Source organism: Pinus tabuliformis, chromosome X (genome assembly GCF_031772625.1).
Source record: "Pinus tabuliformis cultivar Carrire ecotype Pingquan chromosome X, CPIR1, whole genome shotgun sequence".
Taxonomy (NCBI): Eukaryota; Viridiplantae; Streptophyta; class Pinopsida; order Pinales; family Pinaceae; genus Pinus; species Pinus tabuliformis.
In genome coordinates, this window is record NC_142308.1 from 595,127,122 (window position 1) to 595,199,210 (window position 72,089).

The window sequence follows — 72,089 nt, forward strand, 5'->3', positions numbered from 1 at the left end:
CGGCCAATAAAAAAACCTTTGCAGCTGTGTAACTGTTTTACTTACCCCAAAGTGACCTGATATCAGAGAAGTGTGGGCTTCCCTAATTATCTTTATCCTCTCAATTTGTGGAATGCAGAGTTTCCCACAATGATATAAGAGTCGGTCCTTCACATGATAATCCAATTCTTCTACTCTTTTTCCTTGACTCAAAGTTGCATATACATCTTTAAAGTCCACATCCTGAGCATATTGTTCAATGTAGCTTTCATGTAGTACAGAATTATGCTTAAGTATGGTAGATGCATTTATAATGGGTCTAGATAACATGTCTGCAACTTTGTTATGTATGCCCTTTTTATATCTAATGACTAAATGAAACTGTTGTAGAACACCCATCCATCTGCAATGTCTTGATTGCTACAACTTAGTTTGGGAGTGTAGATATTGAAGTGGTTGATGATCAATATGTATTATTGTCTCTTTGCCCATTAAGTAATGTTTCCACTTTTTCACACTCTGAACTAATGCATACAATTCTTTATCATATGTAGGATAGTTTACTATTGCAGGATTAAAAGTCTCAGAATGATAACATATGGGTTTACCGTGCTATGTCAACACTGCTCCCATGGCATATTCACTGGCATCAGTTTGGATCTCAAATGGTCTTTGTAGATCTGGCAGTGCTAGTACAAGTGCTGTACTAATCTTTTCTTTCAAGGTGTCAAAGGCTTTCTGATGTTTGCCTCCCCACTGAAACACCTTATTCAATCTTGTTAAAGCATGTAAGGGAGCTGCAATCTAGGAGAAGTTAGAAATGAACTTCCTCCAATATTGCGTTGCTCCTAAGAAGCTTCTCACTTCTATAGCAGACTTGGGTTTAGGCCAGTTCACAATGACTGCCACCTTAGAGGGATCTATTTTCAATTCACCTCCCCCTACTATATGACCCAAGTAGTTTAGAGATGTTTTTCCAAATTCACATTTTGAGAGTTTAACAGAAAGTTTTTCTCTTTTCAAAACATCTAATTTCTACTTAACATGCTTTAAATGTTCTTCCCACGTTTTACTAAAAATCAGAATGTCATCCAGATACACAATAACAAAATCATCAAGAAAAGGTCTAAGTACATCATTCATTAATCTCATGAAAGTAACAGGATCATTGGTCAAGCCAAAAGGCATAACCAACCATTCATGTAATCCCTGCTTTGTTTTGAAAGCAGTCTTCCATGCATCTTTCTCTGCAACTCTGACCTGATGGTATCCACTGTGCAAATCTAGCTTGGTGAAATAAAGAACTTCTTTCAATTGATCTAAAAGATCATCTATGCAAGGAAGGGGATAACGATTTTTGATTGTTATCTTATTCAGTGCTCAATAGTCAATGCACATTCTCCACGAGCCATCTTTCTTTCTCACCAAAACGATTGGTGACCCACATGGTGATGTGCTAGGCCTGATGAACCCTTTCTCAAGCAACTCCTGCACCTGCTTCTTGATTTCAGCATTCTCTAAAGCAGACAACCTGTACATCCCAATGTTAGGCAAAGGAACATCTTGCTGCAAAATAATATCATGTACTATTCCATTTTTGGGTGGCAGACCTTTAGGTTCTTAAAATAAGATATCATACTCTAAAACAACCTTTTCTATATCAGCTTGCTGTTCAGCATTACAACCCTTAAATACATTGGTTTTATCAGGGTTCTTTTCCTTTACAACCATCAGTAAGAATTGTTTGCACGAATTTATCATTCTTCTCATCTACCCTGAGTCTATGAGAGTATAATTATTCTTGAGATTATGAGCTCTTAAAAAGTATTTGATTCCATCTTTAACAAGTAGATACTTCTTCTCAGCTCTATAGAAAATAGCCTTTCTATGATATAAGTAAGGACTTCCTAAAACAATTCCACATATATCCAAAGGAATTATGTCTAACTCAACCTCATCTACAAATGCTGACCCAAAAGAAAACTTGAGTTTACACAGTCTAGTCACTTGTAGTTGTGCTTTATCATTCAACCATCCCATTTTCTTTACAATTGCTTCACAAATTAGATTTACTTATGAGCCACTATCAAACAAAGTATCAATCTTTTGATTTTTGGAAATAACTCGAATATGGAAAATCTCATGTCTTTTTCTCTCATTTTCTTCATCAATAATAGATTGAGCAGAATTACTAGTAGATGCTTCAGAATTCTTACCTTTTATACCTGTGGCTGCAATAATTGTTTCATCTCCCGAGTTTGACCCCAAATCTTTCTGAATAGCTGCAACAGTCTTCTTCTTCTTACCCTCGGACTTCTTAGGTCTCAGCTCTGGATGCAGAATCCAACAATGCTCATCATCATGCCCATCCTTTTTACAGTGAGTGCATGAAGCTTTGCTTTTCTGTGCAATGTTAGCAGTCCTTACTTTCCACTTCTGCTTTCTTTTCTCCTTGCTGTTGCTTACAGTGGGTTGGAATTGTTAGTGTCAGTCTTTGCAGCCTTCCTCCAGTGATCAAACATGCTCTTACAAAGTGATTTTAAGGTTTCGAGGTCAAATTTTGTCATTTTAGTGAGTCTTCAAGCAAAATTTGGTTACTAGGTATTAGGTATAGGGTTTGCTTTTACTCCTGTCAAAGTTGTCCAAATGTCGGTCCATGTCACCATTTAGCTGAGCGTACCATCATTCAGCGGGTTTTCATCATCATGTCAGGTTCCAATGGATCATTTTACACCTTGTTCATGCTTCAATTGTGCCTAGGTAAGGTTCATTTTCCTCTCCTAGGGTTTTGAAGGCAATTTCTCTTGGATTTTCAAATCATCAGCAAAACTTGTATCCTGATGTTCATACACCTTCCTCTATCCTTAACATACCTTATTAAACACTTCCCATCACTGCATCCCTCAAATTCCTCATTTTCACAGAAACCCTAGTTTCTTGCTACAACTTTACAATTTTCTAGGCTAGGCCTGTGTTTTGCCCTTTTGGACCTCTTCCCCTCACTCAATATCTAAAATTCCACTTTCCCCTACTTCCTAACATCCCTCCCTACTTTCCAAAATTTTCTCAAGAATTTAGAAGCCCCTTATTCCCTTCATTTCGCTTCATTTCGACAAATCCCCTGTTCCACACATCGGGATAGGTTTTACTTCAATGATGTTTCTGAGCAAGAAAAGATGAATTTGGGAAAACTGAGAGAGTTTCTTGTTCACAATAGGCAAGGAAGAAAAACCTCCTTCACTTTTTACACAGGTGTCATGGTTTTAGAGAAATGTCAAAAATACAGTTGCCTCAGGAGAATTGATGCACCTCTGAAGTGACCTTGGGAAAATCAAGATTTCTTCTAGCTTGGTTGGCCAAATGACTTTCATGATTAATAAAATGATAACTAGACACAAATATCTTTCCAATGAGTTATCATGAGCTCAATGTTGAGTTGAGGAAGACCTTCAAAAGTTGACTGCAACAGCACTCTGCCTTTAGGCAACCTCATTTTGCACATTTTGACCAGTCTTGGGATATTTGAATTTTGATATCAAAAATGAACTCCAAATTGAAAAATTCTAGTTGGGTTGGAAAGTAGACTTAATAAGCTTTCCAACGAGCTATCCTGTGCCCAATTTGGACATCAGGAAGGCCTCAAAAAGTCTCCTGCAAAAAGTGTTATGCATTGGGTTTGGTGGCGCGACGCATTGGGTTGTGGCGCGGCGCATTGAGTTGTGGCACGGTGCATAGAGCTGTAAGCCCAATTTCACCCATAAACTCTCTCAAATTTCCAAATTCGCTCAATCCTATGGTGTGCAAGTAAGTCAAGCTTTCTTCCCTTGCTAGTGAATGAGTTTTTCTTAAAATTTATGGTGGTTTAGTGAGACAAAACTCAAACCCTACCTCCTTGCAATTTTTGCTCAAAAACAGGTGCTTAGGGTTTGTAGTTTGTGTTTTTGCTGCCAAATTCCATTCCCTCACTCCCACACTCTTTTTTTCCCACATTCATTTTCTAGTTTCATCCCCATATCCCTAATTCCCATATCCTTAAATTCACTAACCCCATATTCCTAACTCCCACTATCCGAAACCCTAGCTACACATTCCTAAACCCTAATTGTTATCCCAAAATCTAAAAATTGTCCCTAAAACCCTTCTATTCCCCAAATTCCAGTCAAAATTTTTTCTAAAACCTCTCTTACCCTCTCCCTCCACAGTCCCTCATACATTCTTACCCTTGGTGGCAGAAAATTAAAATCACCATAAATCTCTTCATACTCATCAAGAAAACTCACACATTAGCAAGCATCATGAGTCATGGCTTGAAAGAGCCAATATCCACTTAGAGAGGTTGTTGGAGAAGGCCAAAAAGGAGAATACATTGTTGAGACATATGGCATATCATTACATGGCGAGAAGAAAAGTCTGCAAGGCGAGAATCAGGAGCCTAAAGGCAAAATTGAAAAGGGCATCAAAGAGGCAAAAGGAGCATGATAGACTTTAGATATTGGTTGAGGCTTCCTTGGCCCAAAACAATGCTTGATGGAGAAGACTCAGCCCAAATTCCAAAAAAATTGGGGCATTTTTTGCATTTTTGGAATTTTTTTACTCAAAAAACAGGAATTTCTGCTCTATGCGCCCGCCCCCTGGTGCTCGCTTTTGATGGCAGCCTCCAAATGACAAAAACTCAGAATTTTTGGATTTGGCATGGAAAAATATGCTTGCCTACCAATGGCCAAGAAATTTGGACAGGTTTTGAGCCCTCAAAAAGGTCAAGAACACTAAAAAAATGACCTTACTGCCCCTATTTTGACACATAGGAAGCAGTGTTGGGAGCACTGAATTTTGGAGGGGCAAATGGAGGCCACATTGAAAAATTCCACTTGGGTTGGAAAGTAGACAGACAGAAATTTCCAACAAGAACACTTGGAGAAAATTTTGACACTAGGAAGACCTCCAAAAGTGGGTCCAAACAGGCACTACGCATAGAGAAATCAGGCGCGACGCATAGGGAAAATTTTGCCAGTTTGACCAAGTATATTGCTTTTTTCGCATAGCTTTGGCCAGTTTGACCTTTTCACTTTCTTAATGTCAAATTTGTGATGTAATTTAATGTACATTGATGGATCATGATGTAAATATGTCAAATTTTCACTCATGGAGGTAGATTCATCCATAAAAAGTTAGTTTGCAATTGAATGAATCAGTTCCCTAGTTTTTAGAGGCAAGCTGTTCCACTGCCTGATTTCTCGTTCTCAGTTTAGAATTAGTTGGAACAACTCCTAAACTTGTGAGCTCAACCCCTAGAGGCTAGGATGAGTTATGATTTGTCTATATCTTGTGATATTTCAGTCATTAGCATGGTTGGACTTTTGAGAAAGCTTTGAGCTTCATTGTACACTCATATCAGCATTTTGGCTAAGGAATTGAGACCAGGGTTTGCAGCACTCTTTGGGATCCATGTGGCAATTTTTCTTGGTACAGTGCTTTCCTTTGTAATTTTGCATTTATTTATGTGATTGTATGCCATTATCTCTCTTATTCCTTCTCAGCTAAATCAAACAAGAGTGTAAGTAGAATCCATTGAAATTGCAGTGCTCTATTTGAGGTTTGCTTTAGTTTTTGATGTTTTCAGCTGTTTGGAGAGGATCCATGAGTTTTCTTGCCCTATTCAACTCCTCACCTGTCTAATCCCTCCATCTCATTTGATTTGAAGTGCCAACAACATTTTCATACCTTGCCCCATTGAGATCTCTGCAAAACTGAGCCTCATTCCCCGCACCCAAAATCTGCTTTTCCATTTGAGACAACAAAAACATCTTTAAATTCAATCAAATTTTTTTTCACACATATACCTAGCCTAAGATTAGTATTCCTATCAGTCATCTCAAGCCCTCATCGATTATAATTTGTTGAGATTGACCCAGAGAGCCCTCTCCCGACCTGGTAGGGCTAGCTACCAGGTTAAGCGTGGTTTGATGTTGGCCCTAGATTCTACCTTCCTTAGCTTGAGGTAAATCTAGGCACTAACAGGGATGGTCCCCCAAATTCTGGATTGCCATTCTTTCCTCTAGCCTCTAGATGAGTAGCTTGAACAGATAACTCATCTATACTAGTGGGATTAAACATGAGGATGGTATGCCTCATGTAGCTGTGTAGACCACCAATGTACTTCAAAAGAGTCTCTGGTGAGTCTAATGAGATACCCAACATCAATTCTCTCTTTCTAAATTCTTGAGTATACCCTTGCACACTTTTCCCCTTCAACTGTCAAAGAGTTTGCCAACTCATCATGGCTTGTTGCATGTAGGCCAATGGATAGAACTACTTTTTGATTGCAGAAAAAAATTCACTCCAGACAGAGATGGTCTTACCATGTCTTTTCATATCAGCTTGGGTTCTGCCTTCCCACCAAACCAAGGCAGTGCCTCCTAGGCGTAGGCTTGCCAGCTCTTGTTTGAGTCTATGTTCTGTACCCTGCAATACACATCAATTTGTCTAATCCAATTGTCCAATTTTTTAGCATTTAGCTCTCCATCATATATAGACAAATCAAATTTAACATATAGGTTAATCAAAGATGTTTTATTATTATGCACAGGGCTATTAGGAGGTGTGAGGAAGCTTTCCTCTTTCCCCTTTCCTTTGGAGTGGTCATGGAAGTGAGACTCATCTTCTTCCTTATCTTGTTTAGAACCTGATGAATCTTCCACCTTATGCTTTCTAAAGTCCCTATACATTTCTTCTACCATAGACTTTATAGCTAGGAAACTTTCTATAAATTGAGGCTCTGGCCCCACAGAACCTTCCTCTGACATTGTCTTCCGAGGATAGACTCTCCCAATTTTAGGATTAGTTTCCACCAACTCTCCTTCTCCTAATTTGAGCTTTGATCTTGTGAGCATTCATAGCTAAACCAACACAAGCTTGTCTAACCTTATAACCTTTATGCTCTGATACCACTTGATATGATATTCACCCTATGAGTGACATCAGTTAAAGATTTAGTAAACTAAGGTATTACAGACTCATGTGCTGGTGTGTGTTCTGTGTTACAAGCAACGGATCAATTAGATTGCCAATACACATACATTTAAATGGAAAGACAACATAGAAATATAGTAAGCAGACACAAAACACAAGAAGTTAATAAGGAGTTCACCCTATCCTCCGGGGCTACATCTCCGGTCCAGTTCTTAGTGGTGGCCTTATTTTATTTGTGTCTTTAAGCAGAGAATTACAATGCAGGAGCTCAATATGAGTCGCTTGAAACAGATTTTGCTTGGCAGGGTGGTTCTTGGATTCGCCAAGCCACTGGAGTGCACAGACTCGTTTGCCTACCAGCTCTGTGACCTCTCTGGTCTGACAGATCCTCTCTGGGATGGCTTGAATCTCTCAAGCTCTCGGATGCTCGATGCTACCTTTGGTCAGCTCAGCCCTCTATCCTCTTTCTTCTTTTGCTTCACTGCCTTCTTTCTCTGTGTACCGTCCTCCTCTCGGGGTTCTCTCTGATTGACTTCGACTGTGTATTCTGTCTTGGTTCATGGTTTTGAAGCCATTCGTTCCCATGCCTGTTCGGTTCCTCTTCTGCCTCTGTCGATTCACCTTCTGTAGCTTCGATTGGAGTTCCCTGTTCAGCATCATCATCAGTGCTCAGGGAGGTGGCCACGTGTCTTCCTCTAAATGGCGCTAACCTGCTTTGTCGGTTCATTTCTTCAGTTACGTCGTGGATGAGTCTTTCCTCCACTTTGGTGATCAAACGGGTTCCAAATCCTTCTAAAACGCGGCGTATCCCTTCGTCGATTCTGCTTCCTCCATCGGGCACGATCTCAGCCATTTGATCTAGGGCATCTAGATCCGACACCATACGCACATTTCACGCGATTGACTTGCTCGACCGATAGCACGTGATCAATGGCGGTTTTCTCTCACCTCCGCTTGCCACGTGTTGATCAATGTATGGAATCACTTCGTTCTCTTCCAAAACCTCTTACCGTTTGAGGGTGCCCCGATCAATACCACCGGTTTTCCAGAGCATGGGTCCTGCCTTTGTACGTTTAGTGCTTTTCACTTTTTCTGCCCATGGTTCTTCGGCTCCCAACGCGACCAAGTGCTCTGGCTTCCTCCATTTTGGCCTGTTCGCCCAGCGATGCACAATTAGCACTAGGCGCTAATCGTGCATCAAAATTCACCTCTGTTTCCCGATTCGAGGCTCCCAGGGGCTACTTTTACCTCTCGCGCAGTCTCCATGGGCCTCGGTTAGTGCGCTTTGACTGAGGTCCTTGTTGTTCTATGCCGTCTGCCATTGCCACTGGTTCAAGGTGTTTTTGATCACTGTTTTGGATTCTTTAGAGATTTTTTCGACCTGATACAGTCATGGTTCTTTGACAATTCTTTATGGATCCAATTCGGATCAGATAAGTAAGTTACTTAGCCTAGATTAGGAAACATCACAGTTCGCAGCGTGAAAGCATCTCAGCCCCTGATTACGGCTGTGCGAAGGTCAATTGTAACAGATCACGAAGGTGCAGAATGTTAGAACAAGGCACGAAGCGACCTATGCGAAGGCAGGTCTAGTTGGAATAAACCGACATCACATCCATCTCAAGGGTGCAAAAAATTGGTTCCAACATCCCCCCATACTGCTTCGGGTGAGACTTCAGTCCGCGCTCCGCGGGCTGATACCGAAAGGGCCAGTAGTGTAGGGATTTGTTTGGCTAACTAACTCTGAAGCTGGGTCAGGCCCCCATAAGCCAACAAATAGTTCCGTTGCTAGGACCAAAATCTACATAGAGATGTGTGATGTCGTATCACTAGAATCCAACTAAGAAAGAAATTGAAGGCTGGTTGGACAGAATAATTCACGAGTTCACGGCGCAGGAGAACAAAAAACCGCAACTGTCAAAAGAAGAGTGGCTACACAATTACCTGTATACAAAGATCCATGAAATATTTTTCGCGTCCTTCCCTACTGAGCTATACGAGTGGATCACGAAGCTAGCAGATAGCCATGGAAGGTGGAAACTTGACAGTCCTATTTTGTGGACCCCAGAGCTAGTGCGAAGGTTGGAAGCATCGAATGATAAGATTGTGCGCGTTGTCAATCATTGGATCAATCGTATTATAGGAGGATTTGTTACTGAGTTCGCGGTTGACACCTCAGTCAGCTATAGTGAGGCAGAGCGACGCTTTCTCAAAGGACCACGAGGTAAGTATGTAAAGTCTTTGAATACTTGGATTAAAATGTTGTTGTGCAAAAAGCGGGTTATGTAGTTACCTTGATGTTTGGGGCTACGTGAAGCGGAAAGGTTTACAGGAATGAAGGAAATAAGGGTCTACAGAATAGCCTCTTGATTTCACCTCTGTGAAGGGACGAGGAAGAGCTCGCGAAGGTCTCTCCGTGAAGTGTTATCCACCTGATAAGACAAATAATTCTGCGAATACCACCTCCACCCACACCGCCATCGGCTTCACCACCATCACCTCCATCTTCACCCATACCAACTCCACCTCCACCGCGATTCAGTATGGCAAACATAGTAAAGTTGCTTGTGTTCAAAGGTTTGGGAAATGAGGATCCAGACCAATTCTGGTTCATTGTAAGAGCTGTATGGGAAGCGCAAGGTGTTACAGATGACCATATAAAGAAAGAAAAATTGTTTAGAGCCCTGTAGGATCGCGCGCTGACCTGGTATATTAAGTACTCCAATGATAACCCAAATGTGAGAGTTACATATAGCCAAATAGTGCTAAATAGATAATTTAGCAGGCCTAAATCTGAAGTGTAGTTGATCGTGGGATTTAAAGAGATCATGATGCTACCAGGCGAGACTCCTTGGGAACTAGATCAGAGGCTGAAATGTACAATTCACGAAGCCAATATGAATCTAACAGATGGAAAACATCGTGAGTGGTTTGTAGCTTTGTTACTACCACATTTAAGGAGTGTGCTATCATAGCAGAAGATAACAACTCAAGCAGAGGCCTTATAGATCGCTATGAGGCTAAATGAGACCCCGATGCAGGATCCTAACCTAGGAGTTTAGAAGATCCATGCGCAACTGAAGAATCTATGCCTTGAGATGCAGAGTTTGAAATAGGACAAGAAAATTTGACCAGAAGTACGTGAAGAAGTCTGGTGCATAAAATGCAAGAGTCAGGGTCATGACAAATACCACTTCCCGGTCTTCACAAATTACCTAGCATGGTGCCTGCTTTGTGGTGCACTATCTGTCAAATAGTAGGAAAACATGCCACGGATAATTGCCACTTGTTACAGAAGTATATGCAAACGTCACAACAATTATTCTGCAACTTTTGTAGGTCGCTGGGACGTGACGAGTGTACTTGTAGAAGCTATGAATTGATGATGGATGGAACTCCTGCCTATAGGGTTCAGGCCGAAACATGGCCCCTTGACCAGAATGCAGGAATGGCGCGGGCAGGATTTCAGGGGTGCGGAAGAGGCCGAGGCATAGGAGGACTGGTAGAGGTTGCAGACAGTTGATTTTCTACAATTGCGAAGGGCCAGGACACTATGACCATGATTGCACTAATCCAACGCGCTCGTCATGCAAGTATTGTACGCTATTTGATCATGATACAGAAGATTGTCCTACACTGATAGATAGGATCTATGACAAAGGAGTGCTACCCTCTCCCCCGACTCAGAACTTGTAGATGATGAGGTCTGAGCCGTGCGAGGAAGATCCGAATGTAAATATTGTGCTCCTAAGTGGAATCGCGATGGGAGATGACAAGGGGAAACAGCCAGAAGACAGTACCTAGGTTCATAAAGCCTCGACGAAAGAAGCTGATTTTTTTTTGGAGCGCGCTCAAGAAACCTTCATAGAAGCTAAGAAGAGCTTTGCTGAGGCCTCCAAGTCAGGGAGCAAAGATCAGCCTGAGTCAGAAATGGATCCCTCCATGCTCACAACTTTCTTAGAAACTTGTATGAAGCTATTGCGTGACAGTAAGGCTGTAAAGGGGTTACAGGAACTCATCAACAGATGCAATGGTACTGCGCCAGGTGAACCGCGCGTAGTCCACAAGATCGGAAAGCATAAGATAAGGACAGGGCATGAAATGAGACTAACCGCGCAGTTCAGAGAATACAAGATGGACCAAGTCATTTTGGATTTGGGATCAAACGTGAATGTTCTACCAAAACAAACATGGGAGTGAATGGGGAGACCCGCACTGCAATGGTCTCCAATTCAACTGAGAATGGTGAATCAGCAGAAAATAATACCCATGGGGCAATTGCAGGGAATAAATGTGGATATTGAGGGAGCAAGCGCACTGGCAGATTTTGAAGTAATATAGATTGTTGATGAAAACAATCCCTACCCCACGCTCCTGGGAATTGAATGGGCCACTGATATCAACGGGGTAATTAATATGAAGAAGTGAAAAATGATCTTTGAAAAGAAGTCACTGTGCGTAATTATACCCCTAGACCCTGCCGAAGGATCGCACTATACGGAGTCGGTCCGCGACTATGAGAGTGATGATGATATGGACTGTATCTATAAGATAACAGTGCGAGACAAAGACGGGGTAAATCCCATCACGGATGGACATATTACATGGCAGCGCGAGAGTTCTTGCACTTCAGATTCTGACGAAGAAGTAGAATGATGGCAGAATCGGTTACATGAAGTAACTACGTTGAATTGTAACATGATGACCTGGTCCCTGCGCTGCATGTCGAAAAAAGTTAGAGATCTACCTAGTTATGATGGTCTAAATGAGGTAGATACCTTCTTGGATGCATTCAAAAGGGAGGTGCCAGAAAAGAAACGCTTCTAGACCTTAGACTGGGTACTGCGCACTATGCCTGCAAGATGGTGGGGTATGCACAAAGGAAGCTTTGATGATTGGCACGAATGTAGGAGAATGATGCGAGTACGACTTGGGAAGCCTAAGGTGTGACTGATAGACAAGTATGATGGGCAGGATGATCCATGCACGCATTTGGCCAAGTGGAAGCGGACATATGGAGAAAAGCCCCAACCTGCGCATAGGCTCATGTACTCCGCACTAAAATACTTGGTCAATAAGCATGTGTTGGGGGGACGAACTTGCAGATGGCTCTTTATGTTGGGAAGACATTATGCAGGAAGAAAAACCGCACAGAAGATTCTATGTGTCGAGTTGTGGTGGCCGACCCTTCATCAGGATTCAAAAGCACATTGCAAGGCATGTGATGTATGTCAGCGGATAGGAAGGCCATCGCGGAGGGATGAAATGCCTTTGAATCCACAAATGACGTTGCAACCTTTTGAAAAATGGGCAATAGATTTTGTAGGACCTATTAAACCTTAAGGAAAGATAGGCGCGAGGTATATTATCATTGCGACAGAGTATCTGAGTCGTTGGCCAAAATCACAGCCGGTAAAGGATTGCATGGGTGTGACTGCTGCGAATTTTTTATTTGAACACGTACTTACGCGATTTGGATGTTCGAAGATCTTGATGAGTGATTGTGGTACACACTTCCTAAATGAGATGATCAATGCGCTAACGAAGGAATTTCAGGTGTATCACCAGAAGAGTACACCTTATCACCCACAGGCTATCGGGACAGTGGAGGCATTCAAAAAAGTGCTTGAAAATGCACTGACCAAGGTATGCAATGCGCAGCAAAGTGATTGGGACCTATGCATACCTGCAGTGTTATGGGCTTATCAGACGACATGCAAGAAACTAGCGGGACAGACACCTTTTAGGCTTGTTTATGGAGTGGAAGCCGTAATTCCTATGGAATATATCATGCCTAGTCTACACATAATAGCACTCACAGGTATAACGGATCACAGAGCCCTGGAGGAGAGGCTCGCGCAGTTGGAAGAGCTCGAAAAAGAACGATTTTTGGCTGGATTCTACCAGTAGGTCCAAAAGCAGTGCGAAAAGGCATGGCACAACTAACACATCAAGTTGCGCATATTCAAGGTAAACGATCTGGTTTTGTTGTATGATAGTAAGTTTGATAAATTCCCAGGGAAATTCAGAATTCATTGGTTAGGTCCGTATATTATTAAGGAGATTACAGATGGTGGCGCGGTACAGTTGGTAAAGTTGAATGGTGATCCCTTCCCAAGAAAACTGAATGATAGTCATTTGAAGCCATACACAGGTGGCCCGACCACTTAACTAGCCGACCGAAGCTCAGACTTAGTGCTCCAGTAAGCTGAAAGGAGGCGCGAGACTATAAACTACTCTGCCTAGGAACTATGCAATGTCAGGACTGCACGTAGTAGCTAAGTGTCATAGGGTCCGCGACAGTGCGAAGATAGTTGCACTGGCGCACAAGTCTGCTGGAAAGTGACCGTTACAGTCACTATTCACAATGTGATGCTTGGTTTGAGGCCAAATGGAGCGGGCGACAGGCATTTAAGGCGAAATTTATGGGCTAGATTCTTGAAAATCTACTGCCAATCTAGCATTAATGGACCGAATGTGGGGGGAACGGTCGAATTCAAATTCAGAAGGTGCTATAAATTACAAGTGGCTATCTAGCAATCAATTTGAGAATTGAGTTGTTGCGTGCTCAGGTATTCATGAACCGAGACTTATTTGATATTCTGAAAGCGAATTCGTTGTTTGAGCAATTACCAGAGACATTGAGAGAACTGTGGAATAGCACTATGTCACCACCTAAACAAGCCATGGACATAGGAGCAGTGACAGCCGAGGAAGCCACGCAGGGAATTGCAAAAGTAGAAGCCCCAGATAGCGCTAGAATAATCGCTGAGGTCCCTAAATCACTGCGCATGTCAAGACCTAAGAAGGATAAGCAGGCCATGATACCAGTGCATGTTTCACAGTGCGTAGAGGAAGTCCAGTAGGCAGCCACTCGATGTGCTGCTGAACTTGTAGCGATCCAATCAAAGTTGGGAGGTCTTCACGCTAAGATCTCCACACTTGTAAAGTGACTCGAGGGTGAGTCATGATGTTTGTGTTGGGGGCCTGTTGGGCATGAGATCCCCCAAGGGAAATTTTTGGGCTAAGATCCCAGATTTTGGTCCAAATTTGTAATTACAATGTAAAGACTCTTCATTTTGTGGGCGCGGAGCGCATAATTGTTAAAGAGTCATAGGGTTGTCCGCCCTTATTTTGATAATGTAATGTCGTATGTTGAAGATCTACCCATGGTTCGTGGACCATGGAATTGTATGAATAGAGCGAAGCTCTAAGTAGTCAAAGGAATCTAATCAAAGAGAAGATAATGTAGTTGTATGTGAGATAGTTTTTAAGTCTAAGTTTTGAGTCATAGCATAGGTAGAGGCTCTGCAGCTGAGTGCACAGAGGCCTAGTAGCCCGCAACTCAGTGCGCGGACCCCTACAGTTGAGTGCGCAGGGCGAGTCGAGTCTATAATCATCTGGAAGTATTACTAAAGAGAATTTTATATAATTTCTATGTCTTTATTTCCTGTTTATGCATCTGTTATATTGGGTATGAATTTCACTTCTAATGCTTATATGATGTGCGAATGTGTATTGGTTAAGTGGACGAAAGTAATAACATTTGTTTATGCAAAGATAATTAAGATCTATCCATAAGATAAGTAAGTCACTTAGCCTAGATTGGGAAACATCACAGTTCGCTGCCCTAGCAGTGCGAAAGCATCTCAACCCCTTATTAGGGCTGCACGAAGGTCAATTGTAACAGATCGCTAAGGTGTAGAAGGTTAGAACATAGCGCAAAGTGACTTGTGCGAAGGCAGGTCTAGTTGGAATAAACCGACATCACATCCATCTCAAGGGTGTGGAAACTTGGTTCCAGCATCCCCCCATACTGCTTCGGGTGAGACTTCAGTCCACGCTCCGTGAGTTGATGCCAAAAGGGCCAGTGGTGTAGGGATTTGTTTGGCTAACTAACTTTGAACTGGGTCAGGCCCCCATAAGCCAACAATTCAAATTTTGTGGAATATGTTGATATGTGATATAATCAAAATTTCTTTCCAATAATCAAACACGTAGATACATACACAAAATTTTTGGATTTATTACTGAGTAATGACTATTTAACTGTAGCACAACGAGTTGTGAATCTAACTTAACAATTAAATTTCTAATTCTAAGAGTAACTTCTTCTGATAATGGTTCAATACCTGCAATGTAATTGGAAATATTATTAGTTGTTCGTCCCAGACAAATACCTTGCAAATTGATCAACTTGCCATCAGGGGCAAAGAGTGCCCAAGCTACGGAGGATAAGTTCTATGTGCTATGACAAGCACCATCAACAAAACAAACATAATGGTTTGACGGCATCTGCAAATCGAGTGAAACAAAAGGTAAACAGAGGAAACATGTATGTAAAGAAAACAATCAAACCAAAAAATAAAAAATGCACACCAATGAATTCACACACTAATGCACAAAAGTAATTACATGGAACTCACACATAATACTTTTTGAGATAAAGCCCATTGCGGGGCTGTGATAACACATTAACTTCATAGTCAACTAACTCATAGGTGCCTTTTTGCAAGACATGTTTAATGATGTATGTCCCATGCCACATAGGTTCGAACTTCCCAACTCCCAACTTATTGTTGGCTTGGTCATACAACAAGACCAAGTCACCTTCAACAAAAACTCGTGGAGAAATAGTTTTACCATAATGAGCTCTAACTTGTTTTTTGGTGCTCGATCACCATCGCAACAATACGACGGGTCTCATCAAGCCTCTCGAGATAAAGTAACCACTCCTTTTCATGTGAGGTATCAGGGTGTATCTCGATAGATAGATTTAACGAAGGAATTTCACAATTGATCGAGAGTGTTGCCTCTAAGCCATATACCAACTGGAATGGAGTGAAACTAGTGGTTGTCTTAGCCAAAGTTCAGTAAGCCCAAATACCCAACAACGACATAAGATGCCAATCGTTTTTATGCTTCCCAATGGTACGTTGAAGTGTAGTAATTAAGACTTTATTAATCGCTTCAACTTGGCCATTGGCCTATGGGTAGTAAGGAGTTGAGCTATCTTGGCGAAGACCCAACTGTGCAGTAAGCTCTGCCATCATGTACTGACGAAAATGTGATCCATGATCAGTGACAATGGCTTGAGGGATGCCAAAATGGGCTATCACAGGTTAAAGAGGAACTGAGGAGTACTTGTTCCATCAGCATTATATGTGGGCATTGCCTCAAACCATTTAGTAAAATAGTCGATGACGATGATGATAAAGCCATGCCCCCCGGTTGAGTGAGGGTTACATGTCATGAAATCTATTCCACAATTAGCGAATGGGCCAATGGTAACAACTAGGTGTAAGGGTGCTAGCGGGGTGCACTATTTGTTGTTATAAATTTGACATTCATGGCACTTTTGAACTGCCAGAATACAATATTTGAAGATAGAAGGCGATAAATAACCGGCGTGAAGGATCTTTTGAGCAGTGGCATAACCTGACATGTGACCACCACATGCACCAGAGTGGTAGTCATTTAAGACTCGTTCAACCTCTTCAAGTGTTAGACATTTGTGAAGAACATAACCAACACCAACTCAATACAATGTATCACCAATAATCTGATAAGGTTGAGACTAATGCCAGATGCGGCATCAGTCAGATTGAAACAACTCGGATTAGAAATTTTGGGTCTCAAGATAAACATGATATCTCTGTACCACAGGTCGAGAGTGTTGATGAGAAACAAAATTTCATCAGGAATCTGCTTAATAAAATCAGAGGAGGTGTTTGTAGAAGGAAGGGCGTAGATCAATTCAACAAAAACGAGTGACTTCTTTGATTTGGCAGTAGTGAACTCCAAATCAAACTCTTGCAGGATAACAATCCATTTAGAGTATTTTCCCCCAAGCAAGTGATGAGTCAAAATATAAGTCATGGGGTTACAGTTAGAAATAACTGTGGCCTTCCGTAGAAGAATATAATGGTGAAATCGTTGAACAAAATGGACTACTATGAAAGCAAGTTTCTCGACATGAGCATATTAAGTTTTTATTTCAATAAGATTTTGACTCAAATAATAAACCACATGTTCATTTCCATCATCATCGTCCTGAACCAGTACCATATCAATGGTATTGTCAGTCGCGGCCAAGTTGAGAGTTTGCTTTATAGCATTGAAAGATTTATGGGAAATTTCATCCCAAATGAATGGGATCCCCTTCTTAAGCAAGCGAGTAAATCCCTTGGCAAGCTCAATGTAATTAGGGACAAAGCGACGAAGAAAATTGGCCTTTCCTTGCAAACTCTGAAATTAGTGCAGTGATGAAGGAGGGGGTAAATTTACAATAGCCTCAACTTTCAGAGGATCTATTTGGATGCCTTCTTTGAACATAGCAAAACCCAAGAGCCAACCAGATTCAACGGAGAAGACATATTTATGCGGATTGAGATGAATATTATAGTGTCGACAACGTAGAAAAATTTCTCGAAGGTGGTCCAGATGGTCATGATGCTTAGCAAAATGAGCTGGTAAGTCGTCTAGATAAGGTTGAACAATGTGTTTAATATCATGAAAGGCATATGACATTTCTCTTTGGAAGGTATCACCAGCATTTTTGAGACCGAAAGGGAGCTTATTATAAGAAAAAGTCCCCAATGGATAGATGAAAGTAGTCTTGTGTTGATCGAAGGGTAATATGTTAATCTGGTTATAACCAGAAAAACCATCCATAAAAGAAAATATCTCACTCCCAGCACACTCGTCAATGATATGACCAATCAAGGGAGTGGGATAATTATCTTTACCACACTCACGATTTATGTCGTGATAATCAACACAAACTCGGATCGTTCCCTTCTTTTTAGTAACATGTACAATATTAGAGACCCAATCTATCAATGGGATAGGGTAAATAAAACCAGCTTTTAGAAGTTTTTCAACTTCTCTTTAATAGTAGCGACCTTTCTGGGATGCATGGGGCAAAGCCGTTGATGAATGGGCTTCACATTAGGATACATCGGTATTTCGTGCACCATAATAGCTAGATCAATACTAGGCATTTCCTCATATGACCAAGTGAATACATCACGAGATTATTTAAAATGGTTAGTGTAAACCCTGATCTCATCAGGAGAACAGGAAACCCCGATGTGAATGTTCTCAACAATTCCAAGTTTAATGGAAATGTCAATCGGCATGGTTGCGGTAATATTTCCCATATTACCTTCGGACAAAACTTCGTGCAACAAAATAGGCATTTGAAGTGGATGCATCAGGTTATGAGAAACAAAATCTTCAAGACACGAAGGAATATCACTAAGACTTGGAAGAAATGAGGAACGATGATGGGTATCATTCCAAGTATTTTCGTCAAGAGACATAACCTCAACAATAATCTCGTCGGTGGGGAATATCTTGTTCAAGGGATCCGGAGAATCCCAAGAACCAAGCCAAGGAGATTGTGAATATGCATCCAAGTGCATACTGAGAATGGTATGACTTTCTAAAGTGGACGCTGAAGCCAAGAAAACTTCTTGATAGGCTTATTCGAAAGGACTTAGCAGCATAGCATCACGAAAAGAATCAACCTGATACAATGTAGGGATAATCCACGGACCATTGGAGATAGAGATCATGCTGATTGAGGTGAAATGCGAAGGTGGGAGAGAAAAAGTTCCCATTAAATCAGAATCTTTGAAAATACCTGCCCCCACACTCTCATATGGACTATCGGTATTTTCCACATATGGGATGTTGCCATTTGAAGCACTAGAAGAGAAAAAGGACAATTGATCGACGATGAAAATTTTTCCTTCATGAGGAAAATGGAGTACCCAGAACAAAGAGGAAACCACACAAAACATGGCATGGGTCCAACTTCGCCCAAGTAGAAGTTTGTAATTCAAAGTCACATCTAAAACTTCTAGTTCTAACTCAGAAGTCTTCCCTTCCAAGCTAATGGGAAACTTGTGAGAATACCATAAGGACGGAAGCCTCTGCCATCAAAGGCTTCTAAGGTGTTCGAGGACTGGTTGAGAGGTGGAGAGCCAATGGCTTTCCAACATGAAACATACATGATGCAGGTGGAAGCACCTTCATCAATGACAGTCTGATGAATCATATTTCCTTTTATAATGACTCAAATAAAAATGCAATTTGAGAGGAAGATGAGGAACATGGTTTTCTAGATCGAAAGTAATCAAGTTCGAATCAGTAGGATTGATGCCTCCTATAGTAGACAATAGTGATTTCTGCTACGTTGGACAAGTTTGGAGAACTGGCTCTTGAGATAAATCTTCGACAATACTGTAATGTTGAGCAGCTCTAGAGTTTGGACTATAGGATGAATTTAGAAGCACACCTTTGGGAGGTTGTCGTATGATAGATTCATTATTATGTCTCTCGATATGGAGAGGACTAGAACCGGGTGGAGCAGAAGTAGAAGGTGTATCTGTGGCTTCCTTTTCCAATGTCTCCTTTTGAGGATTTTGATAATCTTTCAAATAGGTGGCAACAGAGATAGGCAGTGAACCCATCATGTAAACTTGAGAGCTAGATGAGGTAGAGAATTGTGGTTGGTCTACCAACTGAGTCTTCTGATATGGAAATGTCTCTTTCACTACAGTCGGGGTCCCTTTCAATAAACGGCTGAATTCTCCACGACGGGGAAAAACCTTGGTGTAATGATCTTCCTCACAAATGAGGCAAGGATATTTCGGCTTAAGCTTGGAGGCATCATCAGCAGATGGCTTAGGAGCATCCTATTTTAGGGTATCAGATTTTTCTTACCTTTCAAAGCTTTGTCTATCGTGGTAGACTGGATGACATTAACCTCACAGGTTTTACTAGGATTCGATGGGGTTTTTGGAGGATTAGAACCAGTATTCGAAACAGATTTTTTCTTCGAAGAAGATTTAGTGTAAGTTCTGGATACTAATCCAATGATACCATCAACAGGTGGCACATCTGAAGACTTCTAAGATGTTGGATCCAAAGATGGCCTTGGAGCATCAAGCAAAATTTCATACAACATACCAAATTGGGAATAAACCAAATCCAAATACTGGGCACATGCAATGGCTTGATCCTCAGTAACGCAACCTCCCATTGCTATATCTGCAATGATTTTTTTTATGAATGACTTCATGAACCATTTGGTTAACAACTCGTCAGGGGTTTCAAACTTGATGAGGTGACGCCAATGTCTCCATTCATGGATGTGATTGGAGATATGGGTCGCGGTATCCTGTTTCAAAGAAGTAAGCAAGTGGGTACTAGTTTCATAACAAATTGGTAACTAGAAGTGGGTGAGGAAAGCCATGGCCAAAGAGTTGAAGTCTACATAGGTATCTTGAGGCAACTCGATGTACCACTTTACGACAACACCTTTCAAGGTTCGTTGAAAGAGGCATAGACGAACATAATTGTCAACGTAGGAATTGGAAGAACACCATAAGTGATATGTCATCACATGGGCCTGAGGGTCCTCTTTAGCTTTTCCTTCGAATTTAGGGAAATCACTTGGAATATTAGTGGGAACTAGAGGCCAATAAGGCGAATGAACTATCGTATCATTGGTAAGCCTCGAGACATCGAGCAATTCCAATGTTGCTAGAAATAAAAATTATGGATTAAAAGGCATATAGGGCCTTTAGTAAGGCCCAATATATGGGTTCCAACCTTGTTGGTAAGGTTTTTGCCCCAAAGTGGAGGATTTTGACCATAAGGGGATTTATTTTCCCCCCACTGAGGGATACCTTGAGCATAACATGGATTCTGCCCAAGGTAAGGTTGATATTGACCTGCCATAAGCCGTTAATAACCATAAGGTGGATAAACATTATGCACGGCATATGGATTATAAGGTTGCTACAACTACTGACCTTGGTAATAAAGATGTTGGCCCTACTGTTGCAGGGGTTGGTTTTGTGTCTGCAAGGTTTGACCTTGTTGATATAAAGGTTGAGTTTGCTGCTACAAGGGTTGACCTTGCTATTGCAAGGGTTGATTGGGTTCCTAGAAAAACTGCGTTTGTTGTTGCAAAGGTTGTTGAAACTGCTACAAAGGTTTCCCTTGTTGCTGTAAAGGTTGTTGAATAGTTCCTTTAGGGATTCCCTATTGGTACTGATAAGTTCCAATTGGGATTTGACCATATGCACTGGGAATAGGATTTTGACTGGGTTGCACATGAGGACCTGCTTGTGGAATATAAGGTGGATTTTGCAGTGCTTGTGAACCATATGGAGCATAAGACTATTAGAGAGGTATCTAGGCCATATAAGGCTATTGATACTGGATATTACCTGCCCAGATGAATCAACGGGATTAGGAATACCACTAACAGGTTGACTCACTCCAACCATGTGAGGTTGTGATCCACTCACATGGGTTCCACCTGAAATAAGAGGGATATTTGGAATTTCCCCCCCATGCTAGGAATGAGGCGGTGGCACATTTTGTCCACTTTATGGGGGAATCGAGGAACTTATAGATGTATAAACCAAAATTGTTAGTTGTAACGGAATGGAAGGTTGAAACAAAGGTAACGGTTGTGATAGAATCGTCGATTGGATTTGAAATGAAGTAACGACAATTTGTACAGGGATCTGAGAGGTCACGTTAGGAATAAACGGACCAGAAGTAGGCATATAATTTGATGACCAAATTGGATTTTGGTATAATGAAGAAGCACTAGGAGTTCTTGACACTAGTTGAGCCAAGGTTGTATAATGATGTGGAAGCATAGGCCCACTGTTTTCAGGAGGCGGTTGAGATGGAACTCTTCCTACATAAGGAGACCCTTCCATAGGAAAGTCATATTTAGAATCACTATCGACACCAGGAGTGTGAGTAGCGGAGACTTCCAAAGGACCTCGAGGGGAGGTTGGAATCTCACCTTTTGAAGCCATAGGTGGCAACAATTGGAGAGGAAGAGTCCGAGATGGACAAGGAAATAACTCCAAAGGAACATCAACGTTCTCGTATGGACTATAAGGACGTTGAGGAGATATCACAAATGGATCGAATAGCGGATTCAGAGGGTATAAAACAAACCTCTATGGATTCTTAGGGGTTTCTGGATCAGACTCTTGAGATGACGATGAGTCTCGAGTTGGAGGATGAGAAGCAAGGGGTTGGATACTTGGGACAATTCCAAGTTCAAAGACTTGAGCTTCAAGTGACTACGAAAGGTCAGGATGAACTCCTTGTGAAGACCGTTCAATATTAGACGATGAAGGGGAATTGTGAGGTGAACGAAATGGTTCAACCACGATGACTTTCTCTCAAGAGTAGAAGGAGAAGAGATGATTTCGTCGAGGGCTAATTAAGATTAAAATTTACAAGGAATTACTCAATGTGAGGTTAAGAAGCAACTGCATGGGTTCGACATGTTATCATTAGCAGTTAATTTTATGACATGAAACAACAAATAAATCAAAACGGGTAATGTTAGGTAAGGGGGTTTACCAAGTATCCGTGAACCATTATATACACCTTAGATGAAACTAAGGAATTGACGTACGGCAGTCGATCTCCCTGAATGTTGTGTTCAGTGTATCACGTTTACAAGGCTGCTGACTCGGTTACATGTGGGTAAAGGATATCAACCTAGTGGGGTCTCCCAATATATACTTGAGGGTACGAGGAGCACAAGTTTGTGTTAGCACTGTCTAATGCATAACCGTTCGATGAGAGCAGCCCTATATAATTGCCATATTGATGTGCCTCCTATATACCTGAAAGTACTGGAGAACCTTCGATATACTTCCATACTAGGACGAGATTTCACCCCCAGGATACAATGCAGGCAGTTAACGATAGCTGATATGTTTAAAGACGTTGAAACATGTCTCTAGCCTAGACCTCTAGATATTTGTGTTAGGTTACAAATGCTCCTTAGGTTGATTGAGGTAAATTTTAAGTTTATCTTGAATTAGGTTTCAATTTTATGGCTCAACAATGTCACCTGAATTCCTATAATGCAACTAAATGAGAAAAATGAAATATTTTCATTTGATGAAGGTTAAACTAATGAGGGAAGAGAGACAACCAAATAATGCATCAATCAAGAAAAATGAATCAAAACATAATTCTTTAACTTTCCAATGCAAAATGTAAAAATGAAATCTACTCTTTCACTTTCACTAACAAATGCAATGCCAAAATGCAATCCTATGAGAAATGAAAATCACTTTTCTTTCACTAAGATGCACTAATATTTTTGTTCTTTTCCTTTCACTTTGATTCAAAAATGCAAACTAATGGAATGAGCAAAGGGAAAAATGCAATCTAAAACAACTAAAATGAAAATTTCATTCACTTTTGGTTTCGAATGAAAATCATTTCAAAAATACTTAAATGAAGAAGTGCTTTCACTTTTCTTTTCAAAACAATGAAATCAAAACAAGCATTCACTTTCAGTTCACCAATGAAAACAACTGTAATCTATGTTTGCAAATGGAGAAAAAGAAATTTTCAAAGCACCAATATGACTCAATACTAATGAAAATAACTTCACAAACAAAAATCGGAAGCAACTTGAAAATAGTGCCCTGACTATAGCAAAAATCCAAAATGGAAGAAATCAATATCATAGAGACAAACCAAGCAATGGGTGAAGGGTAACCTAGAAACCCTAAAAGGCAATTGACCTTGAAACAGACATCAACAAAGCCAAGAGACAATTGCAATCACACAAGGATAACAATCAAGACAAACACACTGTAATTACACTGGAGAATCACTCACAAAGGTTGAAAAACACTGAAAACAAGAAGAAACCCTATTTTTCTTCTATCCTTTGAGATCAATGCACCTGTTAAAGGAAAAAGAGTGATGAAAGGCATAGCAGCAAGACTGTAAATTAAAAATTAGCGCTGGCAGCATTTCTGTCAGAGAAAAAAATGCCCTGGGCGAGAAAAATAAAGAAAAAACAAAAAAATATTCAAAATCATAGCAGTCTGAACACTCTCAAGCAAAAACCAATGACGCATACATTTACAGTGATGCATACAAGCCAAGAAATCGACGGTTGGTCAAACTCATCAGAAAATCTGATCGAAGGAATGAATGGAAAGGTTATAGCATCCCCAGTGGAGTCGCAATCTTTTTGTCTTGGTAAATCCTCTTTACAGACAAAGACGATCCCTCTAGCCCAATGAATTGGATTAGCAACCAACGTGACAATCTACAAGACACTTTCCTAAATTACAATCGAAATGAGAGAAGAGGAAGGAGACCTACCTTGTTTTGATGCTATAACACACTCCTTTGTTGAAGATCTTAATCGCTTACTCCTCAGGCTCAACCCTACTGCTCATAACGTTTGAATACCTACAAAAGAGGCCAAAGACACAACAAAGCATACAAGTGTAACAAGCATAATCGAATGTGATCCACTTAACAAATCAAGGAGCATTAAGATAAATGATGTATTAACACAAAAATTTATGGAAAGTTAACCAACAGTTGTATATATTAATGAATAAAAGAGGAAGCATACAACCAAGCCCTGATGTCAATAATCCCTCCTTGAGTGAATTTCTAAGTCCAAGCTCAAGCTCTCCAAGCACTCCTTCTCCAAGCCGAATGAGTAGCATGTATGCACTATCTCAGCATAAGGGTGCAAATAATCAGAGGCCAACCATTTGGAAATGGAAGAGGATGAATATATAGGTAGGGAGAGGGAGTTAGGATCTTTCCAAAGATAGGGGAAGGCCCTCATCTGAAGGAGGTAGCTCATAGGGATAAAGCAAAGGGAAATATTGGGAGAATTTGACCACATCCACAATGAACAATATCCAGCTCGTCATTCTAGAAGCCTCTATATCACGAAGATTCTTGTCCTCTTTGGGAAAACTTACCTTTTAGGGGTCAATGCGAGTATCCAAGTAAAAAGTGAGCTGGTAGCGTGAGGCTAGTATAGTGCAACTCGCAATCAACACGAGTTGCCAATGTCATAGTCGCGCTGACCTTGAAATTAGGGTTTTGAGCTTACTTCTTTGGGGAAGGATCAAGGCATGCTTTCATTAAGTCTTTAGGGAGGATCTGGACTGCATATTAGGATGGGTACACTACATAATTTCCAAGTTTCAGGCACTCCGGGGTATGACACAGGGAAGTGCAGGAGGTGTGACAAAATATTGTGTAATAAGAAGCAACAAAACAAGCTAGGTATATATCCTATGCTTACATATGTGTATATATGAATATTTCAGAGCCCCTCCCCAAGTCTATTGATATCTACTATCAAGATGAACTCTGGAAGTAAAACTTGGATTATTAACACATTCCATTCTACTATCGAAGACTCCACGAATATAGGAATATCTATAGTTACTATCCCATTTAGAACCTAAGACCACTCTAGATTAAGCCCAAGCTACAAATCAGGATGGATTCTCAAGACTGTTAAATCATAGTTATGGACCAAAGGCTCCACCGCCAGAATCACACTCTAGCAAAACCCCTGTCACTAGCAACAACTTTGAGCGAGTTGAAAATATCAAATCCTAAAGCCCCTGTAAACCCCACCCCCCTAGAAATAAATATTTTGGTACCGGTAATCCCAAAAAATACTTTAATGTTCCTCTAGTTACCTCAAAATCCTTGAACCTAGAACCTTAGGAACCCTATTCAATAAAAGAATCCAAGATGCTCCAAAATAATGAGGGCACTGGAGAAATGCTTTTGGATTCTCTCAATCTCCCCAACATTGCTAAGGGATGGAAGGAAAAATACCCCAACTTGATTTTGGAGCATCAAGTCAAAATAATAAGCAGGGCCACTCTCAAATTAAGGAAACGAGCTCAAAAAGTGTCAATAGGACAAACTAATGCTAGTGCTTTAGGTATTCATGCCCAACCTATGAAGGAGACTACACAGTAGGACAAGGATAAGAAGAAAAAATGCCATAATCTCCCCATGAAGATAATCTCTTGGAACATTAGAGGCCTTAACTACAAGGGAAAGAAGAGGCTTCTCAAATATAAATGGCTTTCAAAACATCCAACATTTTTGATGATTCAGGAAACTAAAACATCCTATGAACATTTATGCAAGTTGATAGATAAATGCGATTGAGGATACCAATCAATAGATATTGATGCCTAGGGACAATATGAAGGTCTCATTATCATCTGGAACTCTCAAGAAGTATCCATCCTTAACACGTTTTGTTCTTTCATAATTCTCACTATTCAATTCCATCTCATAGGATCATTGAATATTTGTTTTCTTTCAAATGTCTATGACCCTTTGCTTCCTAGAGAAAAACCCCATTTTCTTAAATCCATTAAGTAGCCTAGTCTTATCACCCTATTGTCTTAGATTCTTGGGGGGATTTCAATTTGATTAAATATTTAGAATAAAAGAATGGTGGAATCATAAAGCTAAAAGAATAATCCAACCTCTTTCAAGATGTCATGACCTCTTCTCACTTAGTCGACCTTAACACCATCAATGGAACATATACTTGGAACAATTGTAGAGGTGGCTCCCAAGAAATAAATTCAAAGTTGGATAAATATCTTTGAAAATATCATGTATAGGGACATTTTCATGGAGCTTCCATTCGTTGATTTTCTAAGTGCAATAGATACAAGGACAAATTTCTAAAAAGCTGATAATTACTTCAAATGATGTGTATCTTCTTTTAACAATTCTAGCCTATCTTTAAGCAATTACACTTCAAAAATTCAACCATAAAAACTTAAGCACAATAGAGATCATAATGCTCAAAGAGAACACAAGATTTATCTTGGGAAAATCCACTTGTGGGAAAAACCTAACAACCTTTTCCTTAGAGAAATTATTTAGTTCAACAAGAGATACATCTAATGCAACTAGTCAACTATGAGATCAAACTAATCAACAAGCTATAATCAAACATGGTCAAACAACCCTCTAGTCAAGTCAAGTCAAGTCAAACTTCTACCCTTCAACTTCGACCCTCTCTCATCTGCCTAGGACGAATTTTGGCCTCACATAATATGCCCAGAAACTTGGCCTCCCTAGAATTTTGGCCTATCCAGAATTTCAGTCTACCTTGAATATGTTGCCAAGAAATTGTATATAAATTCACACGTGTGAGGTCAAGAGAGAGAGAGAGAGATAGATGCTAGAGATTAAATTGTCCTTCTTTTCTTCTTCGTACTTCTTCTCCTTCGTTTGGATTCCCATAATATTACTTGACCCGTGAGAAGTTGAAATGGTGGTTTGAGGAGGAGGTCGAATACTCTTTATACAGTGATCTACCTTTCCAAATGGGTGTGTCTCTTCATTGGGGCCAACTTGACTTTAGGGAGGGATGACTCGACTAGTTTGGAGCCAAAAATTCAAAATTCAAATTTTGAAATTTTCTCTTTTAAATTCGGCATGAAGAACATGTGTTATAATAATTATTTCAAGCATTAATCAATGATAATTAGATGAAGAACATGTCTTACAATTACATTATACATTTCAAGGGATAAAATATAAATTATGAAGACCGACCATAGCTACAAAATTCAACACTCCCTCTTAACTAGGGAGGTATTCACAATGACTAGACATATGTTCTTTTGTGAACAAATTTCTCTATGAAAAGGTTGTAACAAATCATCATTACCATAATCAGGTCGACAAATGTGACATATGGTAAACTAATAACATGAGACAATTACCATAATCATGTTAAAAAACTTTGACACATGGTAAGAACAATGTAATCTTTGAAACAAGAACTATAAATTCAAAACGAGAATTCTAACCAAGAAATTCCCCATAAACATGAAAAATCAACTCGAAAATGAAATGTGTTGATGCTGGAATAACACTTTTTTTTCTAGGGTAAATTTTCAACATGTTTTAAAAATGACAATGAAAACCAATTTTTTGTGCAAAAATTGTGCAAAAAACACTCTGAAAACGAAAAGTGTTGATGTTGAAATAACGTTGTTGTTGTTGTTTTTTTTTCCTCCTGAATATGTTTCCAAGAAATTGTCTATAAATTCACATGTGTGAGGTCAAGAGAGAGAGAGAGATAGATGCTAGAGATTAAATCGTCCTTCTTTTCTTCTTCGTACTTCTTCTCCTTCGTTTGGATGCCCATAATATTACTTGTCTCGTGAGAAGTTGAAATGGTGGTTTGAGGAGGAGGTTGAATACTCTTTATATAATGATCTACCTTTCCAAATGGGTGTGTCTCTTCATTGGGGCCAACTTGACTTTAGGGAGGGATGACTCGACTAGTTTGGAGCCAAAAATTCAAAATTCAAATTTTGAAATTTTCTCTTTTAAATTCGGCATGAAGAACATGTGTTATAATAATTATTTCAAGCATTAATCAATGATAATTAGATGAAGAACATGTCTTACAATTACATTATACATTTCAAGGGATAAAATATAAATTATGAAGACCGACCATAGCTACAAAATTCAACACTCCCTCTTAGCTAGGGAGGTATTCACAATGACTAGACATATGTTCTTTTGTGAACAAATTTCTCTATGAAAAGGTTGTAACAAATCATCATTACCATAATCGGGTCAACAAATGTGACATATGGTAAACTAATACTATGAGACAATTACCATAATCATGTTAAAAAACTTTGACACATGATAAGAACAATGTAAACTTTGAAACGGGAACTATAAACTGAAAACGAGAATTCTAGCCAAAAAATCCCCCATAAACATGAAAAATCAACTCGAAAATAAAAAGTGTTGATGCTGGAATAACACTTTTTTTTTCTAGGGTAAATTTTCAACATGTTTTAAAAATGACAATGAAAACCAATATTTTGTGTAAAAATTGTGCAAAAAACACTCTGAAAATGAAAAGTGTTGATGTTGAAATAATATTGTTATTGTTGTTTTTTTTTTTTTCACTCCAAAAAACATTAAAATTTCACAAGAATAATGAAAACATAAATTTAAAAATAAAAGCAAAAATAAAAACAATAAAAAAAAAGAGAAGAATAACAAAAACTAAATAAAAATATATATTTAAAAAAAACATAAAACTAAGAAAATGACAAAAAAAAATCAAATATATAAAATAGACAAAAAAAAAAAAAAACAAAATCAAAATAAGAAAAAAAACAAAAACAAAATTAACCTAAAAAAAAAAAAACAATCATAAAAATGTTAAAAAAGAAAAACAAAATTAACCTATAAAAATAAGAATTAAAAAATAAAAAAAATTACAAAGAAATAAATAATAACAAAAACATGTTTTCTTAAAAAAAACATAAAAAATGTAAAAAAAATAAACATAAAAATTTGTAAAGGATAGATATATATATATAAATACACCAATTTTAAAAAAACTATTTAAAAAATTAAAAACAAACATTTAAAAAAAATTAAAACAATTTTAAATAATTTAAAAACAAGAATAAAAAAAACTAACAAAAATTAAAAACCTATTAAAATTAAATTTAAATATTAAAAAAAAACCATAAAAAATACAATAAACATAAAAAAATCAAAAATAAAAAATCAAATTAAAAAACAAAGAAACATAATTAATTAAAAATTTTAGAACATTAATATTAAAATCTTAGAGAAATAAAATTGTTAAAAAAAGAAATTATTAACAAAAAAATGTGATTTTTTTTTTTTTTTTTTTATTTTATAAGTGGGTGTTGTTGAATTCCGATTATGAGAATCAAATCCAATTCTGATAATTGGATTTCAGCCCAACACACTTAAAAATAAAAATAAAAATTATTAATAATTTTTTTTGAAGGGAATTTTTTTTTTACCCTTTTTTTCATAATTTTTTTTTTTTAGGATTTTAACATTAATGTTCCAATATTTTTAATTAATTATGTTTTTCTTTCTTTAATTTGATTTTTTTTTTAATATTCTTTTATGTTTTTAAAAATTTTTAAATTTAATTTTAATAGTTTTTAAACTTTTGTTAATTTCTTTTTATTTTTTTAAATTATTTAAAATTGTTTTAATTTTTTTTGGGATTAACAATTTTTTATTTTATATATATAGTGGGCAGTGCTGAAATCCGATTCTTAGAAAAGGATTTCAGCCCCGCCCAATTTAAAAAAAAAATATTATTAACAAAAAAATGTTAATAATTATTTTTATTTTTATTTTTAAGTGGGCGAGGTTGAGATCTGATTCTCAGAATCGGATTTCAGCCTCACCCTTCAATTTTTTTAAAGATTTTAACATTAATGTTCTAAAATTTTTAATTAATTATGTGTCTGTGTTTTTCTTTTTGTTTATTATATTTTTTTATGTCTTTTAAATTTTTTAAATTCAATTTCAATAGTTTTTTAATTTTTGTTAGTTTGTTTTTTTTTTTTGTTTTTAAATTATTATTATTATTATTATTTTTTAATCAGGTTTATTTTTAATTTTTTTCTTTTATATTTTTAGTTTTTTTAAATTGTTGTATTTTTATTTATTTATTTTTATAGTTAAAAAAAAAAAAAAAAAAAACTTATTATTATTTTTTATTATTTGTTTAAAGTTTTTTATGGTTTACAAGATTTTTATTTTTTTATTTTTTATTTTTATTTTTTATTTACATTTTTTACATTTTTTTTCTTTTTCTTTTTTATATTTGTTTTTTTAAGTAATCAACATTTAAAAGAAGAGAAATAAGACAACTAGAAAAATTGTTAAGTAATGAACATTTAAAAAACAATTGGAATAAAAAATTTTGAAGTGTCAAAAAATGTAACATTTAAAAATAATGTATCCACAGTTAATACATTAGAAAATATAAAGTGTCAAATATAAGCCCTCTAAAAAAAGGGGTTGATGCTGCATCAACATGTTTCAAAATCAACATGAAAATCACTAACATCTTAAAACAAATATTTATATTTGATACATAAGAAAATTTAAAGTGTCAAAAATATGCTTCGAAAATATATATATATATCACCACTTTTCAAAATCTGTTGACTTTTTTACTACCTCAACGAAACGGGTAATTGTATCAGTCCCTGTTTCAAAGTTTACATTGTTTAAGTCAACAACATTAGCAAGTTACCATCATTCAGGTCTATATCTCAGACCTATGGTATATCCTCACCAGAAATCGGGTTGGTACTTTAGACACAAGGTACATCCTTACCATAATTCAGGTCAATACTTAAGACCTATGGTATCTCCTCACCATACTTAAGGTCAGTACTTCAGACACATGACACATCGTTTAACGTCAACTAGTCACCATAATTCAGGTCGGTACCTGCCACATGGCATCCAAACTAGTCTTGGTCCACCATCTATTGGGTCAATATCTTTGAAACATGGTGAATCTCGAAAGGACACACTTTCCTTGAGTATTTCTGGGCCTGATGCTAAACGAACTTGATGCTCCAAGACCATTCTTCCTCATTGGGGTCAACATATTAGACATAGGAAGAATGCCAGTCCTCTGTTAGACGATTCTCCATAATTCAAATTTATATAATTGTCACGGGGGGATTCCAGTCCATGATGCTATATCGTTAGCACTCCCTCTCAATGAGAGAGGAATTCTCAAGAAGTCCTAGCTTGTCCCCGAAGTATAAAAAATTCACTTTAGATAGAGGGTTTGTAAGAATATCAACAATTTGCTCATTAGTAGAAACATAATGGAGCTTCACTACTCCCTTTTGCACCATGTCATGAATGAAGTGGTACTTGATCTTGATGTGCTTTGACCTCTAATGTAAAACTAGATTCTTTGTCAGTTTCACACAACTTTGATTATCACAATATATCATAGTCAACTCGAGCACATGATCAAATAGTCATGCAAGTAACTTCCAAAACCACATTGCATCACAACTTTCTAAACTAGCTACAATATATTCTGCTTCAAAAATACTGAGTGCAACATATGTATGATTCTTGTTCATCCACGAAATCTTAGTGAAGCCCAAACTAAAGCGATCTCTGGATGTACTATTTATGTATTCAACACTCCTTGCCCAATCTGCATCCGTATAACCCTGCAATTGTATATCACCATTTGAGACATATCTTAAACCATAATCAATTGTACCATGCAAATATATCAATACATGTTTTGCTGCAATGCAATGATCATGTCTTGGTTCCACTTGGAACTGGCTTAAATTATTCACTGCAAATCAAAAGTTTAGCATGGTATTAACCAAATACATCAATGAATTAATTAGTTTTTGATACATGGATGTATCTACAAAATTTGACTCAATGTCTCTTAACTTTCTTAGATTTGTCACCATGGGAGTCACCATCAATTTACAATCCATCATTCCAAACTTTTGTAGGATCTTGATAATATATTTTCATTGATCAAGGAATATTTCACTAGGCTTATGCCATACTTCTAGCCCCAAATAATATTTCATCAATCCAAGATCCTTCATATAAAATTAAGAAGCCAATTCCCTCTTACTGAGAATAATGAGATGCTCCACACTTGTCAAAAATAAGTCATCAACATACAATAATAGTATCATAGGTTCATTCTTCTTGACCTTGAAATTCAAGTTTCGATCAACATCACTTTTGGAGAATCCAAGCCTTGTCAGGTGGTTGTCAATTCGAGAATGATAGGCTCTAAGTGATTGCTTAAGTGATCTGAATATTGGGGGACACCCCCAGGATTTGATAAATTAAAATGATAGAAAAATAAGAGAACACACAATAAACAAAACCTCAAAGAAACATTTTATTAAATCAGAGAAGAACTGTAAAAACTACATAGTGGTGGACAGTCTCTCTTTTTAAAAAATGAGGCTTGTTACTTATAGCATTTTTTAGTTACGATACCATGGGTAAATTCCATGGGTGGATGAATACCATGGGTGGATGCAACTTTCCATTCATATCATTCCTCCCCCATTAAGAAGAAATAGTCCCCATTGTGTGAAGTTCCCTCCTGAGAAGCCTTTGTTGAATATGACGAGTCACTAATCAAGGGAACGGTTTTGTGTGGTTGGCCCATAACCGTGACCAACTGTGATACTAACAGTGTGCGACCTAGAAAATGGACTTCGTTGAAGCGTGGATTTATGGAAGACCCATAACCATGAAAAACAAAGATCCAAGGATAGAGATACCCTATAATTCTTGTGATCAACTACGATATTGATAGTGTTGATAAATCTAGGTCATTTGTATTAGTTGATTACTCTTCCATTAGTGACTGCTTGCGAATGTTTTTTACTTGTTTAAATTAGGATTTTTTTTACATTAGATTCTTGGTGTTATTCTTCATCAAACAGTAACCAATGCATGAAGATAAATAGACAAGAGTCATAGCATGTAGGCTATAATCTAGGGCCAAAACATATCACTCTTTGAGAGGAAGACCCGCACAAATTCTTCTTATATAGATACCAATTGATGAATACCAAGACCAAGACCCTTGACCTATTTAGCCACTCCAAGACCAAGACACAAGTCCTCTTCCACCTTCTTGATTCATCTTCCTTTCGATCTTCTTAGTACTAAAAAATTTCCACAACTAATATCTTATCATTATTGGCGAGATCACCAATATGTGATCTTCTATTGTGACACCGAGGCCTTCCCTTTGAAATCTGAACTGTTGTTCATGTGGGTAAACCTTAAACTTCTTTGTTACTCCTTCATCACCTATCCGAACTTATCTCTGCACTTGGTCACCGAATTTAGAGAGATCCAAACTCTTCTCTGTTTTGATCCTATTTGTACCTCAGACATACCTAAACTGTAGCCTTCACCAAACTGAAATTTCCTCCTGAAATGGTCATTCGAATCTCAGAAGTAATCCGAAATGCCTCACTGCAATTGTGACCCAAAATCTCAGAGATATGTCTGAAATTCTAACTGTTATTGTCCACCAAAAACTAAGAGAGGCATCCCAATTGTTGATTGTGATTTTCCTCTGAAATCACAAAGAGACATGTGAGCTTCTTCACTATACTCCTATACGAACTTCAAAGAGATATGGGAATTTATCTTCCACCACAGACATCCGAAAAATGCATAGAAGGATCTTTGAAATTCTATGCTTTTGAACTGGGTCGAGGTTACTATTTAGAGTGGTTTGTCCATCATATATAAGCCGACATGAGATAGTGAACATGTGTGTCTCCATAATAAGAAGCCAACATGAGTTAGTTGTTGTGAATTGAATCCGACATGAAGTGAAGAGGATTGTGCTTGTCTTTTGATGGATTTTTAGACACTTAATTGACTCATATACATGCTTAAGTAGAGCTATTCATACATGACATTAATTCTTTGACCTTAATGACAAATCCCAAGGCTCGGAATGGGAGCTATCTAAAATAAAATTCACTTGCTTATGAAACCCATGAAGCAAGGCTTACAAAAATAATTTTATTTTCTTCATTACACCATTTAGAAAAAGTCACAATTACATGTCATTATCAAGACCGAACCTAGTTACACTTTTCAACACTCCCTCTTAACTAGGGAGGTATTCATAATGGTACTTGGTCATTCTCAATCTGAAGAATTTCTCATAAGAAGAATTCGGATTTATAACTCATTTGTATAGAATCATATCAACCAACATTTTTATATAGCAAGGCCTTGACTAATAACTCCATCTCTCCACAAGATCTGAGCTCAATTCTGGCAAGACCAGTGATTTATAGACACACTCATCATTGTCTCTCTTGGAACATGTTATAGCTCCAAATATCACTCTTGATTTTTATGATGCTACACTCATGGCCTAGGGAAACCCCTCCTTCCAGACCTGGTCCAAATACTTAAAATACAGTGTTTTATTCCCTATACGCGACATTTCCCTGAGCTAAACGCGTGTGTACGCGGGTCCATGTATACCCAACTCGCGTATATGTCTTAAAACAATTAAAAAAAATTAAATCTCCTTAAATTCGGGAGGAGATCACGGGTTTTACCTGTTGATTACCTATTAGTGCCTGTGGCCCAACGAATTCCCAACTAAAAAACTACTTTGGGAGAAGTATAAAAGGCTTCAATGGGAAGGCCTAAAGGAGGAGAGAATAGAGAGAAAAATCACTCTGTTGAGATTATCCCAGATCATGTCTGAAGATCCTTGTGCTTCCAGCACTTCCCCCTATTACAGGAAACCCTTGTTTCCTTGAGTTATGATGTATTTTTGTTGAGATATTCTTGAGTGAGTTATGGAAGGACCTTGTTGAAGGCTTCAGATTGGACGAATCTGGAGGATGGTTCCGCTTGGAGCCTGCGAAAGGAAGACTCGGGTGAAATCGTTACTTTCTGTACTTTAGTTATCTATAATAAAAGAAACACTTGTCTTGTTCCTGATATGAATCTTCTTCATGTTTATGATATCAATGTTATGATTTACATATGAATGGTTGTTTTAGTTGTATAACTAACTACCTTTCAATATGTTATGAAGTTGATTTCTTTATGATGTTGAGTCCATATACTGTTGTACTTTCTTGAATTGATTGTTTTGCAGGCTGAAGGAGCAAAAGGAACTCCAAGAGGGTTTGGACCCTAGCCGGATCTTCCCAAACGAAGGACCCCCAGGTGCACCTCCCTTTGCGTAGTTTGTTTGTATTAGCATTATGGTTGTGTGGAATTCTTGTTTTTCTTTATAGATAACCCCCGCTCTGCTAGGGTATTGACCCAGGACCTTAGGGGACATTCTCCCTTAATAGAATTGGCGACTCCACTGGGGACAATAGTATTGTTGTTCCTAGTTTGGGTTTGTTCAAGCCAATCAGGGCTCAACTGTTTGTTTGCTTGCTGTGACTGAGTAGTCTGTTCTTGTAGGAACTTGAACTATAAGTTTGATCAGTTTCTTCAGACCATTTTTTGTTTTTTCTTGTAATCTATTATATACGTTGTTTTTCTAGTTTACAGAAGTGTATATACGCATGTTTCCTCAAGTCAACCCGTGTATACGTAGGTTTCCTTGAGATTAATAGCACATACACGCAGTTATGCACTAACACAGTCGCATATACCCTAAAATTTTCAAGATTTTTCAAATATTTTTCTTTCTAAATATCTGTCTACTGGTCTGAATCTGTCCTGAACAGTTACTTTTCTGTGTCAGTCTTTATTTTTATAGCAAGTACATGATTTCAAACTCTCTCTAGTTGTGGAAAGTGTTGGTCTTGTTTTGTTTTGTTGCAAGCATCATCGTTTTTGTTTAAGCACACAAGATTTATGGCTGGGAATCTTGGCTGCTCTGGTCTTCCAGGGTAGAAAGATTGATCTCAATCTTTGTGTCAAATCTTGTTTGGTGACTTTTTTGTTTGTGTATCAAAAATACATCTTTGTGACCATCTGCTTTTCTTACTTTCCGAAAGTTTTTCATTGACACTTTCTTGAAAGTTGTCTTTTTGATCTTTTGGTCTTTGTTGCCACACTCTTGTTGCTACTTTTGATTGTTAAGAGCATCTTGAAACACATTTTTTTTGTTGAGTTTTCATCCATTTTGTGTTGTCAACTTGCAAAGTGTTTTGTTGCCTATTCTTCAATCATAAAGTTTCAGTCTTGTTTAGAGCACTTTTGAAAAGACATTTTTGTTTTTTCTTTTGAAGAAAACTTCTTGAAAACTTGGTTTTGCTTTCTTGAACTTTGTTTTGATTTAGTTTCTTTTTGTGAGTGAAAGTGCATTTTTGTTTGTCTTGAAACTTGCTTTTAGTGTTTGGACGAAAATGAGCATTAGCAACTTATATTCTATCTAAACATCTTAAGTGGCAAATTAGAATTGATAAACAAGTTACTTTCATTTCTTGATTTAGAGTAGTCTTAAGTTTTGCATCAGCATGTACTCATTGCATTAGGATAAATTTGTGCATCCTTTTAGGGAATCCATAGTTTTGTTAATTTTTTTGAGTGTGAAGTTTGAGTAAAAGAAAAGAAAAGAAAACTTTGTTGCTTTCTTAGAAGTTCCTCTGAACCTAGTAGAAATTTCTTTCATCGAAGAACAAAAACAAGTGCATTTGCATATAGTTTGGTTTTTATTAATTTCTTTTACGTCAAAACACCACAAGTTTGATTTTCGCTTATCCCTTGACTTAAAGAACAACCCATTTAAAAACAAGCGCTAATTAAAATACACTAAAACTTTTTTATAATTGTCAAGTTAGACACACCAACAAGTTTTAGGATATTTTAGGGCCTTGGATTAGGCGAGTGGAGAAAAAACTCTCCAAGGCCATTTAAACTGTCAAACATAGGAGTCTAAATTGTGAGTGCAAATCCAATAGTGTTAGGAAGACCAGGAAAGCTCCGGATCTGGGAGTTAAGCATGAGGGCTTTTGAAGATAAGGAAGAGAGATACCCCCTCTCTTACTTGTCGGATCTTACCTCAAGACTGTTCCACCTGGCTTCTGACATGAGTTGGTAACTTTAGTTTCTTCTCCTAGGGATCCACATAGGTGGCTACGGAGGGGAATCCCATGGCACCTGAGGCCGACGTTGTATTACTCTCAACGGTACTACTGGAGGGCACCCTTGCGAAGCTTGGGAGCTTGCACCGGCGTAGGCTGTTGTTAGGAGGTCAACGTAACTTCTTCTGTTACCTTCGCTGGTAGGACTGAGCCGTCATTATCCCAGACTATCTTCGGAAGGCCCCTTACTTCACTTTCTCATATTTTGGTGTTCGGTCCTCATCACCCAGAGCGGAAATACTTGAAATTTTTTTGACTCGCTGACATCTTTTAGGGACTTTTTAGTGTGTGCTCTGTGCTCTTAATTGGCCTAGCTTTCATTTTTTCTTGAGTCTTTAATTAGATCTTAATAAAAAATTCAAAGTGGCTGACCAATCACCTAGAGGGTCTTGAAGACTTCATGGTCTCTCACCACCAAGTTTAGAGCCTTCTCCCAGAAGGCGCAGAGGTAGTACTACCGGTCGGTTTCATTTCATGGCAGCTGACACATCGGGGATTGATCCTCCCCTCGGGGGCATTAGTGTTCAAGACAGGCCTGGTACTTCTGTAGAACAAGAGAGGAACACTCCAGTTCTTTCTCGAGTTCTCTTTCAATCAGAAGATAACATAGAGGTAGAAGAACTCCAAGAGTTGCTAGCGGCTCTGAATTCTCCCCTACCTTCTAGCCATCCAGACGTATTACAATACATTGGGACTCCGACGCATAGACCGTCAAGTCCAGGTCATATTACACACTTACCATCAATGACCACTACTGGAAGCATGGCTTCTACCACAAGTGATACAACCATGCAGACTCCAACATCTGTACAAGGGGGAGGAACTATTTCCATCCCCTCTACATCTTTATTTGGGTCTTTTGCTAGCACATCTTTAGTTAGGTCTACCTCCATTCCTTCTACGAGTGGAAATCCCCAAGCCAATGCTTTTAATTCTGGATTCTTCCTGTTTGGCACCCATTCACAGGGTATTCCGTCAGTTCCATTTAGTGCCTCCACATCCATGATGGGTGGGTCAGCTTCATTCCAGGGTTTTCGTTTTGGAAGTGGTCATATACCACATTCCAACCCGACGATAGGATCTATGCCTTTTTTCGCTACAGGACAAAGCAACAATCCCTTTGAAGGTTGGACTAACCCTATGGTTAGTGGCATGGGAACTGGGAATCTATTTTTCGGCCAATAAGGGAATAGGCCATACTCCACAGATAACGCATTTCGAAGTATTCCTCCCTTAGCTTCTGGTTGGAATCCTTATCAGGGGTTATCAACTCCTTATAATCCTTTAGGAGGAAGCTTCGCCGGTGATGGAGGTTTTTCAACCGGAGTTGGTCAAACTCCGAGTTTTGCTGGATCACAAGGTATGCCTTTTGGTTCAACTAGTTCTGTTGGTTACTTCAGGAAGCCTAGTGCCTTCCAAAATCTAGGCCAATCTTTTCAGAACTTTGGGAGCTCTATCCAGTTTGGGTGGAATCCCCAAGGTCCTCCTAGGCTTCCTTTTTTGGCAACATTGAACTTGCCAGATCTCACGAAATTAATAAACAATCCAATCAAATACAATCCAGCCTGGCCTCCGATCCCAACCAAACTCCCTTCGAACATTCCTAAGTTCGAGGGAAGGGCAGTGAAGGCCCGAGCGACCATGTAACCACATTCCATTTGTGGTGCTCATCGAACTCCCTTATCGATGACTCGGTTAGGTTGAGACTTTTTCAACGCACCTTGACTAGTAATGCGGCCAAGTGGTATATAGAGTTGCTAGGGGGCAGCTTTACATCTTTCGCCGACTTAGCTAATATTTTCCTAAATCATTTCTAGTTGCCTGTCCGTTATGACGTCAGAACTGAACTTCTGGCCAATTTTTGTCAGGACATGGCAACTCACATTTCTGATCATATTCAGGAATGGAGATGGAGAAAGAGGCTCATTAAAGCTGAAATCCCGCTGGAATACCATCTTGAATGGTTTTTGAAATCTTTACAACTTGAAATCTCTAAGGATGTCTCCCTGTTCGGATTCTATTATAGGAGCAAGCTATTTTTAGGGCCCAACAATTAGAATTGATTTATTCTCAGTCTGGGATTCTACAAAAAATCTTGCCAGATGCTCCTGGGACTAAGGTTGATATAGCCAAGCCGAAGCTAGGTTCCCATGCAAATGGTATCGTTGGATCGGTAGACACAAATGCGGTGAACCTGTTGAGCCAATTGCAGCAGTTGTCTTTACAAACTGCTTCTAACAATCAGGTCGCATCGTCTAACCCTTCATCTTCCCAACCCTATTCGATTAATGCCATCCAATCTGCCAACCCCAAAGGAAATAAAAATTCCAATGGGAAAAAGAAAGGACGAGGTAAGAAAAAGAGTCAAGATGGGAAGGTTGACGCAAATAAATCCGGCAATAATGTTGGTGGTGGTGGAAATGAGTCTAGAAAGAAAGTCAAGTTTCCGTGCAAGTTATGCAGTGGAGACCATTTAACTCATCTCGGCCCAAAGATTCAAGATGCTCAGTACTTGTTAAGGCAGAAAAGTACTTCTAGTTCTCAAGCTGTGTTAACCAACCCTTTTCCCCAAGGGCAGCAACTGCTTGCTGGTGCGAATTCAAACCCTGGTACCTCTATAGGGGGCAACCAGGAAGGGGAGAAATCATCAAATGTTTTCATGATGGGTTCTAATGTCCATGTGGCCACTTGGTCGTGTGACTACGGTGAAGCTGAAACATCCAAGGACAAAATTGCTCCTGGAAATACCGACCTTCATATTGAGCGACCCCCTATTGAGACTATACCACGGATACCGAAAGGTTTCGCTAAACGCGCGACTATCAATAAAAATGCTAGGGCCGCCCAGAATTACTCCATTGTTGATGATCTAGCTCAGATTCCATGCGCTATGTTCACTTTAGAGGTTCTCCAGTCGTGTCCAGCTCAACGAAGTGCCTTGCTTTCAGCGATAGGGGCAGTTGATCCAAATAACTCTTTAGTGCTCACTTTCAACATGCTTAATGTCAAAAAGCAACTCCCTCATCACATGGATTTTCAAATAAAGTATACATACCAGAAAGTTAACATTTTTCGTACCGTTATTGATGAAGGAGCTTCCACGTGCGTCATGTCGATGTCATGCTAGAAGACCATCGGATCCCCTTCGACTGTTCCTTCACCTACCCTCCTAACTGCATTTGATGGAAATTCTCATAAGCCACATGGGATTATCTCGGCCTTTCCCATATGTGTTGGGGGGAAGGTCGTTAATATTGAAGTAGAAGTCATTGATGCTAACCTAGACTACAATATCCTCTTAGGAAGGAACTGGGTATACGAAATGGATGCCATTGTTTCGACTTTGTTTCATGTCATTTGCTTTCCTCATGAAGGGAAAATAGTTAAGGTTGATCAATTGGATTATTGTCCAGTTGATCCTTGAGCAACTTCAGACTCTACTATTCCTTTAGTGGATAACCCTCGTCTGCCTACTTAGAATCTAGGAGTTGGGATGTTTTTGTCATTGATGGGTACCTTTGATCTTCCCTCTCCTATCGCTAGAATCAATGTTGTTTCATCAACCAAGGAATCTTCACGAGAAGGGTTCTTTCGAACCCATTACTTTTCAGACCCTTGGACCTTTCCTTCACCTACAACCACATTAGCTGAAGGACAAGTTGGTGGAATGGCATTTCCTATGTCTACAGCAGAGCTTAGATATCAGTCTATTGTCAACTCTGCAGACAGCCATTCTACTCCTTTCTCTGAGGAGGAGTTAGATGGTGATGTAGCCCCGGCCTGGACCCTTGATTCTACTTCCGCTATGGACTTGTTTAGACATGATTTTACCATCCGAGGAAGCAATCTTAGAAGTAATGATGGGTGTACATCGACCTTGGGAATATTTACACCATCGTTCATATTTTCTTCCTCCATTGCAGGAAGTAGAATGTAGGTTCTCCAAGCTCTTTACTAGTGTTGTTTGTACGATATCAAATCCTTTGGCTCCAGCACACTTTCGTACGAAGGTAATATGTCGGTGATTTCAAAAGTGATATCTATAAACATCTCTAGAAACCCTAGCGTGATCGAGAATCTCTTCACTGGAGCCGAGTGTTTCCCTGAAGAAATTCAAGTTTACACCGACCTTTTTAAGGAATTTCGAGATGTATTCGCTTGGTCTTATGAAGAAATGCCTGGCATTGATCCATCCATAGTCCAACATGAGATCAAGACGTATGAAAACGCCAAACCGATTCGTCAGAAGCTTCGACTGGTTAATCCTAGGAAAGCAGCAGCCATTAAAGCTGAAGTAGAGAAGCTTCTCAATGCGGGTTTCATATACCTTGTTCCTCTTACGGATTGGGTTTCTAATCCAGTCCCTGTGGATAAAAAGCAAGGAAAAATCCAAGTCTACATTGAATTTAGGGACCTAAAGAAAGCTTGTCCCAAAGATAATTACCCCACACCATTCATTGATCATATTATTGATGAGTGTGTGGGTAATGAGATTTTCTCCTTCATGGACGGTTTTTCCGTTTATAATCAGATCTCTATCCATCCTGAAGATCAGCGTAAGAAAACTTTTATATGTCCCTGGGGTACCTTTGCATAGAGAAAGATGCCTTTTGGTCTTAAAAATGCTAGAGCTACTTTCTAGCAGGCCATGTCATATGCTTTCCACAACATTAAACATATCATCGAAGCATACTTGGATGATCTAGCTGCTCGTTCTCAAAAGAGAATTGATCATCCTAGTCACCTTCGACTGGTTTTTGAGCAATGTCGATTTTACAAGATCCGTTTGAATCCCAATAAGTGCAATTTCGCGGTTACATCTGGTCGGTTATTAGGGTTCATTGTGTCAAATGAAGGGATTCGGGTTGATCCCTTCAAGGTTGAGGCAATAATTCAGTTGCCTCCCTCGTCCTCAATTCGACAACTTCAAAGTCTTCAAGGGAAAGCTAATTTCTTAAGAAGGTTTATAGCGAACTATTCCGAGATCACTAAAGGATTTATGTGTTTGCTACGTAAAGGAGTTTCATATGTGTGGGATGACTTTGCGCAGCGGTCGTTCGATGCCTTGAAAAAGGCATTAGTCTCTGCCCCGCTTTTGAGTCCACTAGATTATGGTAAGGATTTCCTTTTATATCTCGCTGTAGCAGAATCAACTATATGTATGGTTCTCGTTCAGGAAGATGATGCTCTCATGGAGCATGTGATTTATTATTTGGGCCGAGGCTTAATAGGTTCTGAACTTTGCTATTCTCCTGTTGAGAAGTTGGATTTGGCAACTGTTCATGCTGTCCAGCGGCTCCGCCATTATATCTTGCTACGCAAAACTTTTGTCTTAGTGGCGGTCAATCCATTTCAGTTTTTCCTCACTAGGTGAGTGATTGGGGGGAAATATAATCGATGGATAGTCATTTTACAAGAATTCGATCTCGAGTTCTTGTCCGCCAAGTCTAAGAAATCTATGGTTTTTGCGGAATTAATTTCTGAGCTGCCTTGTGGAGAGGATACTGTTTATGAGGAAAGTTTTCCTGACGAACATTTATTCCTCATCTCTTCACTCGACCCTTGGTATGGAGATATCATTGTCTATCTCCAGACTTCGAACTTTCCCTCTACTTTCTATAAGGATGAACACCGAAAATTACGTCACCTAGCTAAGAACTATGTCATCATTGGTGATACATTATGTCGTTGAGGGGTTGATTCAATCCTTCGGTGTTGTTTAACCCTAGAGGAAGCAGAGTCAGTGCTTAATGATTGCCACATCGGAGCTTGTGGTGGTCATCTTTCAGGGCTTGCTACAGCCCAGCGTATCTTGCGTGCCAACTATTTTTGGCCCTTGCTCTTCAAAGATTGTGTTGAAGCGGTCAAACGTTGTCACCCCTGTCAAATCTATACTCGAAAGATGTGCGCACATCCAGCTCCTCTTTTCCCCGTTGTCACTGTCGGTCCTTTTACTAAGTGGGGTATTGATTTTACAACTTGTAATCCACCTTCAGCAGTGAATCACAAGTACATTATCGTGGTCGTAGACTACTTCACGAAGTGGGCTGAGGCCATGCCCACTTATAAAAACGATAGTGAAACAACAGCTTTGTTCCTTTTTAATCAGATTATCTCAAGGTTCGGTATCCCGAGAGAGATTGTCGTTGACCATGGCAGTCATTTCCAGAACTAACTAATGTCTGAATTGGCTCTTATTTCCAGCAGGAGCACTTGTCTCCATATTATCCTCAGGCCAATGGACAGGTTGAGGCAGTGAACAAAACCCTTAAGAAGATCCTGCAAAGGACGATCGACAAAAATCGGTCCAATTGGCATCTTATGTTGTATCTAGCTCTTTGGGCATTCTGAACCTCCGTAAAGGCATGGTGAGGTAAATCCCCTCTGCGGACAGAGACGATCCCACTAGCCTATAACAGAACTAGCCACAATCAAACCACGCTGCTACGCAAGTTCCTAGTTATGCATCAAAAGGTGAATCAAGAAGACCAACCTAGAGTCCAACGCTATGATTGAAGCAGAGTTGATATCCCCGCTCCCTCGCTCCAACAGATCATAAACGAACACCTGGAGTCCAACGCTATGATTGAAGCAGAGTTGATATCCCCGCTCCCTCGCTCCAACAGATCATAAACGAACACCTACACATGCAAAGGAAGAGACAGATACCAACATAAAAACTACCAAGGCACAACTATATTTCAGTCAGAAAGGAAATAAATCAACACATCACCATAGTAGACAATGAGATTGGAACTATAATAGCAGTCGCTCATCAATTAATAATAAATAGGAAAAGTTACAACCATTGTTCTGATGTTGACCCTTCTCCTGGCTGGGCGAGTAACTATATGTGTCTTGCAATGCATCTCCTCTCCGGCAGCATAACCTCTCTAGCACTCACTAGCATTCCTCCAAGAACTCAAGAACTCAACATCTAACACTCCATGACTAACGATTATCACTACTATCACTCCTATCACTCCTATCACTAGCTTGTCCAATGCATAATGACAAGCTTATATAGATGAAGAAGGGAGGAGGATACGATGAACCGGGACACCTTTTGTGAATTAACATTATCCCCAAAAGCCATTAAAGATGGAGATAGGATAGAGCTCGACATAAAGCTGATTTTCTATCCTCAGAAAAGCTCCATGTAATGAAGGAAACAACAGTCGGACGTGCGTTAAGGCAAAAAGCATGACTAAACTTGGTTGGCGCGACTGTTGCTCTAAGACAGAGCGCCAATGGTCACGCCCTCTTTTGAGGATCTCCATGATTGGCGTGGGTAAGATACTGTGGACTTGTGCCAATGGAAAAAGAGCACTTTTCAGAGATAATCTCCAGAAGGTGTCTTCAGGGAACATGGAGTACATACTCAGGGGAACATAATGCAAGTGTTTTTAGACTTTGTCACTTCTTATAACTCCCGGAATGAGTCCTCCAAGGTACGACAAGAGGAGTAACAGGGATGGTGACAAATTACTGTGTAACAGATGCCCCCTAAAGCATGAAGTCCGAGAGGTGGAGAGGGATGAAATGCTTTACAAGAACACACAAGAACACATAAGAGCACATATAGTTACTGCCGCCGAGGATCTGTATTAAGAGACATGACTGATAGTTCAATTACATGATGTACGTGGTATGGTCGCAGCCATCCATAAGAGAGTACATAAATAATCTAGATCCATAGTATGGACGCAGCCATCTGGTTAGGATCAATGAATTGACTCAGGTATGGTCGCAGCCATCCAGTGAATGAGTCAAGTATCAAGAATCACGCCTGGATTACAACAGACACAATCCAAGGTCTTGCGCTCCATCTCGTCCTGAACAAGAGTACAAGTTCAAGAATGTGAATATATGAGCTGAAGTCGAACATGCATGAACATCGTCTGATTACCAGTCAATAGTGGAAACTGTTAACAGACGCAAGAGGTACCACCAATAATGACAATGGCCCTCAAGGTACTATAGGTACAATCTACGGCGTGTGAATCAATGATCTGAAGTCGAACACCCGTAGAATCATTCGATCGGAGGCCAATGATGAAAACCTCACGTCGAACACAAAGACCCTGCCATTGAGGCATGCAGGCTCCAAGGCACCGGAAGGGAGTCTCTAGATCAACTTCCTGGATAATGAGTTGAAGTCGACAGGAAGTGACCTTCATCGAAGGTGGGCCATAATGTTTCCCACATCATCGACACGAGACAAAGAGATAATGTTGTGAATCGAGATTGTGCGAACTATCAGAGGGAGGTTGTTTCTCTGCAGAGGTCAACTTCTCTTGAACATATCGGTGGCACATTAACGGAATTGGCAGTATTCGACATCAATGTATCAAAGGTCATGATGATGAGGCAATGAGTGGATGAGAGGTCAAATAGGGTACCCAAGTCCATGGAAGCAAGTGAAAGATATGAGATGAGATATCTCCACCCCGGACACGAAAGCAAAAAGTGCCATGTTCAAGAGCGACATACTGCCGTTACGGTAATAATTATGGTTCAAAAATTTTCTTTTCCCCCCGCCATTTCTGGCGAGTACCCCAGTTGTTTTTTACCAAGCTTGATGGGGATAGCATATGCTTGTGTTGTGACAAAATCCGATGTCATTAAGTTTTAACGAGTCTGACAAAGGAAGAACTCGGCGTCTTTTCATGTTTAGAGAGTTTGAAAAGACAGCAGAAAAGGAAACTCCAGGGATGTCCTTTTTCGTAAAGTTGTGTCTCTCGGGCCCGAAAAAGTATAAAATAATACCCGAAAGAACCGCCCGACCATTATGATCGAGGAGTACTTTTCATAATTAGTGATTTCGACCTGAAAAAGTAAAAAAGTGGTCAAAACCACGTCGTTTCGTAACCATTAACGAGTTTGAAACGACAAAAACCCGATAATCTTTTTATGTTTTAACGGTCGACAAAAAGAACTTAAAACGACCGCCCCTTAACAACATTTAACGAGTCAAGGGGAGCGACTCGGCAATCTTTTCCTCTTTAAATGGTCAGAAAAGAGCTGAAAGCGGACCTCCATTTTTATTTTCTTTAACGAGTCAAAAAGGAAAAATACTTGGCAATCTTTTCATATTTTACGAGTCAGAAAAGAGCGTAAAGGCGACTTGTCCTGAAGGAACGAGTGGTATAAAGGGTAGCAACAGGTTCCAGTAATGGCGGAACTGCTCAAAACATATGATGGTCAAGAGGTTGGCTAATAAAACCACTCATCGCTGTGGTTCCTCAGGAAAAGATAAACAACCAAGTGAGAGCATATGATCGGCCAAAGAGATGGTGGCGATGGAATGAAACAACCAAGGCTCAGCTAGCAGAATTTAGCGGATAAAAGGCAATCACGGGATGTAAATGGGTTCATTTTTACACAAGCTTGAACCATGGAGAACTTTGCTTGTATTCAGTTTCATGTTTACACAAGCTTGAAACGAAAAACTATGCTTGTTATAAGTTTGCATGCCCCCAGCATGATAATGCAAATCGAGGTACATGCCCCCCAAGCTTCATGGCATTCACGGAGTGGATGGAATGAAGGTTCACTCTCGAGATCTGTGAAAGACTCGACTTGTATTTTACGAGATCTTAATCAAAAGACTCGATTTGGAAAGGGAGTTGTTTCATTTTTTAATGAGGTTGACACAGCAAAAGAACTTTCCTCATAACCCTTGTTTCATTTTTTAATGAGCTTGACACAAGATCAGGAACTATGCTCGGATCTTGCGTTTATTTTTTAACGAGCATGAACTGTGTGCTAAAACTGCTCGATTATCCAGTCATATGATAAGAATGTCTCCTGTAAGATTCCATTTTTTATGGAGCTTGCGCCTTACAAAGCATTGCTCCGGCATCCTTTCTTTATGCAAGTTCGGAAACGGCTAATCCTACGAGTTTAAAGGGTTAGACCTACAGGTTTAAAGGGAGGACCTAAAAATTTAAAAAATAAATAGTCGCCCCTTGCTTGCACTCAAAAAGGTTTGCATGCCCCCAGGCATAAAGTACGATTTCAAAGTTACCTCTCAATTTGCAGGTAAAACATTTGTTTTACCAGGAAAGGCCTACCTCTTTCAGGTTACCCAAAGATTGTCTCATTTGCGCAGCAAACAAAACACTTCTTCGGCAATGTCTACCGAAATAGACAAGGGTGAGAGACTCCGTCTGTCAACTCACATAACTTTGACAAAAGAATCTTATTCTAGAACAACCCCTCTTCCAATCACGGACGGGGTACGGACTAGTCATATTCTCTCGCGGAAACCTACTTTATACCCAAAGTTTTCTCTGCCCGAAACAGACCAGGATGCATGCCCCCTGGGTTCCAGTTACATCCTTCCGAATTACTCGCGCTCATCGGGAAGAAGGACTGGGGGTGGAGACATTTCTTGCAGTGATAATATCATCTGAGGATGGAATTTCTGAAGGCAAAACCGGGTCAACTGTCATCTGGACCTTTGGAAAGACCGGGTCAACTGTCATCTGGATCTGGACCTTTTGAAAGACCGGGTCACTTGTCATCTGGACCTTTGGACTTTCATCTGGTTTGGATTCAGGTGGTTCATCTTTGATGACAAACGTTTCCGAAACAAAGTGGTGTGTAGACGACGAGGGTAAATCAACAGCGTTTCCGACCAGGGACTGGTCTGGAACAAGCTGAAAATCAACACTCTTTCCGACCAGGGACTGGTCTGGAACAGGCCGTAAAGCAACACTCTTTTCGACCAGGGATTGGTCTGGAACAGGCTGAGAAACACTCTTTCCGACCAGGTACTGGTCTGGAACAGGCTGAGCACAGCCAGGTTCGGGAAGAGAAAGCTGGACCAAAGAGGAATCAGGCTTGATTTCTTGGTCAGCAGGGGAACGTTCTACAATTGCAGAGAAACGTCGATAACCAGCAGGAAGTTGAGTTGAGGGAGCCGTAAGACTTTCCAATACAGTAGAGGCTCTATCCATGAATGGACAAAGGTGAAGGGGATGATTGCCTTCACAAAGTCGACAGGGGATTCGAATCTTCCCTTTTCCCTTAACATTTTCAGCTGATAGGGTAGCATCACCATGATCTCCAGAGGACGATGCAAGGCGGTCCCGATCGTGAGCCCATACTTCTAAGACCCTGGGGATGCCAGGACAATCGCGAAGAAGATGGTCTTCCTTGCATAATCTACAAGGAAATTTAGCCTTCCGCTGCGGAGCAGGAGGAGACTTTACTTCAGTTATATTCGGGGTAGATGGGACCTTTGTTTTGGGAGACTTCTTCTTTTTGGTCTTCTTCTTCTTCTTCTTAGCCACCTGGTTACTTAAATCCTGAGTTTCACCAGGCGAAGTAGAAGATGAGGACGCAGCAATGGGCGAAGAAGGGAAGGGGTCCACCTTAGAATCAACATGGTGTTGTTCGGGTGGAGGAGGTGGTGGCGGAACAGGAGTCACCACACTTGAGACCATCGAGTTTGAAAACAACCATACGGGTAAACCAATGGTCAACCCAGGCAAAGACAATGTTGCGATATACTGAACACCGACATTTCCAACAGAAGGAAATGGACGAGGGTTCCCATCAAGAGGAACACCTTGGCCGGTGGGCGCCGGGAAGGCTTCCATTGAACGAGGAATAATCCTACTCAAGCTAACGCAAACAAAATCTAATTGGGTAGATGTTATCGTGGCCAATAAATTTTAAGACACTGAACTTAACCTTTTCATTTTTTAAGAGTCGAGAAAAGGATAAAAGATGACTCTAGTCTCCTTCGAATATTTAATGAGCACGAAGTGACAAGATGCTCACAGGCACCTTTTCGTTTAGGGAGTCCGAAAAGGATCAAAAGTGACTGCTCTGGAATTCTTGGTAGAAGGTGTGCCAAACTTTTCGCAAAACCACATATTACTTTTTAGGGTACGGGTGGTCAATCTTCGTGAATGCTGTGTTCACTGCATTGCGAATCGTAGGGCGGCTGACACGGCTTCCTATGGATAAAGGCTTTATTCCTATAGGGGTCTCCCAATCTATACTCGACGGTACGTGGGAGCACAGTCCGTATTGGCACCTATCGTTTCACCGTGGAGGAATCACCCAACCACTCGACGATAAACTACCAGGTTTAAAGACGCCGGAACACGTCTCTAACCTAGACCTCTAGAGTATTTGCGTTACGTTCCAATGCGTTGTTATGTTCATTGAGTTCATTTTAAAGTTTATCTTCGATTATGTTTCAGTTTTTGGTCCTACCGTATGTGATATCTCAAAAACTTCTTAAATGCAAACTATATGCCAAAATTAAATCATTTGATTCGATGAATTCTATCTACAGGAGGGTTGAGATTTTTTCAGAAATGAAATGATCACTCAACAAGCAACAAAGATCCTAATGCAGCTAATAACAAGAAATGAAATTTTCTCTTTTTCTTTTTAATAGCAACAAATAACAATAAATGCTAACTAATATGATGCAGAAGATTTTTTTTGTTTTTCTTTCCTTTAAGATGGCATGATGCATGTAAACAAATTTTAAGAGATATGCACAATCCAAGTTCACTCAATGGAATAGAACCAATTCTGAAACACCAAAATGAACCATGTAAGCAAGGAAAAACACAAAAGACTTTCACTGAACCATGTAATCTAAGTTCGAATGAAATCGAGTGAAATCCAAAGAGGCTAGAAGTGAATCACTCAGAGTATAGAAGATCAAGCTTTAACAAATCACTGGAGAGGTGCAGAACACAACCAACAAGCTGACTGGATAATCAAGAGATCGAAACTTCCCACAGAAGGCTAGACATGCAAAGTCACTAGATGTTCTAGGGCTGAGACGAAAATCAATAGAAATAAGCAAACAGCTGAGGGATAAAGGCTAAGACCAGTCAAGCAGAGGTTCAACACAGTTCCAGAGGCTATGAGAGATATAAAAAGAGACTGAAGGAGCTTTCCACCCACACACAGGCAAAATTTACAGAGCTAGCGCGACTGTCAGCCTGCAACTTGCGCTACCACAGGATTGGCGCGAGTTGCTTTAGAGCAACATGCGCTAACTGGCGCGACTGTCAGAGAAATAACCGCGCCAATGAAGCTTGCCGGCTAGAAAAATAAATAAGACGACCTCAGGTCGGGTTAACAGTGCTCAGATGGGTCAAACAGTAAAGAATAAACTCAAAACTGACTCAGGAAGCTCATTCACTCAAGCAAGCAGAAGAAAATTAACATGCGAGACAAATATCAACTAGCTTCTCCCCAGCGGAGTCGCCAAATTGTTGGTGAGGTAAATCCCCTCTGCGGACAGAGGCGATCCCACTAGCCTATAACAGAACTAGCCACAATCAAACCACGCTGCTACGCAAGTTCCTAGTTATGCATCAAAAGGTGAATCAAGAAGACCAACCTGGAGTCCAACGCTATGATTGAAGCAGAGTTGATATCCCCGCTCCCTCGCTCCAACAGATCATAAACGAACACCTGGAGTCCAACGCTATGATTGAAGCAGAGTTGATATCCCCGCTCCCTCGCTCCAACAGATCATAAACAAACACCTGCACATGCAAAGGAAGAGACAGATACCAACATAAAAACTACCAAGGCACAACTATATTTCAGACAGAAAGGAAATAAATCAACACATCACCATAGTAGACAATGAGATTGGAACTATAATAGCAGTCGCTCATCAATTAATAATAAACAGGAAAAGTTACAACCATTGTTCTGACGTTGACCCTTCTCCTGGCTGGGCGAGTAACTATATGTGTCTTGCAATGCATCTCCTCTCCGGCAGCATAACCTCTCTAGCACTCACTAGCATTCCTCCAAGAACTCAAGAACTCAACATCTAACACTCCATGACTAACGATTATCACTACTATCACTCCTATCACTCCTATCACTCCTATCACTAGCTTGTCCAATGCATAATGACAAGCTTATATAGATGAAGAAGGGAGGAGGATACGATGAACCGGGACACCTTTTGTGAATTAACATTATCCCCAAAAGCCATTAAAGATGGAGATAGGATAGAGCTCGACATAAAGCTGATTTTCTATCCTCAGAAAAGCTCCATGTAATGAAGGAAACAACAGTCGGACGTGCGTTAAGGCAAAAAGCATGACTAAACTTGGTTGGCGCGACTGTTGCTCTAAGACAGAGCGCCAATGGTCGTGCCCTCTTTTGAGGATCTCCATGATTGGCGCGGGTAAGATACTGTGGACTTGCGCCAATGGAAAAAGAGCACTTTTCAAGGATAATCTGCAGAAGGTGTCTTCAGGGAACATGGAGTACATACTCAGGGGAACATAATGCAAGTGTTTTTAGACTTTGTCACTTCTTATAACTCCCGGAATGAGTCCTCCAAGGTACGACAAGAGGAGTAACAGGGACGGTGACAAATTACTGTGTAACAACTGCTACAAGTTTTACACCTTTTTAGTTAGTTTATGGGATGGAATCTATCTTTCCTGTTGAATGTGAAATTCCATCTCTTAAGTTAGTTATTGAGCTCCTTCCAGAGACCTCTAGTCTTGAAGAGCGCCTCCTTCATTTGGAGCATCTCGATGAGTAGCGTCGAGATGCCGCCATAATCAATGAGGCTCATAAGAAAAGGGTTAAAACTCAGTATGATAAAGCTGTCCGTCCTCGAGTCTTTTCTGAAGGCGACCTTGTCTTGGTCTATGACCAAGATAAGGATGCCTTGGGGGCAAGAAAGTTCAAACCTATGTGGTACGGTCCCTTTATAATTAAACGAGTTTTAGAAAAAGGGGCATATGAGTTAATCGATTTTGAAGGAAACAAGTTGGCGGAGCCCCGAAATGGGCTCTACCTCAAGAAGTACTTTGCTTAAGTAGCAGCTAGGCAATGGCTTCTTTGTACATTTTGTATATTTGTACATATATCATCAAGAGTTTTTGATATCGACACTTTTTGGTCTACTGTGGTAGGTGTTGATGGATGACTTGGTCTATTTTGGATTCGCCGATGGTGCTAATCGGCACACTCAGAACCTTGCTTCCGCAGCTTGGGTAATCTATTATCCAACTGGTCAATTGATGGTGTCAAGGGGAGTATGCATTAGTCCCGCTTCAAATAATATGGCTGAATATACTGCCATCATTAATTTACTATCCGAAGCAATTTCTTATGAAATCGATTCGTTGGTAGTCTATCTTGATTCACAATTGATAGTGTCACAATTGAATAGCATTTATCGGGTAAGGGATCCATGTTTATATCACCAGTATTTAAGGGTGAGGTTGTTGCAAAGATCATTTACTTACATTAACTATTTGCACAATCCAAGATCTCATAATTGGTTAGTTGATTCTATCACTAATCAAGCATTAGACTGGCACATCATTCATTCATCACAATAAAATCAAGCATCAAAAAGTTGAACTGTATATATACATCATAAAATATCTAAAGTGTACATAAGTGTGTCCAAAATATTATACAAAAATTGGGACTCAAATGCCCTTAATCATGTCCAGTACATCTAATGCCCCGGCTCAAGATGAGCGGCTAAGTATGTAACTACTACTTTAGCCACACGCCTAAGAGTGCGAACCTAGTCTCGTGGCATTCCAACCACATGATGTTGCATATCTATACGGAGATACTCTACGGCCTCCATCAGTACTCGGTGAGTTAGTCTCACCAAGTGCTACTGAAAAGTGTGTAGAAGTTGCTCTGTGTTTGCGGCCACCTCTTCGGCCCCTCGGCCGCAACTTCCATGCTGTGGGAACCCATCTGGTCACACCGGCCCAATATCTGGAACATGATCATCATATTAGTCATTTGAATCCTATCAAAAATATTTTTCAAAATTCATTATTATATTTGAAAAATCACAAAAAATCATAAAAATCATAAAACTAAAAATATTTGTTACCTATGTCGCCCCATGCTGCGGTTGGTGGCAAAGCTAGATCTGGATCTCCTTGGAAGTCCAGCCCAGCATAAGGGTAGTCATCTATGGAAATGATCTGCTACAACTGGTTAAATTTCCTCTATGAGGAAATTTTGACAAACTACAAGGAGGCCCAAGAGCAAGGTAAGACCTTCCACTATGCATGGTTGCTCTTATCTATATTGTTGATAGCATGTGAACTATCGGAAGATAGCCAGTTCCCGGATATCGACCAAGACATACCTGAGGCCACGAAGTACGATTCGCTCTGGGCCACTAAAGATGCAAAGCAGATTCATGCCACCAAGGTTTTTTGGGTGTTGATGGAGGCCAACATCTGGATGTGGATCAACAGAAGACCACGGTCATCTCCCATAGTGTACACCACTTTGCAGAGCTTTGCAGAGTTTAAAGCGGACATGCATAACATTTATGTCTGGGCACAGAAGGATCTGGCAAAGGCATGGATGAAGCTCACATTCATTGCTACTGACAATGCCATCTTCACAGCGTTGGAAACATGGCCTCCGAAGTGGTGTACCCCGGACTTGGCAGGGATGAAAAGGGTCGTAGCTCAGAAAAGGAAGAAGGAAACCAAGCTGTGCATCGCACAACTAGCCGAAAAGAGGTGCCAGGAAAAAGCAGCAATAGAGGCAACCGCACAGCAGAAGCTGGCCAATGAAGCAGCAGCAACGAAGATAGTAGAAACAACAATAGTGCCAACAAAAGAGGCCGAGGAGGGCCTTGACATGTCCACAAGGAAGGGGGTTGAGGACATAGACCTGGCCAAAGAGCGCGCAGACCCAGAAACCACCTCGTAACAGTTGAAACGGCCGCGCATCCCTGAGAAACCGGTCCCCAGAAAGAAGGTTAAGGCATCAAAGATGTCCATCGACCCAATCACGCTTACAGAAGGTGATCTTTTTGACATCGGCGAAACGGTTTGCGATGTCACTAAGGATGCGCTCCAAGAGGTGCTGACGGAGCAAAAAACTATGTTGGGGGTGCTAAGCGCGTAGCTACAAGGACTACAGGTGCAAACCCCATGAATAGGAACGATGGCCCCATATGTCGCAGCAGGTACATTAGAGGTGGAACAGATGCTACGCACCCGCATGACCAACACTTTTGTGTTCCCTAAGGGCGCGTTAGCAGTAGCAAATGAAGTTGACCGAGCTATGGTGGGTTGGATTAAGGGACTGGGCTTAAACTTGGCTGCCCTTCCGCGAGAAACCCTGTACCAGTTATAGGATGGGACCATAGCTGAGTTGCACGCGAGAGAAGGCTACATGCTACAGGTATTGAGCGAACAAAAGATCAATATGGAACAGCTCAGCCAGTAGCGTGATGAACTGGTTGTGCAAATTCAAGGACTGGAGCAAGAAGTAGACAATGTGTGTAGAAACATCCTGGAATTGGCCGTCCCGATAGATCTACCAGTAGCAGAGCGGATCCACTGACTGACGACTGGCTTCCGCGAGGTAATGGAGGAAGAAACGAGGGTACAACTGGACCTCAACCTTTATATTTCCAAGCTGCGATTAAAGGTGTAGTCTTCTACACCCCCAAAAGTTAGGGAACAATGTGCTGGTGCTATTCAAAAAGGGCTGGAAGAAATAGGACAAGTAGTACAGAACTACACCGCTATAATGGAGGAATCTTTCGCGGTCCTCACTTCATTATGGGAGGAAACCAACATACAGCGCCTAGACATGGAGGCATGGGAGCTTTAGGTGCAGTATGACAGTGTGCGCAGCATGACGCAGATAGTTGTCTTGACCCAGCAGCTTGCGAAGCTACAGTAGGAAAAGGTGTTGAAGGAACAAGTGGATGCTGTGCGGCAAAAAGAGGTGGTTCTTAAAGCGCGCATCCAGCCTTGGATTGATGAGGCCTTCCTCATCACTATAGACATTGAAGGAAAGCTCGCACAGATGAAGGTGATGCATGCCTTAAGATAGGGATTTGCCCCTGACAGCGAGACTTCAGCCGAGAGGGTGGAGCAGATCCAACAAACTGTAGATCAGTGTGTTGCGGATCTCCAGGAAGCAAAGGACTAGTTGGAGGGGCTCCGTGCCAAGATCGCCACACCAGCAGAGTGACTCGGGACGAGTCACGATGATTGTGTTGGGGGCCTTTTGGGCATGGAATCCCCCCATGGTAAGTTTTTGGGGCTCAAAGCCCAAGTTTTGGTAAAAAATGCTGTAAAACTCCACGAATTGTGAGTGCGGAGCGCGAAGTGTACAATTGAGTCATAGGGTTGTCCGCCCTAAGCATTGTATTGTAAAATAGTGTAAAGTTGGCCTACTAATGGTTTGCGGAACATGGTATTATATAAATAGAGTGAGGCTCTAAGTTGAAAAGTCAGTGGATGATAGGAAGAGTAGTAAAGGAATGGTTCGAGCTTAGAGTAGAAGTCTAAGTGTCTTGGGTTGTAGTAGTAGGAAGCGGCTCTGCAGCTGAGTGCGCAGAGGCCTAGTAAAGTCCACAGCTAAGTGCGCAGACCCCTACAACTGAGTGCGCAGACCCCTACAGCTGAGTGCACAGGGAGGAGTCGAGTCTGTAATTAGAATAGAAAGAAAATAAAGAGAAGTTGATTTCTAATTCTGTGTAATTTTTGTGCTTTTCTTCTTTATGTTCATGTTCATTTATGTATCGTGCACATTGATATAAATGTTGGATATGCTGTAATAACCATAAATCTTGCACACATAAGCTATGTAATTGGTTAATAAGTAAGGAGCTCGGATACTATACGGGTCACGCCCCGAGCAGGGCTGCGCGGAAGCTGCACCACAGATCGCGAAGGGATCACAAGTGCATGTAGTGATAGGTCAGACCATGGACCTCCAGAAGCCCATCAGACATCCCAAGGGTGTGAAAACTTGGTTCTAGCACCCTCCCATACTACTTCGGGTGAGACCTCAGTCCGCGTTGCGCGGATTGTTGCCGAAAGGGCCAGTAGTATTGGGATTTGCTTGGCTAAATCACCTCTGAACCTAGGTTAGGCCCCACTAAGCCAACATCAATGTCCTTCCTATGCCTTTGGCAACCTACTATCTCGAGGAGTTTTCACTCAACAACTAACTCTTTTAGGCCTCCTCCAATCGACTCCAAAACCAACAAGGTTTCCTTAGGCTTTTCCTCTCTCACCATCTTGGCCAACATTTTTCCCTTACTGAGATCATCTATCTCTAGGTATAGGAAATATAAGCAGGAAACTACCTCTTCCCTGACCCTCCTTGGACCTTTCCCAACTGTCTGGGATGTGAAATTTTGTTTTAGCACCTTTTCCTACTGTAATTTACATATTTTACCATCTGCACATTAAAATTAAAACAAATGAACATTTATGCACATCATATATCCGTACTTGACCATCGACATGGGCCTCATAGTCTATAAAAGTAAATTTGGCAAGAAATCATAACTAACATCTCATGTCATACAGGTGTGTTGGACACCTAATCCTCTAAGGGTTGGTGTGGAATGTGAGTAGCCATGAGAGTCCAAGAGACCTTGGGATGTGGAACCCAACAGTCACACGAATGTACTATAAATGTATATCATTGTCAAATAATAGATACAATCTCATGTTTATCTTTCCTATTTTGTCTCTGCCATGTGTGTGTTTAACATGGTATCAGAGTGGGTGATCCCCTGCCTTGGTCGTATTTGAGCCACTAGTTTTATGGCCTCTTTGTGCATGTCAGTTTTTCCATTTTTTTCCCTGTCACCAAACCTACTTACAGAAACTCTACAGTCTGCAGTTAATTACCTGAAATTTTTCTCTTGAGCTCTGTGTTGAAGTAACTACGTATTCTCTATGTCTTAAGAGGGACATTCCTTTTACTAAATGATGGTGGTTGCTCACATGTGCGTTTAGGAAACTTCTATATGTAGAAACGCTCCTCTATCTGTTAGAACATGTCGACTGCATCTTTTCGATGCCCACTAAAGGTTGTTTACAGTTTCTTTGGAGAGATTTCAAGTGAGCATGTCTCTGTATGCTAGTAAAAGGAATTCAAAATGACACTAGTCAAATGAATTCAAAAGATTTTGAACGTCCCTGTCTGCAGTCTCCATGTGTGATTTCTGGTATGAGAGTTGAATGATAATTCTTTGTGTTGAAGCCAACAAGCATCCCATTTGCACCATACCAATCCAATGTCATATGCGTTTTACGTTGGTTTTTAATACCTCCCACCATTTTACATTGGTGATATGCTGCCATACCTGCCATATGCTGCCATACCTATCATATGTGTTTAATACATTTTTTGTGCTAAGAACCATTGTAAAATTTCGAAACCTTAGTTGTCTTATCACACCCACCGGACACGAGCTTCTGAACGGGATCTAAGGGCTGACCCACAAGGGAACTGGGAGCGGAAGCAGGTGCCCATGAAAGCATCATCACGACCACTTGGTAAGATTGATCTATAAGCGTGTTTGATATTGAAACGCAATCTGGTTGCAACTTTTCACTATTGCGGTCTTTTGGGTCTCTTCAAATCGATACTATCTGGATTTTGGATGTCTTCAAATAAATATTTGATTTATGAAGGATGCATTTTCTACTTATTAATAGAAATATAACCATCAATGTTCAATTTCGGCTGAAAGTCACCAGAAGCCGCAAACCAACCAAATAATTAGGTGTACAAACAATATATCGTGTAGCCCGCATCAATTCAATTTTCCAAGATCGACTCGTCGAACTTCTTGGTGAAGCAGCGACCTGTTCGGATTTTTGAGTGATAGTTATAAGTAGGTCATGACTTCGGTGTGGGATCACAATAATAATGGGACAAAAGCAAAAGAAGGTTATGCTTAGAAAAAATGCAACCAACTCTGTGCATTCAATTCTTTTAATATTGTGACCATCAGTATTGCACAAGTTTGATAACATCATGGATAGGTAGCAAACAAAAGCCGAAGAGGAGATCCACAAAGTCTTTTCCCACCTCTTCATAGAGGACCTGTCAAGTTTTCTTGTTCATAAGAAGCCTTACATCCATTCTGCAATCAGCGCTAGTACTGTCCTCTACCATTGTAAATACCCAATGGCCCCTAACTGATATCTTCCTTCCAAAAGGCCATACAGTGAATGTAGAGCGTTGGTCAAACGTTCATGAGCATTGATTGAGGTATATATATACTACTTATATGGCGTTGATGACATAATTCTTATATCTATGAAATCATGTAATGTGAACTATGTTCAAGTTCATCCATGGTACTCTCCATAAGGTTTGTTGGTTCTTTATATATTGAATGTTGATGAGTCTTTTAGATTGAGGGTTGTGCACATATATGGTTCCTGATATATGGTTGAAGATGAATTATATGGGTGAACTTTGATCTATATGGTTGCACCAACGTTGTTTATAGAACCTGTTGTTAGTGTATTTTCTGCACTTTATATAAAAGCAATCTTTTGTGGAATATTGGTGCATTTGTTGTGAAATGGTTCTAATTGGTGAAGTATTAGATTTCATCAATACTATGATACACTCAGTGACTAACAACACATTCAGAATCAGAAAAGACTCTCTTTCCAAAATTCGAACCTGTCTACAACATGCACAAGAAAACATTGCTTTTTTGCAGCTTGAATCTCAACTATAGCAGGAAGAATTACAGCAGTGGAGTCATCATTCTGAACCTATTTCTGTTTAGAAGATTGAAACAGACTCCCATAAACAACAAGACAATAATGTTACAGTTGATTTAGATACAGTTCCCAATAAAGCAGTAGAGTTACATGCTGACGCAGAAATTCAGCCAATACTTCCCAAGCCAATCATCAAACCTTGGGAAGAGCTTGTACATAACAAGCACAAAACAGGTCTTGGCTATGAGAAGGACGTGTCCTTTCATATTCCAGATTGCTCAAAGCCCATCCAGTTTGAGAGTGCTGGATTCCTTCATGACAGTTCACCTTCAGCTTCTGCCCCTCTTCCACAACAACAACAACAGATTGTGAAATGCCAACACTGTGACCGAGTTGGCCATATGAAAGATCACTGTTTTGATCTTCATCCATGTAAGAACTGTCATAAAATCAATCATTCTTCAAACAGATGCTTTAGAAACAAACCTCTTGTAAGAAGAAAGATTCATCTTGGATGGATCACTTCTTGGTAATGGGCTTCAATAGCCAAGATGATATTTTTCTCATACAACAGGATTTGTTCTCGAATATTGAAAAGTCTTGCAGTTGAGATCTCTTCATCTTCTTGCCTTGTATCTGACAGGGGGGAAATGATGGTCATCTACAAGCTTCAAAGCCACATCAAGCGAGCCTAAGCCACAACCTGCCATACCAGATTCAAAGTTGTAGCCAGAGACAAATATGCCCCTGAGCATGCCTTCAGTCGGTGATACATCTTAAAAGAATTAGGGATACTTCCTCTAGTAGAAGACTTCATCTTCTTGCCAGTTTTGGAAGAGTTCTAGGAATTGCATTAATCATTACAGAGTTATTGGTCATCCTTAAACCATCACAGTTTGAGACCTCCCTTTTCAGGTTGAGTTTCTCCCTTTTATCCGGGGTGAGACCTCCCTTTATTGGTTGAAGGTTTCCCTCTTAAAAAAAATATGTTTCCCTCAGCTTCATGCTAGAATTGGAAGAGTTCTGGGAACTGCACTAAGCGTTCCAGTGTTGGTGGTCATCCTTAAACCACCCCCTTTTATACCAACATTTCAGAGAGCACATTCAACCTAGTGCTGCCATGCATTTTTGCACATTTTGTATTACAGCTCTCTTCTTGGACTCATACATAACCCTTCGGATTAAGGGGGGTAATGTTGGACACCTAATCCTATAAGGGTTGGTGTGGAATGTGAACAGCCATGAGAGTCCAAGAGACCTTGGGATGTGGAACTCAACGGTCACATGAATGTACTATAAATGTATATCATTGTCAAATAATAGATACAATCTCATGTTTATCTTTCCTATTTTTTCTCTACCATGTGTGTGTTTAACAAGGTGTTATTCATTTAAAAAATTTCACATAATGGTCAACATGCACTTTAGAAAAACATGACTATATTTTCTATGCACAGATCTTGCATATCATAATGGTAAACATTATACCTTCACATTTGCAGTTACAAATCACATTTAAATGTTTTACCTTTAGATCATAATTATATTCCATGTCACTAGAATCTTATTGACGTCATTATGTTTCCATTAATCTATCCCTACTTAATCCCTACAAAATATTGTTATTCACAAAACATCTTTCTAAAATACATTCAAGATCAATTTCACTTTCACATGCATTATTGTTCTCAATATTTCAACAATGTAGAAAGGTATGGGTCCTATCCATATTTCATAAACCATTTCCATGCATTAAGAGTAAGCATAAAAAATAAGGCTACATCCAGGGAACTTTAAAACAAAGTTTCCATGAACTTGTTTTCTAAAAAAATTTAAGGGAATATGACCTCTTTCAAAGATATAGTCATTCACCATAGTTCTAACTCATGAAAAATTACATTTCATATGCATATGTATCTAATCAACAAACATTAAGCAACATTGAAGTCGATCACACAAACTTTTCTTGGTTAAACAAACTAGTAATGCCAATAGGTTGAAAATGCCATCCAAATTTTTTGTGTTCAGTGATGACAATAAAGGCACCACATTTCCACAATATAAGGAACTTAATTGATGTAGTGTCACAAAAATATTCACGCACACTAGATGAATTTCTAAAATATGTAACTAACATATTTTTTAGATATAAGATGCATACCAACTAACATCATCATCGAATCATCAATCTGTAAAATTGTGAAGTTTGAATAAACAATGTAATCAACAACATTTGAATACCACTAGTTTTATCATTAAGTTGGTAAAACATACATAATCTATTTCATCTGATCCATTTTAGTGCATTATAATACTATCAAATAATCTTGGCTACCTTCATCCTACAAATTATCATTAATGTATGTTCATATGCAAATCCACAATCCCTGATATAACAATGCATTTCTACTTAATCAATCACTTAAAAGACAATAGCGTATCATGATCTAAGTTCTTTGTAACTTTCAAGAACTTACAATCATGTGTATGCATTGTTAGAAAAATATTCACTTCCATAATCATTGTAGTTTCTTGGATATTCATAAAAGCCTATACAAAGCTGATGCAGGAGCATTCAGCCCAAGAAAATCAATGTAATTTAGTAGACATAGGGGGTCTTGTGTTTTGAGGAAGTTGGTTTCCCAAGTATTGAATTAATGTAAATATTTAGGCCTTGAGTGATAATTAGATATTGTGAGACATTTGTAAATGTTCTCAAATGTAGGAGAACATGAGAGGGTTAGGATTAGTTAGGAACTAGTTGAAGAAAATGTTGAAGAGTAACTGAAGAACAGTTCCTCAACTGTAAAGGAACTGCTGATAATGTATTGAAAAGGAAAAAAGAGGGAAGTTGAATGGGGGGACTTAACCAGTTAGCCAGCAGGTCAGCTAGAGTGAGAGTGTGTCTGTAAGCCTTCAGGCAAGATAGGGAGAGAGGCCACTGTAATCAGAAGATCAGGCCAGAGAGACAGAGTCTCATTGTGTATTAAATTTTTATATGTTTATATAGAAAAGAACTCAATTCTGAGTTCGAATGTGTGTTCGAGTGTTGAACAATGAGTGATGGATGAATTGTAATTCAGTATATATATATGTGTGTGTGTGTGTGTGTGTGTGCAGGTAGGTCGAGGCGAATGCACAGAGAGGAAGAGAGCGAGATAGAGGCTTGTAACGGGCCCTTAATCCATTCGAAGGATCGAAGTAATGCTTTAGAATGACAGTGATTTGAAAATCAATAGAGTGAAGCCCAAGTGGAAGGGAATTGGGCAGTGAAAGAGTGCAAGGGCGGAACCTTTGAAAAACCAGGAAAACACAGAAACCTGGAGAAAAGGTGCAAAATCTAGAGTAAACAGGCGGATAGAGAAATGGAGTGTTAACGATCAGGAGCCGTTAGATCTGGAAGATCAATGGTCAAGATTAAATTGCATTAGTGAAGAAACTTTTAAAGTAATCGGAATCGAACCATGGAGGATTGCGATGAACGAGCACTGATTGATCGTGGACCATTGGATCGGGACCAAATCAATAGTCCAGATCTAATCGCAAGTCGGTAGTCGAAGATGCCAAGGGACAATGACGTGACGTTGTGATATCGCCGATAGTGGTAAATCGTCGATCGGAGTTTGGGCTTATTGGTGTGCAGAGGAGTGTGACATGCGAACAGGCGGACCCGACAACGAGTTAAACATTGGTTATATAATATTTGAAATCTGATTGTGTTATCTCATATCGGGTGTGGAGGAGCCCTGTGTTAATGTGACCCGCGAAGGATAGGTTTGCAATTGCAATAAAGGCAAACTTCGAGAATCGTGCCAAGAACGTACCAAGGTAGTAAAGTTATATTTTGTGATTAATTCCTTTATAAAGGGGTTACAAAAAGTTAAGTGTGCATATGTGAGGTCTATATATATATATATATATATATATATATAAGCCCAATGTTATAATGGATGGAAGCTTTTATACGTTAAAACCATGTATAACCAATGTTGAGAGGGAAGGTTTAGTATATATGTGAGGCCATAAGGTATTGTGAAGGTTTAGAAGGGTTTTGAAGTCTTGAAAGAGGGTTTAAGTGGGGTGATTGAGTTCCATAACAAAGGAATTGATAAAGGGGACCTTAACCATTTTATGGTAGAAGATTTGACTCAATTCCGAAAGAGTTAAATATCTGGGACGAATGTGTTTACACATCCATATGCATAATGTGGGTGTATGCAGGGGTAATCCTACATTAATTGGTATCAAAGCAAGTTAAATCTCTTGGAAGAAAACTTAGAACAGAGTTGTGTTTAAGTTGTTTATGCAGGCAAGGGAAGATCAAATCTTAAACTGATAAATAATAGGCACACAGGGATAAAAGTGTAGCAGAACTTGTAGATGCAAGAAGACAGGGAACAATCCATTCAAAGTGCAGTAGAATGGTGGAAAAAGATCATGCAGAGATCTTGAAGGTGAGATGACATGTTTTATTTCAAGTTGAACTTGAAGATTGTGGTTGCAGATGAAGTATCTCAGCAAAGGACATCAAAAGAAGCTATGAGAGGAGAACCAAGTGTGTTCTTGAAGGCAAAGTAAGTAGAATACTTTGAAGGAGAAGTAGCGGTGAACCTGAAGAATCTAAGTGAAGGTTGGATAGAGAGGATAAGAGTATTCTCAAAAGGGAATTGAGAAGCAAGCGTTTGAAAGCTTGGGAAAGGTATTTTTTTTTAAACATCATTGATATGCAGGTAACAACAATTAGTGAATCATCTCAGCAAGAATATCACAGCCTTAAGAGCAGTGATGAAGGAAGCCAGTGAGGGTTTGTAAGAGAGTGTGGTCAGAACCTTGTATTGTGATTGAAATACAAGAGGACAACTGAAGTGTTCTCAAGAGAGAGTGAGAGATTGTAGAAGCCTAGAAGGAGCAAAGGTGTTGCTCAAGAAGAGGTTCCAGATAGAGGACCCGTGCTTACCAAAAGACTGAGTGAGGAGAGCTTGGTGAGGTAAGGTTGCAACAAGGAGGACTTGCTGTTACAGAGGAGTGAGGAGCTCATGAAGAGAGAGGAGAAGAAGGTGACTACTGATAGTCATAGCAGAGGTTCAGAAAGAAGCCACAACAGAAGGAAAAATGCCAAAGCAAACGACGTGAGGATGAGTCAAGAAGCATTTGATAGAGAGAAAGCTGAGATAGGTTTCCAGATTGAAGTATTGATGGAGATGCTGCAAAGAAATGATGAAGGCCAGAAGCATGGTTGGACCATGAGAAGAAGAGTGAAGTGGCAAGAGCTACAAGAGAAAAGAGATCAGTAGGTGAATTTAGAGCTGGCAGAAGAGTTGAGAAAGATTGAGCAGATGATTGTTCAATTGGAATCAGAAAAACGTAGGGAGGCTGATTTGGAAATGGAAGAATCCATTTGTGAACCAGAAGATGGTGAAATTTTGGGAGAAGGTGAAGTCTACACTGAAGAGACAGATGAAGAGTGGAGATCAAGCGAAGATCTCATGGACTATTGTGATAGTTCAAGACAACCTGGCGAGATGCTGACAAGAGATGAAGTTGAACCTGAGAAATTGAATCATGTAGAAGATTCAGAGCAACAAAGAAGTTTGATAACTGAAGGAGCAAGTGAGACCACCAGGTCTTGTGATTTTGAAATTAATGATTTGTGGATGATTGTAGGTACATCATAGGAGGATGAACAAACTTTAGAGTTTGTCAAAGAGAAGGAGCATAATTAGAAATCTGTTCAGATCAAGACTGAGATGGCAAGATCTCAGAGCCCGAAGGAGACAGAAGAGTCACTTGGGAGTGGGCAGCAAAATGTTAAAGTTGTCATGGAGGAGGAAGAACATCTACTGAAGGATGTTAGAAGAGGTGAAGTTTACACCAAGGATGCACTTGGAAGACATAATGAAGGAGATGAGTTTGTTATGTTCAATAAATCTGATCATGATGATCTGGTAGAAGAAGAAGGTCCATTTGATGATGGATCAACAAAGGATGAAGATGAGGAGGATTTGATGATTGAATCATCAAAAGAGATCATGAAATCTCATGGGCTTAAAATTGACAAATTGTGTGTGAATGCAGATATTGCAGAAGACAAACCATCCTATGGAATTGTCTTGAATGAAGCTGAAAGTTGCCAAGCCAGGTATGATGATGACTGTCTTTAGAATGAAGAAATAGTGTCACCAGTAAGTTATGCTTGTGAAAAAGAAGAAGGTAGTGAGGATTGTGTAAAATTTTTGGGAGAAATTCCAAGTGAGATGGCAAATTTGTGGCATGAGTTAAGTCTTTTTGAAGAAAGGCTAGAAGACCAAAAGTTAAGAGTTTAGATTGTAAAATCAGAACTGAATGAGGATGGAGAAGTTTTCCACGGTGGGAAAAAACAAAGATTGTTTGAAGTTAATATGAAGGTTCTTAAAGAACAAGAGGGTAAGGATGAAAGGGAGGTAGTAAGAATCAAACAATCTCAAAGAAGAGTTAGCCAACAGTAGGCTAAGGAAGAAGAAGTTCCCCATAGTGAACAAAGACAGGAAGACATCATTGGAACAAATGATGTGGAAGAGAGACTAACTAACAGTCTCGTGAACTCTGATGAGAATTAAAAACAACACACTGATGTGTTGATAAAGGAGGAGAGAATAGAGCAGCAAGCTGAATTGTTGCCAAGGAGAGAAGAGGCACCAAGACCTTATGTTTTGCACTTTAATAATTGGTTTGTGTATGCAGATTTTGTTGCAGATTTTGAGGAAGATTTGATGCAAGAGGAAGAAGCCACTGAAGAGAAAAGCGTGAAGATGCAGAAGTTGGAAGAAAGCAAAAATAATCTGAAAACCAACGAAAGAAAAGATGTGTACCAGACCAAAGATGTGCTGGACTTGGAGATAGAAGAATTGTGGTAGGTAATGATGACACAGCTCAGATGGAGGAAGATGATGATTGAAGGAGTGATCACTTAGAAGATGAAGCTGATTGAGAAAGGAAGAAAAGAAAGGAGAATGAAACAAAAGACAACAAACATGCGGCAGCAGCAAAGGAGCAGAGCTTATGGACAACAACAAACAAATGTTTGGAACCCTGGAGGTTTCCTATTACCATATGGGAACACATGATCAGGAGATCATGAATGTTTTCAAGCTTGGGAGTCTGATGCAGGAGCATTCAACGCAAGAAAATCAATGTAGTTTAGTAGACATAGGGGGTCTTGTGTTTTGAGGAAGTTGGTTTCCCAAGTATTGAATTAATGTAGATATTTAGGCCTTGAGTGATTAAATTGATATTGTGAGACATTTGTAAATGTTCTCGAATGTAGGAGAACATGAGAGGGTTAGGATTAGTTAGGAGCTAGTTGAAGAAACTGTTGAAAAGTAACTGAAGAACAGTTCCTCAACTGTAAAGGAACTACTGATAATGTATTGAAAAGGAAAAAAGAGGGAAGTTGAATGGGGGGAGTTAACTAGTTAGCCAACAGGCCTGCCAGAGTGAGAGTGTGTCGGTAAGCCTTCGAGCAAGATAGGGAGAGAGGCCACTGTAATTAGAATATCAGGCCAGAGAGACAGTGTCTCGTTGTGTAATCAATTGTTGTATGTTTATATACAGAAGAACTGAATTCTGAGTTCGAATGCGTGTTTGAGTGTTGAATAATGAGTGATGGATGAATTGTAATTCAGTATATGTGTGTGTGTGTGTGTGTGCAGGTAGGTCGAGGCGAATGCACAGAGAGGAAGAGAGCGAGATAGAGGCTCATAATAGGTCGTTAATCCATTCGAAGGATCGAAGCAATGCTCTAGAATGACAATGATTTGAAAATCCATAGAGTGAAGCCCAAGCAAAAGGGAATTGGGTAGCGGAAGAGTGCAAGGGCGGAACCTTTGAAAAACCCAGAAACCACAAAAACCTGGAGAAAAGGTGCAAAAGCTATGTAAACAGGCGGATGGAGAAATGGATTGTTAATGCTTAGCAACCCTTAGATCTGGAAGATCAACGATCGAGATTAAATCACATCAGCGAAGAACCTTTTAAAGTTATCGGAATTGAGCCATGGAGGATTGCGATGAATGAGTGTCAATTGATTGTGGACCATTGGATCGGGACCAGATCAACGGTCCAGATCTAATTGCAAGTCGGCAGTCGGAGGTGCCAAGGGACAATGACACGACGTTGCGATATTGTTGATAGCGATAAATCGGCAATCGTAGTTCGGGCTTATCAGCATGCAGAGGAGTGCGACATGTGATTAGGCAGACCCGACAATGAGTTAAACGTATATATATATATATATATATATATATCTATATATATATATATATATATATATATATATATATCTATATATATATATATATATATATCCAATGTTATAATGGATGGAAGCTTTTATACGTTAAAACCATGTATAACCAATGTTGAGAGGGAAGGTTAGTATATATGTGTGGCCATATGGTTTTGTGAAGGTTTAGAAGGGTTTTGAAGTCCCGATAGAGGGTTTAAGTGGGGCGATTGAGTTCCGTAACATAGGAATTGATAAAGGGGGCCTTAACCATTTTATGGTAGAATATTTGACTCAATTCCGAAAGAGCTAAATACCTGGGATGAATGTGTTTATCCATCCATATGCAAACTGTGGGTGTAAGCAGGGGTAACCCTGCATTAAAAGCTTTACTCATACAAATGCACTAATTCACCATTAGTAATTAAGTGTCAATAACAATTATGGTAACAATTTAGAAGTCAATTAAACCCAATTCAAACATCTTATTATCACCATTATAATAATCTACCATGATCACTTATTTACCACTTTAACAATAATATTTAGTTAAGAATTGAATGATGCATATTCCAACAAATTTTTTCAACTGATCCCCTACAACATATTAACTCTAATGATTTTATTTAAATGCACCATCAGGCATTATTATAAGAATACACATGCAAACATTGGTAGTTAATCCACACTATCACTAGTCACAATGTGAGTATTCAAAATTGTTCATGATTAACTACAACAATGCAACATAATTTCTTATTTTATTTTATCTGCATAAAGATTCAAATGCCATGAACACATTTATTCTTTTCAACAACCATTTACACTTATCATTCCTTAATGTGGTTATTAACACCATCATGCATCTCATGTCAAATGCAGTCTACTGCATACAATGACATGGAATTTTTTGTTAGTATTATACCTGAACTTGTATCCATTAGCAGCATACCTCTACTTCATGTTCTTACATAACACATAAAGGTGTCAGTGTTGCAATATTCACTCTAATACCACTTGTAACATCCCCTGGAAAACCTCGTGTAAAAATACATAGGATTAATTTTTTTTTATGAAATTTACTGGTCTCTAATATTACCAATTATTTATTCCATATTCCTTAACTAACCATTAGATAAAATTAAATAATTATTACATAAAGTGACTTTAGGAATAGAATAGTAAGTTACATAACATAACAACCATTGTTGCAACATATTAACATAAAGCTTCCTCTTGTGAATTTGCATCATTATCATTTTTCATTCAATTAGGCTAGTCAATAACATACATGATGTAAGTGTCATCGACATGGAAGGTAGCAACATCATTAAAATGATATAATAGGAAAACACATCAATGGACACCAATATACCATGGAAACCCATAAGGGAAAAACCAACAAACATTTATTTTATTAAACGTTTCATGAAGATTTTCACCCCTCCCTCAATGACTCTAAGGGAGTCCATCCCTTGACCAATGTTAAAAATCTTACAAAGAAATATCATCTTTAATTCAACATAACTAGCTAGAATCTATTACATTAATCATTATATCATTCACCCCACAATTCCTTGAACACTAGTCTTTGTGGCTCGATTGTTCCCTGCAGTAGATCATCATGTAGTTGACATTCCCTCAATTTGCATGGACCATTAGTTCATTTCTTTCCATAATGTTAAATATAATCCACCCTTCTCATAAGTCACAATCATTTCCTGCAATTTCTACAATTAGTAAACTCTGATATCATCATTAAATAAAATATATATCAAACCATTAATAAATATTTACCATAGATGCTTCAAACATCTTTTCATGTGAATAAATAAAATTGTATACAAAGTATTTAGACATGCCTCTTTATTGACACTGCACATGCAAAAAGAACAAAAATACCAAACATGATCTATTTATCTTTACATGTGTTTGGTTATGACACATGTTTTTCCATCCAAATCTCACATGCATAAAGTAATAGACATAAAGATTACCAAGGCATACTCATTTATCGCTACTTCACATGTATCGTGAGAAAGGGAAATAGTTATATTCTGCTTTTGCTCACAAGAACACGTAATAATTAAGAGAACCTCCATGGTTATCACCCTCTCTTTGCGCATGAAGAGAGAAACCTTTCCAAATATACACACCTCACTAACTATTATTTCCTTGCACAAAACACATTCTTTTCTAAAAGAACAACCATTGTAACTACCTATATTTTTAAAAGAAACTTTCACATTAGCTATGATCTTTTGCATATAAATTCATATTCTTATTTCAAAAGAAATTAACCTAACAAATATTATCGTCATGCATGTAAACACATTTTCTCTTTCCAAAGGAAGGTAACACCATAGCTATTATTCTTCTGCATATGAACACATGTTTCTCAAGAAATCTAACACAACATCCATTACTTCTATGCATATAAACAATTTTTCTTTTCTAAGAACACTAACACAATATCTAATCTTTTTTTATGTATATAAACACATATTCTCGTCAAGAAAAACTAACATAGTTATTGTTTTGTGCAAATTAAAACATATTATTTTCCAAGAAACTTAACAAAATAACTCGATTATCAATGTTTGTATAAGCACATATTATTTTTCAAGAAACTGATATAATAATCACATATTCATTTCAAGGAAAACATGGCTACTTATCTTTTGTGCACATGATTCTCATACAATATTTTTTGAGAAACATAACATGGTTTCTCTATCTTTTATGTGAAAGGTTCTCATGCATTCCTTTCAAGAAAATCTCATAGTTACCCCATCTTTTATGCATAAAAACCATGAAAACATTTTTCAGACAATAACAAGGTTGACTTAACTTTTATGCACATAAACCATGCAATTCACACAAATAATCTAGCCACACAATATTTTCAAGAATTCACGCATATATAACTTATCCTTTTAATGGAAGGAATTCACTGGTGGTGCTAGAAACACCTTTAATGGAAATATTCTTTTAGTGTGGCTCCTTCTATGGGCACAAGCTTCAATGTAATGATTCCTATCCATTGTTGCATTATGTTGTGTGCTACCCTCGAATGTATTTTTTCAGAAACCGTCTTATTTATAGAATATTTTAAGAAACATTTTTAGACTGGATTTTTTTAAATAGAATCCATTACACCACTCTAAATGCATTGTTGCAAACTTGAAAACGAGTCAAACGTATCACTTTACATTGCATAGTGAAATATATAATGTGAAGAGGTATAACACCCATAGTAACATGTAATAATTGAAGGCCACAACCGTCGTGGAATGAAACCCTTACCAATCCCTCACCTACCTGCACCATATGTGGATCATTTTCTTTGTTTGATTCAGATTAGTTATCAACTAATTCGCAACGGTTCTTGGTGGACAACCATTTTGTTAAGCATGGTAATTAAATAATATTTGTAAATTCCAATATATATTTTTCCCTTAAATATAACACCATCCTCAGTGTTCATCTATTCTTCTTTTCATCATCAATACCTATTTTCCCAGTTTTTATCTCTTATTGGAACTTTGTATTTCATATAGATTATTTTTATCTTTCACAATCTGCTTTTTATATCATCTTTCAATCATGACATCTATCTCAGAACAACCAAAAGGGGATCCTTCCCCTTCCAAATTAAGGATTTTATTAAAGTTTGGAGATTTCTGTGGTTGGGATTTTGATTATGAGATCTAGGAACTTCCACAATATTTTGAGTTTTCGACGTTTCAAGACAATACCATGATCCTTCATCAGGAAAAACCTAATGATTTTATTTTCAGGAAATACCAATAGGTAAAACCAATAATGTTTTATCAATATTCATAAACATTTACAACTACAAGAATATTCAATTTTTACCTTCAATAATTTAGCCATTGTTAGATTTTATAACAAACAAAACAAAATCTCTATGCCAACTTATTGTTACTTGTCAATTACTCATAGAAATCATTTCCACTTCACACAATAATTTCAATTATAGGTGGTTTATCAGTTGAGGCAAGCACTCTATGAGTGTTTTTACAACCCAATAGAAAGTGCCTTGGGTGGTTTAACAACCTCCATGGAAAGTGCCTCATAGTGTATGACCAAGAAATCCAACATAATCACATTAATCACAACATTTTCAATCAAATGATATTCACAATACTTTAACTATTAATCATTATCATAGTACTTTTGTGAGTACTCAGGGAGAACCTATGATCAAAGTAGGAATAACTGCACCAAGTGCATATTGTCTTAGCCCCTGCTAAAGATATCCACAAGACTGGTAATACAATAGAGGAACTACACTTCCAGTTGTTCCTCCTTGAGCACTAGGCGCCTTTCTCTTCAAGATGTACATAAAATTCTTACACACTCATATAAAAATATCATTTTAAGAAATCACTTACTTGGTTAGTTAACTTGGTTTTCCATGAAAACCATAGTGGGGAAAAGAGTGCTCCTCCCAACCAATGAGAACTGGTTTCCACTAACTATTTGATCCAATTTCACATCCAAGACAATTCCTTGACAGTTACCACACTTGGTCTAACACATGCTTCCTCTTGGCAGCAACCTACCTATTCCTCTGATATTGTCCTATCTTGAGGAATTTTATCTCAACAACTAACTCTTTTGGAACTCCTACAATGGGCTCCAAAACTAACAAATTTTCCTCAATATCTCCCCTCTCACCATCTTGACCAAAATTTTTACCTTACTGAGATCATCTATCTCTAGGGAGAGGAAATCCGGGTAGGGCCTCCCCCTTTTCCCTCCTTGGGCCTTTCCAAACTCTCCTATAACTATCTGGGATGTGAAATTATCTTTTAACACCTTTTCCCACTATAATTTTCATAATTTACCATATTCACATTAACATTAATGCAAAGGAAAATTTATGTACATCATGTATTCATACTACACACTCAACATGGGTCCCATAGTCTACAAAAGTAATTTTGATAGGAAATCATAACTAAAAATCTCACGTCATATAGGTGGTATTCATTTCAAATTTTCCATATAATATCAACA